This window comes from Macrobrachium rosenbergii, chromosome 26 (assembly GCF_040412425.1).
Source record: "Macrobrachium rosenbergii isolate ZJJX-2024 chromosome 26, ASM4041242v1, whole genome shotgun sequence".
Lineage (NCBI taxonomy): Eukaryota > Metazoa > Arthropoda > Malacostraca > Decapoda > Palaemonidae > Macrobrachium > Macrobrachium rosenbergii.
This window is the reverse complement of record NC_089766.1, coordinates 50,088,348-50,160,436: the sequence shown is the minus strand read 5'-3', so window position 1 is coordinate 50,160,436 and position 72,089 is coordinate 50,088,348. Positions and strand designations below refer to the sequence as shown.

General features: G+C 40.4%; 3 protein-coding genes across 3 annotated transcripts; all 3 read right to left on the bottom strand.

Moving 5' to 3' along the window:
* Nucleotides 1–22,748: 22,748 nt before the first annotated feature.
* LOC136853192 (major facilitator superfamily domain-containing protein 6-like) lies at nucleotides 22,749–42,972 on the bottom strand. The gene is made up of 9 exons (XM_067128550.1): nucleotides 42,851–42,972; nucleotides 36,993–37,147; nucleotides 33,213–33,442; nucleotides 32,748–32,909; nucleotides 32,458–32,621; nucleotides 30,296–30,499; nucleotides 29,481–29,648; nucleotides 26,744–27,005; nucleotides 22,749–22,981 (listed from the first exon to the last, which is right to left on the bottom strand). The coding sequence occupies exons 1-8, from the start codon at nucleotides 42,942–42,944 to the stop codon at nucleotides 26,761–26,763; spliced, it is 1,422 nt and encodes a 473-aa protein (XP_066984651.1). The 5' UTR covers nucleotides 42,945–42,972; the 3' UTR covers nucleotides 22,749–22,981; nucleotides 26,744–26,760.
* Nucleotides 42,973–50,853: 7,881 nt separating this feature from the next.
* On the bottom strand, nucleotides 50,854–51,246 carry LOC136852848 (zinc finger MYM-type protein 6-like). The gene has a single exon (XM_067127753.1). It carries the CDS (start codon nucleotides 51,244–51,246, stop codon nucleotides 50,854–50,856), a length of 393 nt encoding a protein of 130 aa, XP_066983854.1.
* Nucleotides 51,247–53,850: 2,604 nt separating this feature from the next.
* LOC136852847 (uncharacterized) lies at nucleotides 53,851–54,977 on the bottom strand. The gene is made up of 3 exons (XM_067127751.1): nucleotides 54,854–54,977; nucleotides 54,349–54,452; nucleotides 53,851–54,219 (listed from the first exon to the last, which is right to left on the bottom strand). Exons 1-3 carry the CDS (start codon nucleotides 54,975–54,977, stop codon nucleotides 53,851–53,853), a joined length of 597 nt encoding a protein of 198 aa, XP_066983852.1.
* Between the last annotated feature and the right edge of the window lie 17,112 nt (nucleotides 54,978–72,089).

Genomic DNA, 72,089 nt, shown 5'->3' with positions numbered 1-72,089 from the left:
TGTATTTTGGACTATTACAATGCCATGTTGCAGTTAAGAATTAAGTGCCTGCAGGAACAAAGAAAACCTAGGAGAAGCTGGGTCTGGCTCTACTTACAAAGAAGACAGGAGAAAGGATGCTATGACAACTTGATGAAAGAATTGGCAACAGAAACTTCAGGACTGTACCAGAATTTTACCAGGATTACAGAGGAGCTTCTCAATGAAATTGTGGAACGGGTCATGCCCTACATAAAGAAGACCCTCACATTCTGGAGAAGACCCATTGAGCCAGGCCTGCATGTTGCAATTACCCTATGTTTCCTTGCAACTGGAGAATCCTACAAGAGCCTTTCCTGCCAATTTCAAGTAGCTCCCAACACGATCAGCGGTATTGTGCCTGAGACTTGCATGACATGGGCTTTGTGGCTGTCGACTATGGAGATGAGGTCATCAGGTACACATGACCCCAGAGCAATGGAAGGAGGTAGAGCATTGGTTTGAGCAACAATGGAATTTCTAACACCCACTTGGAGCAAGAGTTGGGAAACACATCCACATCCGGAACCCAGCCCATGCGGGAACTCATTATTTCAATTATAAGAAGTTCTACTCTGTGACACAGTCAGACTACTGCGCACACTGTGGAGTTGTCAAGTACATGGCGTATGGCATACTAGATGGCACATGTTGACATTGCTAGTTACGTCTGCCGTAATCAAATGTCGACACTGTGGCGTCAGTCGAGATGCCATTATGACACTGTCACACCATGCGGCATGACATGACATCTCTTTGCAGTTGTCGTGACTCGACTGTGCATGTGCTGTACAGCTTTGCACATATAGGCTACCATCACTTGGTGGATGTTGTCAAACTTGGCGACGTGGTTAGGAATCATGCCTGATCGATGGCAACTTAGTAGTATTCAGGACGTAGTATTGTTGTTATTCAGCTGTCATGACGGTCGCGATCTTGAATCGCCAATGTGTGACTCAGGCATCATGGTATAAGTGGGGTGGCGAGTGAAGCGAGCTCTATCAGCTCGGGGTAGGCGGCTGGTGTAAGCCGGCCTGAGAAATTTTAGGAAATTTGTGCACATTTTGGAGCCATATAACAGCTGTATTGAGATAATAAAGCTGCAAATAGGTGTGCACACCCACCCACATATTATTATTATTATTTTGTTATAGAGATTGGCAGCATCAGTGGAATTGATTTTGTAAATGGTCTGCTCAAGGTAATCATGCTTATTTATATAGAATCTAAGCCAAGCACTGGGATCTCTGAGGTCACTGAGGGCTAATTAAGGAGGTTTGAAATGTGTAACAATGGAAAAACCTCTCAATTGCCCTGCGAAACAGTTGTTAGAGATGGCGGAAAGTCAGATGAAAGAAAGAATATATAAACAGAGGTACAGTAATAGGAATGAAAGAAGTTGTAGCCAGGGGCCGAAGGAACGCTGCAAATACAGTTAAGTAATGCCTGCAGTGCACCACGTGAGGTGCACTAACAACACTACCCCACTATGGGGGCTTCATGCAATAAAGAATTCTTTCTTGGCTTCCAAAGTACAGTACAAGTCTGGAGTTGGTCACTAGGGCTACATTCCAAGATTCATTATAATTTGACATTTAACTGGCCGTGGCCTTCACTAATGTGTCCTCTGAAGACACAATGAAGTTGGAAAGGTCTTTTGTTACATGTGGGCTTCTACTGAGAATGACTTTAAGACTTACTTTACATTAATATTAAATGGAGGGGTGTTTTTTCATATGCACTTCAATAGTACTAACTAGGATTATGAGAAATTTCTGTAAACAAATTTTAAAATTATCTATTTATTTATTTGACCGAAGTATTTAGTTTTTAAGAATGTTTAGGATAAAATTTTTAATTATAATAATCTACATATTCTTCTCCATTGTATTCGTTATGTGCCTCTGCATATTAACTTTGCAACTAGTGGATACTGAAAATTGCCAATTATATCAAACCATTCTAAAACAAACTCAATACGATAAAAGAAAAAAAATTATACAACTCACTAAATAGGAGGACAGGTAAACAGACCGTCGAGACGAGTTGACCAAACATGCAAAGATCGGTACGAGAGTTAACTTAAATTTCCCTAAAGGCAAAACCAAACATTTCAGGTGATTAGGTTTCTTATGCCAGTGCGAGATTTCCATTTCAGCTATCAAATATTTTTATTATAAGCTGTAAGAACATCTGGTCATATGTAGGTATAAATCTATTCCAGGACTAGGCTACATAGAATGAATCGAAAGGGGTATGATTCGTTTGCCCTCGCTCTGATCTAGATGCAGCCGTTCTTTCCCTTTCCAACTTCCAAAATTAAAGCAAGGACGTGTTTTTTTTTTTTTACTGTTAAATGTGACGAATTCGACGAAAGAATTAAACGTTCATTTGCTCCGGAGCCCTTAAACACTGCCTCCCGAACGCATGTCATCAGTCCGATCGAATACAATACGATCAACCCCTGAAAGGAAAAAAAAAAAAATCGAAGGACGCAGTTCATTTGGTCTTTTAAATAAATTTGTATGATGAAACATAAGGATTTGGATTCTGCAAACTATTTTACAACAAAAGCGACAGATGGCAAAAGAGTGAGACAACTTGCAAAATGTGAGGATAGGTAAACAATGTTGGAACGAGTTAACTTCAACGTCTCTAAACGCGAACCCAAGATTTAAGCTGCACATACTCAGAGTAGCACGAGTCTTAAAATGGAGAAGCAAATCCACGGTTGTGTATATGTACATATATTTAAAGATGTACTAATTTATCTTTAAATATATGCACATATACATAACTGTGGGTTTGCTTCTCCATTGTTGTTATTATTATTATTATTACTATTTCAAAGACTAGGGGCAAACCAAGTTGTGGGGGGCATCAGTGTCTTGCAGGTGAGATGAAACGGCGTGTGTGGGTCCAGTGGAACCCTACAGTACAATGGTAGTTCCTGTGAGCCCATTGTTTCCCTTCAGTTCTTGTTCCTCCTGCTTGTACAGTACCAGCTTGAAGGTGATCACTTGTTAGCTTCAATGCCTTTGGATTGTGACTGGGGCTTGCTCTAGAGACCTGTCATAATCTTCATAGCAGGCACATGGTCTTCCTGCCACATTTTCGTCTGCTTCAGCAAAGGTTCCTCATTTGGTACTGGATGCTGGTGGACCAGAAGGTCCCTTGCCCACTGTACCTAAGCACACTTCACTAGAGTGGCCCTTTCTGGGGTAATCATGCTTATTTATATAGAATTTAGGCCAAGTGCTCGGATCTCTGAGGTTATTGAGGGCTAATTAAGGAGGTTTGAAATGTGTAACAAGGGAAAAACCTCTCAATTGCCCTATGAAACAGTTGTTAGAGATGGCGGAAAATCAGATGAAAGAAAGAATATATGAACGGAGGTACAGTAATAGGAATGAAAGAGGTTGTAGCTAGGGGCCGAAGGGACACTGCAAAGACAGTTAAGTAATGCCTACAGTGCACCCTGTGAGGTTCACTGACGGCACTACCTCCTTACTTGGGATAATGGGTTAAGAAAGCCTTTCTGATGGAAATTAATATGCAATCTGGCAGAAAGGCATCAAACAGTATAAGAAAAACCATATTTCACCAGTTTTAGAATGGATGCATAGATTGTTAATACTTAATAGGAATTCTTAATAAATGTTTGTTTGGAAAAAAATGGGACAGGTACAAAAGCTACCAAATGTTTCTGTTAAAGCAGTTAGCATACTGGAAGATTGCATTATCAATTCATCATACATCCTCCTATCAAATTGATCATTAAGCTGTAGCTCCACTGCCTATTGGTTTGTGTGGAAGAGTAATTGTGAGTGTTCTGGATAGCCTACTCTTAGTAACTTGGCAGAATATTCTTTTCGTAGTGGCTGAATGATGGCGTCATTCCAGTTCTATTGCTAGATCTTATTACCAAATGCACTCTGGTAGATGATGATAACTAATAGACTGGTTGATCGGTTTATTACAGATTAAGCTGCTCTTATGCCAGCTCTGGCCTATGGGTTAAGGGACCCTTGTATAGTTTTACACGCTGGATCACCAGCAAGAACTCATGCTGGCATAATAGATCAGCTTGACCATCAACAACAAACAACATGGTAGAAGGCCTGGCACTACCTGGGAGTTGTATACTACTACGCACATGCTCAGCCAGGGTAAATTAAGTTAAGTATACCTTAGTTTAACCAGAACACTGAGCTGATTAGCAGCTCTCCTAGGGCTGGCCCGAAGGATTAGATTTATTTTACATGGCTAAGAACCAGTTGGTTACCTAGCAATGGAACCTACAGCTTATTGTGGAATCCGAACCACATTATAACCAGAAATTAATTTCCATCACCAGAAATAAATTCCTCTAATTCTTCATTGGTCAGTCAGAGAATCGAACGCGGGACCAGCAGAGTGCTAGCTGAGAATGATACCCACCCGTCCAATGAGGAACTGAAGATCCTTCATTAATATTCTAAACATGTTTTAAGAAAAACCCCGATAGTTTAGTGACACTCCCAGTCGTTGGCCGGTAGTAAAGTCAGAGGGGAAAATAAATACAATTTTTGCTAGAAAAAAATAATTTATGGTGGACGGTAGTGAAGTCACAGGGAAACATTTACAATATTTCTTTGGGTCATTATCTTGATGATATTTAGTCTTTTGTTTATGTTTTTACGGTCATCCCCAACGGGTCTGTACCAAACACGGCGCCAAGGCGGATACATACAAAATAGGCAAAATATAGAGATTTTGTCATTTTGCCTTTCATTTATTCGAAATAAAAAATTACTTGTGATATAGCCAAAAATTTATAAAAAGATTATGGGAAAATTAATTTTCATTCTTTGCAATATATTAACCCTTTCATTTTTTTTTCAGACGTAAAAATGTAGCAGGATTTTTTTGTATTTTTTAGGTGTTCTGTAGAAGATGTGTAGTGCATAATTTTTGGTGCAAAATTGAAAATATAAAATTTAGAAAGATAAACTGAAATGTTTACATTCCCGAGTTAACCCGGATTCATAGATTATGCTATTTTCAAATCATGCTGGTATAAAGAATTGATTTGAATGCTAGAGAGGTAAAAAGAAGAAAATAAAATTTAGAATTTTGTAACATTAAAAAATCAGTATTATTTCCATGCTTAAGAAATAAAAGTTATGAACTTGAGAGAATTTCGCGTGAGCAACGTCTGTCATAGGTAGTTCAAGTTAAGAGTTGGAAGATTAAATAACCCCTTTATCATAGATCATCCAGTTATTGAGAGACCCACAGGTCTCTATCCCAAACATAAGAAAAGAGCATCCACTCGTTTAAGGATTTACTTTCCGAGATAGCGAGGCTGAAACGAGTGATGCGTTTGAAACGTTCAAAATACAGGTTTGTAGTTCTTTATATAAAAGTTTTTATATAACTTAAAAATTTATCGTTAATTTCACACGGAGAATTAAAACTTTAAAATTATTGCATTGTGATGAAATAAAAGAAAGAAACTGATTATGATACACATATTGGGGGACTTTCGATTAAAGGTCCAGTTTTATCGTCTTAAAAATTCCATTAAGAATCTATTACAAAATTGCAAGTAGAACACTGAATTAGGTGAATGTCCAGAAGAACTCCGCATGCATAAAGTCCAAAATTAAAAGTAAAATTTATTTTTCATATTTAAAGAGTTTTAACCACTTCTTATGATAATTTTGCCATATTAGCTATGGAGGGGGTTGGGGACAGGTATTGTCTAACCTTATGTAAAAATCGAAAATCATTCGATGGGGAACAGTTTTTCTGAGAACCAACTCTTTGAGAAACATTACAGTAAAAAACCTCATTTTCGAACCAACTCCTACTGGATGTAAACAAACGACTTTGAAAATTTTCGAGGATGCCGATTAGATAATCATTATACGGATATGGTGAACTCCTCAAAAGTGTTCAGAGACAAAGTTTTATTATTTTATATTAGAAAATTATAGTGTGACCTATTTTCTTATATCTCATCGGAGTTGTTCTTGACCTGAATTATATTAGTATATCTTCTTTAGCAGTCTTGCTAACTGAACTTCATACACAATCGTGTTAGTTAAGCTTCAATCGATCTTGATAACAGATCTTTCTATAAAATTGTGCGTTAACGTGAGATGCACAGCACTTGACAAAATTATTTACATTCAGATCTTTTTAAAAATCTGAACGCCTGCGGAAATGTTAAAAAACAAATTAAACAAAAACGCGTTTACTGATTTTATTAACGAGTTTTTGGGTATTCGCCGACTGGAATTTTTATCGCATTTTCTTTTTATGTTTCTGCCTTTCGTTTGCGTTTATATTTACTGTCTTGTTGTATGTTTTTACGTTAATCTCGAAGGGGCTAGTATTAATTTGACCTCCATTTTGCACGTAAACTAGTACTTACCGAACCTTGTGGGGGTGGGGTTTAGTATTCTTCTGTAGTACCTCAAAGAAGATTCAAGTATTTATTTGACCGCTATAAACGTATCCAATATATAAAATCTTCCTTAATGAAACGTTTATATGCATTTTTGTCTACAGATGGCAGTGTACCTTAACTTCATGAACCTCCTATGCCAGACGCTGCTCCTGCGAAATTCTCTCCAAATTCATAACTTCTAAAGCATGGAAATAATACCGTTTTTTGAATGTTACAAGAATCTAAATTTTATTTTCTTCTTTTTACCTCTTTACTATCCACAGTAAGTCTTTATAACCCGCAAGGTTTGAAAATAAAACGGAAATAGCATAATCTGTGATTCCGGGTTAACTCGGGAATGTAAACATATTTCAGTTTATCTTCCTAAATTTTATATTTTCACCAAAAATTATGTAATCATATTATCTTCTACAGAACACGTAAAAAATAGAAAATAAAAACCCTGCTAAACTTTCTACGTCTGCAAAAAAAAATTAAAGGTTACTGCAAAAACTGTCCGATATATTGCAAAGAATGAAAATTAATTTTCCCATAATCTTAATTTTTTATAAATTTTTGCCTAATTCACAAGAAATTGTTTTTTATTTTGAATAAATGAAAGGTAAAATGACAAAAATCTTTATATTTTGCCTATTTTGGGGGAAAAAATGTATAGTTCTGAATCATGTTTAACAACGCTACTTCAGAAATTTGGATAAATTGTGGATATGGCACCATTCACTGTGAGGATCTAGGTAAAAAAGTCACAGGGGAAAAAAAGAATTACATTATCTTTCCTAGATGGTGACCCCCAAGGGTTTTAACCCGGTATGTACTATGTATCCGCCTTTGAGCTGTGTTTAGTACAAACCCATTGGGGATGACGGTAAAAACATAAACAAAAGACTAAATATCATAAAGATAACTGCCGCAAGAAATATTGTGAATGTTTCCCTGTGACTTCACTATCGTCCGCCATGAACTAATTATTTTTTTTCTAGCAAAAATTGTATTTACTTTCCCCTCTGACTTTACTACCGGCCAACGACTGGGAGTGTCACTAAACTATCAGGGTTTTACCTAGAATATGTTAAGGAAATTAATGAAGGGTCTTCAGTTCGTCATTGGATGGGTGGCTATCATTCCCAGCTAGCACTCTGCTGGTCCCACGTTTGATTCCCTGACCGGCCAATGAAGAATTAGAGGAATTTATTTCTTGTGATGGAAATTCATTTCTTGCTATAGTGTGGTTCGCATTCCACAATAAGCTGTAGGTTCCATTGCTAGGGAACCAACTGGTTCTTAGCCATGTAAAATAAATCTAATCCTTCGGGCCAGCCCTAGGAGAGCTGTTAATCAGCTCAGTGGTCTGGTTAAACTAAGGTATACTTAACTTAACTTACCCTGAACATGTGCGTAATAGTATAGCCTATAATAGTATACAACTCTCAGGTAGTGCCAGGCCTTCTACAATGTTGTTTATTGTTGATGGTCAAGCTGATCTATTATGCCAGCATGAGTTCTTGCTGGTGATCCAGCATGTAAAACTACACAAAGGGCCCTTAACCCATTGGCCAGTGCTGGCATAAGAGCAGCTTAATCTATAATAAACCGGTGAACCTGTCTGTTAGTTATCATCATCTACCAGAGTGCATTTGGTAATAAGATCTAGCAATACAACTGGAATGACGCCATCATTCAGCCACTACGAAAAGAATATTCTGCCAAGTTACTAAGAGTAGGCTATCCAGAACACTCACAATTACTCTTCCACACAAACCAATAGGCAATGGAGCTACAGCTTAATGATCAACTTGATAGGAGGATGTATCATGAATTGATAATGCAATCTTCCAGTCTGCTAACTGCTTTAACAGAAACATTTGGTAGCTTTTGTACCTGTCCTGCTTTTTCAAAACAAACACTTATTAAGAATTCTTATTATGTATTAACAATCTATGCATCCATTCTAAACCTGGTGAAATATGGTTTTTCTTATGCTGTTTGATGCCCTTCTGCCAGATTGCATATTAATTTCCATCAGAAAGGCTTTCTTAACCCACCACCCCAAGTAAGGAGGTAGTGCCGTCAGTGAACCTCACAGGATGCACTGTAGGCATTACTTAACTGTCTTTGCCGCATCCCTTCGGCCCCTAGCTACAACCTCTTTCATTCCTAGTACTGTACCTCCGTTCATATATTCTTTCTTTCATCTGATTTTCCGCCATCTCTAACAACTGTTTCAAAGGCCAATTGAGAGGTTTTTCCCGTTACACATTTCAAACCTCCTTAATTAGCCCTCAATGACCTCAGAGATCCAAGAGCTTGGACTAAATTCTATATAAATAAGCATGATTATCCCAGAAAGGGCCACTCTAGCGAAGTGTGCTTAGGTATGGTGGGCAAGGGACCTTCTGGTCCACCAGAATCCAATACCAAATGAGGAACCTTTGCTGAAGCAGACGAAAATGTGGCAAAAAGACCATGTACCTGCTATGAAGATTATGACAAGTCTCTAGAGCAAGCCCCAGTCACAGTCCAAAGGCATTGAAGCTAACAAGTGATCACCTTCAAGCTGGTACTGTACAAGCAGGAGGAACAAGAACTGAAGGGAAACAATGGGCTAACAGAAACTACCATTGTACTGTAGGGTTCCACATGGACCCACACTCGGGCGCGATCTTCCAGAGGCTGATGGACAGCATCCTGGGGGACCTGGACTGCTGGGTCTGCTACGTTGATGATATCCTAATATTTCCCAGATCCCAGAAGGATCACCTGCGGCACATCCGGAAGGTCCTGCAGCGCCTGCAGGAGAGTGGCCTCGTCGTCAGGTTCGACAAGTGCACCTTCGGCATCAAGAAGGTGGAATTCCTGGGCCATAAGATATCCCCAGAGGGCATCCGCCCAATGTCGTCAAAGGTTGAGGCTGTCGAGAAGTTCCCCACCCCTACCTCCATCAGGGCGTACAAGAATTCCTTGGAATGATCAACTACTACAGGAGATTCATTCCGGGGATCGCGCACACCATGGCCCCCCTGACAGAGGTCCTCAAGGGTCGTCCAAAGACCTTAGTGTGGGGTCCCAGCCAGCAGAAGGCCTTCCTCCTGATGAAGGCCGCCCTCACCAAGGAAACATCTTTGGCCCACCAGCACCCCACCGCTCCCCTCCAGCTGACAACGGACGCCAGCAACATCACCTGCAGAGCTGTCCCGCAACAAGTCATCAGCAAGACCCCATCGCCTTCTTCGGCAGGAAGCTCAGCGCCACCGAGTCCCGCTACAGCACCTTCGACCGAGAACTCTTCGCAGTATACCAGGCGGTATGTCACTTCGAGTTCCTCCTGGAGGGTATGCCCTTCACAATTTTGACTGACCACCAGCCGCTGGTCCATTCCTTCACGAAGCTGGGGGAGGCATGGTCCTCTAGGCAGCAGCGGCACTTCGCAGCCGTCGCGGAGTTCACCTGCACCATCAAATACCTCCCCGGCAGGAAGAACCCAGTAGCCGATAACCTCTCGAGGATCGAGATCAACGCAGTGCAGCTCGGGATCAACTACGAGGACCTTGCCCGCGAACAGGCCGCCGATCCAGAGACCCTAGCCTACCGCACAGCCGTCATGTTGCTGAATTGGGAGGACGTGCCCCTTGGCCCTGGAGGGTCAACACTGCTGAGCGATGTGAGCACTGACCGCCCCCGCACCCTGGTGCCTGCCTCCCGACGTTGGCTGGTCTTCGACATCATCCACGGCCAATCCCACCCCTTCGGAAGGACGATGGCCAGGCTCCTGATGGAGAAGTTCGTCTGGCACGGTATACAGAAGGACACGACGGCCTGGGCAAGGCAATGCATGCAGTGTCAGGCCAGCAAAGTAGGGCGGCACACCGAGTCGGGGGTGGGCGAGTTTCCCCAGCCGAAGAGACGCTTCGGGCACATCCACGTCGATGAGGTGGGTCTTCTTCCCCCATCAGGAGGAGCAAGATATCTTCTAACAGTCGTCAACCGCTCCACCAGGTGGCCCGAAGCTACGCCCATGGAAGATGCCACCTCCAGTGCCTGCGCAGAAGCCCTCCTCTCCAGTTGGATCAGCCGGTTCGGTGTCCCGGACCACATAATGACAGACAGAGGTCCCACTTTCCTGTCTGAGCTGTGGACCGCCCTGGCACACCTGCTGGGGACCACTCATCACAGCGCCACCACCTACAACCCCACAGCCAACAGAATGGTGGAAAGGTTCCACAGGTCCCTGAAGGCATCCCTCATGGCTCATTGCACCTCCGAGAATTGGAAGTACCCGCTGCCATGGGTCCTCCTCGGATTGAGAACCACCCCCAGAGCCAACGGCGACCCCTCTTTGGCAGAAAAAGTCTACGGGGAGACCCTGGTAGTCCTGGGGGAACTCATCGCAGAAGACAGGGACGACATAGCAATGCAGAGGCTCCGTGACAGGGTTGGGAAGTTCGCCCCCTGCAAGAGGACATACACCGACAGGAGGTCCCCCTTCATGCCTCTCATTCTATCCTCCACCACCCACATCTTCGTCAGGGACGACGCCGTGCAGCCACCCTTAACCAGGCCCTACAGGGGACCTTTCCTTGTGCTTGAAAGGGACAAAAAGTCATTCTGGGTAGCCGTCCACGGAAGGGAAGACTGGATATTGGTAGACCGCCTGAAGCCCGCACTCCTGGAGGAGGACGTCAGGGGCGGTTCCCAAAGCATCCCACAATATAGAAACCCCCTGGCAGCCTCATGCGTAGGAAAACATTGTGGGCGTCCCCGGAAAACCCCGAAACCAGACAGGGAGGCACCATAACACACCGCTCCAGAGGGCACCGGGGAAGGCGACCACCCCCTCCAGTTGACATCAAGAAAGTGGGGGCCCCTCCGTCGCCCCAGCAGATACCTGCTCTGATCAGACGTTACCTACGTCTTGGGGTGGAGTATTGTAAAGTCCCCGCTCAATGCCTTCTCTGTAATGAACATCGCGTTTTCCGCAGTGCCTTCACATGCGACCTGGGGTCGGCTGAACACATATTATTATCATTATTGTGAATTGTATATTTTATTGTCTGTTCAAGTGACCATGCATTATGTATATGTAACAGAGTATTTTTGTAACAGACCAAACATTGTTAATCATTATGTTTTCTGTATGTACCTGTCCTGTTTTTTGTAGAGAAATAGTTTGACCTCAGGTCACCTGTAAATCTTTGTACCCACGGTCTCTGTGTTATAAGCAGACGTCCGCACGCCGCTTTATAAGCGGATCGCTTCATCAATAAACCAGCAGTACTTGTCTTCCTGCTCATTAATTCGCACCTCTCTCACAGCATCACAATCCTATCAGCCCTGTGAGCTAGGGATGTAGGTTTGGTGAGGACCATAGCTCTAACTGAATGAGTCATCAGCAGCCACTGTCTGTTTCTCCTTGGTCATAGCTTGTATGGGGGAGGGGCAACTGTGTATTCCTTCGGCCTCCAGAACAGTGTGTGCCAATGCCACTCAGATTGATTTTTTCAAGTTGTATTACAGTATACTTGCCATTATCTGACTGCCTGAAATGTACGAAATTATACGAGTACCTCATACAAATCTGAGAGTACCATAACCATATAGTACAACATTGATTTCCTTCATTAAGAAATGTAAAATTAAATAAACCCTTTACCAAAGTTCATCCATTTATTGAGAGACCCATAGGTCTCTCCCGCAAATATAACAAGCAGGAACAACTTATATAGGGATATACTTCAAAGGTACAATCAGGCTGAAATGAGTGATGCGTTTGAAAGGTTCAAAATACAGTTTCGTAGTTCTTTATATAAAAGTTTTTAAATAACTGAAAAATTTATAGTTAATTTCACACCGAGTATTAACATTTTAAATTTATTGCATTATGATGAAATAAAAGGAAGTGGTTGATACTGATACACATATTGGAGGACTTTCAATTAAAACAGTCTAGTATTATCGTCTTGAAAATTCCATTAAGAATCTTATTACAAAATTGCACGTCGAACACTGAATTATATTAGTATATTATCTTATTTAGCAGTCTTGCTTAATGAACTTCATAAACGGTTGTTTTAGCAGATCTGAACGCCTGTGGATATATTGAAAAACAAATTAAACAAAAATGCGAGTTTACTGATTTTATTAATGAATTTTTGGCTATGCGCCGACTGGAATTTTTATCGCATTTTCTTTTTAGGTTTCTGCCTTTCGTTTGCGTTTATATTTACTGTCTTGTTGTATGTTTTTACGTTATAATCTCGAAGGGGCTAGTATTAATTTGACCTCCATTTTGCACGTAAACTAGGTTACCGAACCCTTGGGGTGGGGTTTAAGTAGTCTTCTGCAGTACCTCAAAGAAAACTCAAGTATTTATTTGACCGCTATAAACGTATCCAATATATAAAATCTTCCTTAATGAAACGTTTATATGCATTTTTGTCTACAGATGGCAGTGTACCTTAACTTCATGAACTCCCTATGCCAGACGCTGCTCACACGAAATTCTCTCCAAGTTCACAACTTCTAAAGCATGGAAATAATACTGATTTTTGAATGTTACAAGATTCTAAATTTTCTTTTCTTCTTTTTATCTCTCTGACATCCACAGTAATCCTTTATAACCCGCAAGATTTGAAAATAAACCGGAAATAGCATAATCTGTGATTCCGGGTTAAATCGGGAATGTAAACATATTTCAGTTTATCTTTCTAAATTTTCTATTTTCGCCAAAAATTATGCAATCATATTATCTTCTACAGAACACCTAAAAAAATAGAAAATAAAAACCCTGCTAAACTTTTTACGTCTGCAAAAAAAGGAAAGGTTACTGCAAAAACTGTCCAATATATTGCAAAGAATGAAAATTTATTTTCCCATAATCTTAATTTTTTATAAATTTTTGCCTAATTCACAAGGAATTGTTTTTTATTTTGAATAAATGAAAGGTAAAATGACAAAAATCTTTATATTTTGCCTATTTTGGGGGGAAAAAATGTGTAGTTTTGAATCATGTTTAACAATGTTACTTCAGAAATTTGGATAAATCTGTGGATATGGCACCATTCACTGTGAGGATCTAGGTAAAAAAGTCACAGGGGAAAAAAAGAATTGCATTATCTTTTCTAGATAGTGACCCCCAAGGGTTTTAACCCGGTATGTACTATGTATCCGCCTTTGAGCTGTGTTTAGTACAAACCCATTGGGGATGACGGTAAAAACATAAACAAAAGACTAAATATCATAAAGATAACGGCCGCAAGAAATATTGTGAATGTTTCCCTGTGACTTCACTATTGTCCGTCATAAACTAATTATTTTTTTTCTAGCAAAAATTGTATTTACTTTCCCCTCTGACTTTACTACCGGCCAACGACTGGGAGTGTCACTAAACTATCGGGGTTTTTCCTAGAACATGTTAAAGAAATTCATGAAGCATCTTCAGTTTCTCATTGGACGGCTGGTTATCATTCTCAGCTAGCACTCTGCTGGTCCCGCGTTCGATTCTCCGACCAGCCAGTGAAGAACTAGAGGAATTTATTTCTGGTGATAGAAATTCATTTCTCATTATAATGTGGATCGGATTCCACAATAAGCTGTAGATCCCACTCCTGGGAAACCAACTGGTTCTTAGCCACGTAAAATAACTCTAATCCTACGGGCCAGCCCTAGGAGAGCTGTTAATCAGCTCAGTGGTCCAGTTAAACTAAGGTATACTTAACTTAACTTACCCTGACTGACTATGTGCGTAATAGTATATAATAGTATACAACTCCCAGGTAGTTCCAGGCCTTCTACCATGTTGTTCTTTGTTGATGGTCAAACTGATCTATCATGCCAGCACGAGTTCTTACTGGTGAGCCAGCATGTAAAACTACACAAAGGGCCCTTAACCCATTGGCCAGTGCTGGCACAAGAGCAGCTTAATCTATAATAAACCGATGAACCAGTCTGTTAGTTATCATCATCTACCAGAGTGCATTTGGTAATAAGATCTAGCAATACAACTGGAATGACACCATCATTCAGCCAACTACAAAAAGAATATTCTGCCAAGTTACTAAGAGTAGGCTATCCAGAACACTCACAATTACTCTTCCACACAAACCAATAGGCAGTGGAGCTACAGCTTAATGATCAATTTGATAGGAGGATGTATCATGAATTGATAATGCAATCTTCCAGTCTGCTAACTGCTTTAACAGAAACATTTGGTAGCTTTTGTACATGTCCCGTTTTTTCCAAACAAACATTTATTAAGAATTCCTATTATTAACAATCTATGCATCCATTCTAAAACTGGTGAAATATGGTTTTTCTTATACTGTTTGATGCCTTTCTGCCAGATTGCATATTAATTTCCATCAGAAAGGCTTTGTTAACCCACCACCCCAAGTAAGGAGGTAGTGCCGTCAGTGAACCTCACAGGGTGCACTGTAGGCATTACTTAACTGTCTTTGCAGCATCCCTTCGGCCCCTAGCTACAACCTCTTTCATTCCTATTACTGTACCTCCGTTCATATATTCTTTCTTTCATCTGATTTTCCACCATCTCTAACAACTGTTTCAAAGGCCAATTGAGAGGTTTTTCCCTTGTTACACATTTCAAACCTCATTAATTAGCCCTTAATGACCTCAGAGATCCAAGCGCTTGGCCTAAATTCTATATAAATAAGCATGATTACCTCAGAAAGGGCCACTCTAGCAAAGTGTGCTTAGGTACGGTGGGCAAGGGACCTTCTGGTCCACCAGCATCCAGTACCAAATGAGGAACCTTTGCTGAAGCAGACGAAAATGTGGCAGGAAGACCATCTGCCTGCTATGAAGATTATGACAAGTCTCTAGAGCAAGCCCCAGTCACAGTCCAAAGGCATTGAAGCTAACAAGTAATCACCTTCAAGCTAGTCCTGTACAAGCAGGAAGAACAAGAACTGAAGGGAAACAATGGGCTCACAGGACTACCATTGTACTGTAGGGTTCCACACGGACCCACACACGCCGTTTCATCTCACCTGCAAGAGCGTCATTTGGAGGGGCCCTTGCCCACCTCAAGACACTGATGGTCCCCCCAAAACTTGGTTTGCCCCCTAGTCTTTGGAATAATAATAATAATAATAATAATAATAATAATAACAATGGAAAAGCAAATCCATATTTATGTATATGCACATATATTTAAAGATAAATCAGTACATCTTTAAATATATGTACATATACACGACTGTGGATTTGCTTCTCCATTTTAAGACTCATGCTACTCTGAGTATTTATTAATAATAATAATATTATGAAGGTAAGAGACCCTCTCTGAAGCATGTTCTGTTAGTTAAAGAGGATGGCAGTATCAGTGGAACTGATTTTGTATATGGTCTTCTCAATTCTTATTATTTTTTTTCATCATGGCTGATATTTGCTAATAACTGGCCGATCTTCATAGTCTGGATAAGGAACTGGTTTCTTGAAATACAATCAGTATTTCAAGAAACCAATTCCTTATCCAGATTATGAACATCAACCAGTTATTAGCAAATATCAGCCCTGATGAGAAGAAAATAATAAGAATTGAGAAGATCATTTACAAAATCAATTCCACTGATGCTGCCAATCTCTATAACAAAATAATAATAATAATAATAATAATAATAATAATAATAATAATAATAATAATAATAATAATAATAATAATAATAACAGCATTATGTGGGTGGGTATGGCACACCTATTTGCATGTTTCTTAACTCAATACAGCTCTTACATAGTTTCAAAATACTCCAAAATGTGCACAAATTTCCTAAAATTTCTCAGACCAGAGTACACCAGCCCCCTAGCCCCAGCTGATAGAGCTCGCTTCACTCGCCACCCCACCTATACCATAATGCCTGAGTCACACACTGGCTATTCAAGATCGCGACCGTCATAACGGCTGAATAACAACACTACTACGTCCTGAATACTACTAAGTTGTCGTCGATCAGTCATGATTCCTAACCAAGTCGCCGAGTTTGACAACATCCACCAAGTGATGGTATATGTGCAAAGCTGCACAGCACATACACAGTCAAGTCACAACAACTGTAAAAAGATGCCATGTCATGCTGCATGATGCGACGGTGTCTTAATGGCATCTCGACTGACGCCACAGTGTCGGCATTTGATTATGGCAGACGTAGCTAGCAATGTCAACATGTGCCATCTAGTATGACATATGCCATGTACTTGGCAACCCCACAGTGTACGCAGTGGAGATGCGCAGTAGTCTGACTGTGTCACAGAGTAGAACTTCTTATAATTAAAATAATGAGTTCCCGCATGGGCTGGGTTCCAGATGTGGATGCGTTTCCCATCTCTTGCTCCAAGTGTGTGTTAGAAATTCCATTGTTGCTCAAACCAATGCTCTACCTCCTTCCATTGCTCTGGGGTCATGGGTACCTCGTCTCCATAGGCAGCCACAAAGGCCTTACAAGTCTCAGGCACAATACCGCTGACCGTGTTGGGAGCTACTCGGAATTGGCAGGAAAGTCTCTTGTAGGATTCTCCTGTTGCAAGGAAACATAGGGTAATTGCAACATGTAAGCCTGGCTCAATGGGTCTTTTCCAGAATGTGAGGGTATCCTTTATATAGGGCATGACCCGTTCCACAATTTCATTGAGAAGCTCCTCCATAATCCTAGTAAAATTCTGGTAAAGTCCTGGAGTTTCAGTTGCCAATTCTTTCCTCAAGTTGTCATAGTATCCTTTCTCTTGTCTTCTTTGTAAGTAGAGCCAGACCCAGCTTCTTCTAGGTTTTCTTTGCTCCTTGTATTTTTGTTCCTGCAGGCACTTAATTCTTAACTGCAACATGGAATCGTAATAGTCGTCATGAACCGTCATGCCTTCACGGAAGTTGCTGTCCTGTAAAAACCATTAAATATGGGTATGGCCTAAATCACTGGCGACTTGCGCGTACAGCCATATGTCGTAATCTCATCTCAACGTGTGCAATGCTGTTGTAAATGGGTGTAATAATCAGCTGATCCATCTTTTTTTTCAGGCCCAAGGCCCGCGACTGACCAAGACCGGTCGCCAAACCCAGCCATTACGACGGTCGCGGTCTTGAATCACCAATGTGTGACTCAGGCATAAGCTCTAAACCTTTGCCCCACCCACAAGAAAAATCTGAAATGACGCCACTGTTCACCTACCCTGCTAATCCCCTCACAACGACACCTCCGCCCGACAAGCGCACGCATTCAAGAAACACAGCAGATGTCACACATCCTTTGTACATAAATTCGTGTTTATATTATTGTTTTGTTAAATGTATCATTCTTAGCATAAGCATTACAACGTCAGCATTCCAGCTACATGTATCATATCTTCATTCATGTTTTGTATACCAATTTATGTATCTTTTTCCATTCTCCAACAAACATGGTTGTACTCTGACCTCTGTTTTGTTCGCCTCGTGTGAGGCACTACATTTCTGCTCACAAGAGCTATTGACCTTTTTGTTTGTTGTTTGAATAAATTAGTAAGATTGTAGATGCAGCCTTTTACAGATGCTTTCGCTACAGTACAATCAAAGTTCCAGTTAAGAGTCCATGTAGAATTGCTGTTGATACATGTCGACATCCTCTACCGAAGCCTATTTTTATTGTGGTTAGTTTTTCCTAAACTTATGTACAGTTACTTATCTTAGAGAGAGGGAGCCTCGATGGCTCAGTCAGTTACAGCAGCAGCTTCGGACTTCGTAGAGGTCTGTGGCGCGGGTTCAAATCCGCAGCCGACTGATCAGAGAGGCAGACACTTTGCTATCCGTGTAGACATCCCAGGATTATATATGTAATCAACGGATAGGTTTGCTTAAAAAGCAAATGGGTGTTACAGACTAAATACACACACAAAACAAAGCCACTACAACACCTTCTAAAAACATAACAAACATCTCACACGTCTCGAACTCTCGCCCTACCCGCGCAACAACTTCTCGCTGCTGGGAAGAAAGGGCGTTGGGTCGGGTATGATACATGAAACATACGCTACCGGGGTCTAAGTGATGTCAGGCAGGGCAGCCGGTCGAGACTACAGGTCTACCCCAAAGCCAAATCAAAAGTCCTTCAAAAGAAGGCATTGTGCTTACCCCATACAAAAATGGGAAAAAAGCACGTTAAAAGACGAAGAAAAAAGACTTATCTTAGAGAGAGGAAATGAGTATTGCTACAACAGTAGCAAAAGTTTTCACATGGTATTTAACAAGGTCTAGGTTACTTATAACTTCAGTTTTAATTTACAGATTTAGTTTGCCTGTATGAATGGTATAAAAAAATGGGGGTGTAGTAAATTAAGATCACATTGCTAAAATTCACTCAGAATAAAGTCCACGACATCTTCGTTGGTTTTGTCTGAAGTTCAGTCCCTTCTCATGCTTGATAAATTTGACTGGCATCACAATCCTATCAGCCCTGTGAGCTAGGGATGTAGGTTTGGTGAGGACCATAGCTCTAACTGATGAGTCATCAGCAGCCACTGTCTGTTTCTCCTTGGTCATAGCTTGTAGGGGGGAGGGGCAACTGTGTATTCCTTCGGCCTCCAGAACAGTGTGTGCCAATGCCTGTCTTTTGCCTCTGCCACTCAGATTGATTTTTTCAAGTTGTATTACAGTATAGGCCTACGTGCCATTACCTGACTGCCTAAAATGTAGGAAATTATACACGTACCTCATACAAATCTGAGAGTACCATAACCATAAGGTATAACACTGGTTTTCTTCATTAATATCACCTTATCCTGGAACTCTGTGCAGCTTAAATCTTGGGGTTCGCGTTTACAGACGTTGAAGTTAACACGTTCCAACATTGTTTACCTATCCTCACATTTTGCAAGTTGTCTCACTCTTTTGCCATCTGTCGATTTTGTTGTAAAATAGTTTGCAGAATCCAAATCCTTATGTTTCATCATACAAATTTATTTAAAATAGCAAATGAAGTGCCTCCTTCGATTTTTTTTTCTTTTCAGGGGTTGATCGTATTGTATTCAGTCGGACTGATGACATGCGTTCGGGAGGCAGTGTTTAAGGGCTCCGGAGCAAATGAACGTTTAATTCTTTCGTCGAATTCGTCACATTTAACAGTAAAAAAAAAAAAAAAACACGTCCTTGCTTTCATGTTGAAGCTGGAACGGGAAAGAACGGCTGCATCTGGATGAGAGCGAGGGCAAACGAATCATACCCTTTCGATTTATCCTAGTCCTGGATTAGATTTATACCTACGTATGACAGATGTCCTAACAGCTTGTAATGAAAAAATATTTGCTAGATGAAATCTGAGAGTACCATGACCATATAGTACAACACTTGATTCCCTTCATTATGAAATGTAAGATTAAATAAACCATTTACCATAGTTCACCCATTGATTGAGAGACCCATAGGTCTCTCCTGCAAATATAAAAAGCAGGAACAACTAATCTTATTTAGCAGCCTTGCTAAATGAACTTCATAAACGGTCGTTTTAGCTAAGTTTCATTCAATCTTGATAGCAGATCTGAACGCCTGCGGATATATTGAAAAACAAATTAAACAAAAACGCGAGTTTACTGATTTTATTAATGAATTTTTGGCTATGCGCCGACTGGAATTTTTATCACATTTTCTTTTTATGTTTCTGCCTTTCGTTTGCGTTTATATTTACTGTCTTGTTGTATGTTTTTACGTTATAATCTCGAAGGGGCTAGTATTAATTTGACCTCCATTTTGCACGTAAGCTAGGTTACCGAGCCCTTGGGGTGGAGTTTAGTATTCTTCTGTAGTACCTCAAAGAAAATTCAAGTATTTATTTGACTGCTGTAAACGTATCCAATATATAAAATCTTCCTTAATGAAACGTTTATATGCATTTTTGTCTACAGATGGCAGTGTACCTTAACTTCATGAACTTCCTATGCCAACGCTGCTCCTGCGAAATTCTCTCCAAATTCATAACTTCTAAAGCATGGAAATAATCCTGATTTTTTAATGTTACAAGATTCTAAATTTTATTTTCTTCTTTTTACCTCTCTAACATCCAAAGTAATTCTTTATAACCTGCATAATTTGAAAATACAGTTAAAATAGCATAGTCTATGATTCAGGTTAACTCGGGAATGTAAACATATTTCAGTTTATCTTCCTAAATTTTATATTTTCACCAAAAATTATGCACTACATATTATCTTCTACAAAACACCTAAAAAATACAAAAAATCCTGCTACATTTTTTACGTCTGCAAACAAAAAAATGAAAGGGAAGGGGATAATATATTACAAAGAATGAAAATTAATTTTCCCATAATCTTCTTATAAATTTTTGGCTATTTCATGAGAATTTTTTTTATTTCGAATAAATGAAAGGTAAAATGACAAAATCTCTATATTTTGCCTATTTTGGAAAAAAAAATGTATCTATTCGAATCATGTTAAACAACGTTACTTCACAAATTCAGAGAATTCTGTGGATATGGCACCACTGACTGTGAGAATACAGGTAAAAATATCATTAATCTTTCCCATAGATAGTGAAAACCCGTTGGGGATGACCATAAATACATGAACAAATGACTACATATCATAAAGATAACGAGCTCAAGAAATGTTGTGAATGTTTCCCTGTGACTTCACTACCGTCCACCATAAATTGTGACTTTTTTTCTAGCAAAAATTGTATTTATTTTCCCTGTGACTTTATTACTGGCCAACAACTGGGAGTGTCACTAAACTATCAGGGTATTTCCTAGAACATGTTAATGAAATTAATGAAGGATCTACCCTGGCCGAGCATGTGCGTAGTTGTATACAACTCCCAGGTAGTTCCATGCCTTTTGCCATATTGTTCTTTGTTAATGGTCAAGCTGATCTATTATGCCAGCACGAGCTCTTGCTGGTGATCCAGCGTATAAAACTACACATAGGGCCCTTAACCCATAGGCCAGTGCTGGCACAACAGCAGTTTAATCTACAATGAACAGATGAATCAGTCTGTTAGTTATCATCATCTACCAGAGTGCATTTGGTAATAAGATCTAGCAATACAACTGGAATGACGTCATCATTCAGCCACTACAAAAAGAATATTCTACCAAGTTACTAGGAGTAGGCTATCCAGAACACTCACAATTACTCTTCCAACAAACCAATAGGCAGTGGAGCTACAGCTTTATGATCAATTTGATAAGAGGATGTATCATGCATTGATACTACAATCATTCCAGTATGCTAACTGCTTTAACACAAACGTTTGGGAGCGTTTGCGTGTCCTGCTTTTTCCAAACAAACATTTATTAGGAATTCTCATTAAGTATTAACAATCTGTCCATCCATTCTAAACCTGGTGAAACATGGTTTTTCTTATAATGTTTGATGCCTTCCTGACAGATTGCATATTAATTTCCATTAGAAAGGCTTTTTAACCCACTACCTCCATACGGGTTCTTTGCAGCGTCCATTTGGCCCCTAGCTGCAACCCCTTTCAATGATTTTTGTACTGTACCTCCATTCATATTAGATTTCTTCCACCTTGCCATCCACCCTCTCCTAACGATTATTTTATAGTGCAACTGTGATGTCTTACTCCTGTTACACCTTTCAGACCTACCTATTCTCAATTTTCTTTCCAGTGCTGAATGACATCAAAGGTCCCAGTGCTTGGCCTTTGACCTAAACTCTATATTCCCATTCCATTCCATTTAACCCACTACAGCCTCCTTTATATCTCATGGTAATGTGGGCCAGCAGTGGGAAACGAGGGTTCTTGATGGGAGCAATTTACAAAAATGAGTGACAAACAAAGATATATAGCAGCCTAACTGTCCAAATACAGCCTGATTGAGGATACCAGGTCCTACACTGGAACGTTGCCTCATACAGCTGACGTAATTCCCTCCTTATGAATATCCGTTTGAATGACGCAGCAGAGTCCCTTCCTTCACAATATGTTGCTCTACTAGGCCTAACACTCTCCTGTTAAGTGAATACTGACCATGTCAAGCATCCAGAGATGGGCAGCATCTTTCGCCTTCCTGTGACTTGGCAGCAGACTCATGAGTTGGCCACAGTCCTCTCTCTGTAAGTGTGGAGGGGTCCAAATGCTATAACTCTTACCCCTCTGTACAAGGGTGTAATTACTTCCATTCTCTGCTGTGCTTGAATCAGGATATGACAGGTGCTCAGTGCAGGGCACTAGCCTTGTTAATATGTTGGGTGCAGCCCCGCTTACGGACAGTTACAGTCACAAGTACACAAACGCTTAATAGTATAGTTAAAGGAAATACAACAGGCTGCAGATTTATTGTTACTTGGGTGGCCATAAGGTTGCCAACATCCTGTGTTGCCCATGGTTCCTTATTATCAATACTCGTTTCCAATATGGACGTCAGGGTCAGGATCAGGGTCATGACAGTGTTGATGCTTGAGGATGTTCAGAAGCTGAAGCAACAAAGCCAGGTGTGATGCTAACCTTCGCAGTTCTGTCAGCTCATCTCTGGCAGGCTGACACTAGATGGCCACTGGGGAGACATTGGAAACAACTTCTTAACTTCCAGATCATGAGAATTGTACACATTATCAAATGTTTTGGCAATGCAATCATCTTGGCATGTTACTTCTCATTGACTTCAATCCCTTACAACTGTTATTTTACTGCTATTAACAAAAACATGGCTCAGTTACAAGAAACACGTGCATTTATATATTTCTGGCTTCAAACCCATAAATATAAATGCAAAATCGTTCATAATCATTTTCTACTTCCAACCAAGACATGAGCTACACTTTTTATCGCGACTTTCCAAGCAATCAAAGAAACTAATGGTTGGATTGGTTGATTTTTTTTGAAGGTGGAGTCTGTCAACCAATAACGCAGTATTTTAGTGATAGCCAGGATACCAGTGTTTCTCAAAAAATGAACAAGGCCACTTAACCATAACCTTAAATAAAAGGCTGATGCTCATGAACCTGAGCACATAAACTTGGGGAATATATAAGTGGTCCATTAATTTTTCAACACGAATTATAATACTTTGTCACAATAAGGAATTTCTATTCTTATTGAAAATCAGCAGAAGATTGCATGGATAACTCAGAAATTATCATTAATCATCCCAGTCATTAGGTACTTGCAAGTCCTATCTGTTTAAGAGCCATACCCTGATACTCATTCTGGTGTTATTTTAAAACATTATTCTTGTATATTCTTGGGTTACATTAAAACAAAACAAAAACAAACCAAACAGAATGTTAAAATGAAGAGTTGAAAATTGCAAAAAAAAAAAAAAATATCATGTCAGTGTGTCATAAGTGATGAAAAGGGTTAAACTGTAAGCTTTCACTGGGTACACTACCCAAATGTAAGAGAAGAGAAAACAGATGGAATATACTACACCTCAAAATACAGCAGTAGTATACCTTGAAATTTATGAGCAGTAGAGGCAAAGGGCCTGTCGTTTCACCGTTCTACAATGTCCTAGGAATCACATATACAAACATGTGATCCACATCAAGGCCCCTTTCCGTCCACAACGCAACCTATGGGGACCAGGCAAATAGTGGCCAGTGAAAATCTATAAAGCCCTGAGACTGGCTTGAATTCAGACCCAAAACCATGGTAAGTCACTAGTGATACAACTCTTCTACCATGACTGTTCAAGATTCTAAATGCAAAGGAAATAAAAGACCTCAGGTATGGAGAACTGTAAACAAGGCACCTCAGCAGCTGATGATGATATTCTGCAAATCACATATGCAAAACTTCTTTTGTCACAGGCAATACAGGTGTTTATGAAAACTTCCTTGTTGAAATAAGGCTTGTGGCTGATGGACAAATAGGGTATCCTCTGGTGGTGCTCTAACTCACAATTACCACTGACTGGAAAAGAAAATTGTAACACTAAGCAAGACTGCTTGAGAGAAACAGATCTTGGAAGACTGGCGAAACTGAGACAGGAAAACAATGCTCTGTCTATGGCAGAACAAACTACATGACACTAATACAATAACCTATGTGGACCTATGAAACCTAACGGACAATACATAGTTTTTAAAAAGTACTACTGTATAAGTATTTAAGCCCTCCGAAACAGAAAAATTGAGTCCTCTATTAACCCCTAATGTTATCATCATCATTAAGTACAGTGTAACCAATATGGAGAAAATCATGGAGCAGGGGAACACTTTGAGATTGGGTAATTGCCTCAGTCTAATTGGAGTTTAGTCTCATACTAAACTGACATCATCACATACCAATCTGTTTTCAGTCCTGTGGTAGCACTCACAGGAACTATAGTATCTTACTTTCTAGACCAACAATCGTGTTACAAGTAAAGACATTACTACTGGAAAAAATGCAAAAATCCTGCAGCACTACTATAAGAAACACAAGAAAAGATAGGTATAGCTTACTAAAATCTCCATCAACAACCTTTGTTACCAGTCTTATCAAAATCTAATCCTCATAAAGTATGTAACTTGCAATATCTGTTAAGAATTATATGAGTAACATGCCTAACTAAATTAAAGACAGAAAGTCTAGAGTCACACTGGTAATGCTGTCTTGGATGCCTGTCTGAAAGGGCAACACAAGAGCCAAGTTGTTTCTGCAGGCATAATGAGGGCCAGAATGCAGGTGTGTAGATTCAATGTCCTTCTAAATTGGCTAAAAAATTAATTTTCAATCATCTTTGTATAGCCCTATATGAAAAATAAAGTTCACCAGTACTTGATTGTAATCAACACTATTACAATCATCCTTTAAAATGGCATATGCTACTTGGAACACAAAAAATTACATTTATCTAAGGGTTTCAAATTAAAGGTTCAATTTAGCAACAATCCAAAGATGGAGGACCATAACTGGGCCATCAAAGATTATATAAATTGTAATTTTAAAGCAGATTCACAACGCAGACAATCACAAGAGGTGAAAAGACAAGACAATGGGAGACTGTAAGCTTAGTCGAAAGATGGTGCGCTCCGATTGGCTACGAGCACAGAAGTACTGGTTCCCAACTGGCTAGCCCCAGTACCCTCCTTTACTTTGTTTTGATTCTTAGCAGCTATTAAATACACTTGTTCCAAACACCCTCTTCTTTACTTAACCCTACAATGCTTCTATTATTTGCTGTACTTTATAAATCAAATGGTCATACACCTCCCCAGTGCAGTAAGATGTTATGCCCTTCTAATGCTCACTGCTGTCACATTTTCGCTTATACAGGGGAACATATTTCTTCCTCTCACCATTCCTCTAAAGCCTTTCATCATAAAAAGATACCCTGTGCACCATGACCACCCACTCAACTACACTATCACCACTGTACCACAAGAGTGTCTCATTGGACAGGTGGGTACCGTTCTCTGCTAGCATTCTGCTGGCCCCGCGTTCGATTCTCCGGCCGGCCAGTGAAGAATTAGAGGAATTTATTTCTGGTGATAGAAATTCATTTCTCGCCATAATGTGGTTCGGATTCCGCAATCAGCTGTAGGTCCCGTTGCTAGGTAACCAATTGGTTCCTAGCCACGTAAAATATGTCTAATCCTTTGGGCCAGCCCTAGGAAAGCTGTTGGTCAGCTCAGTGGTCTGGTTAAACTAAGGTATACTTAACCACTGTACCATGGCATCTCAATCATAATCCCATCAACTACTGGAAGTTTTCAGTTCTTCAGTCCATTAATGTTACTGACCTCCCTAGCTTTTCAGCAGCCACTTCCACTAGCATCATCACATTTTAGTTTTCTGTAAAAGAAAGCTATTACAGAGATGGCTATTTGTCTGTCCGTCCAAACTTTTTCTGTCCACCCTCAGATCTTAAAAACTACTGAGGCTAGAGGGCTGCAAACTGGTATGTTGGTCATCCACCCTCTAATCATCAATCATACCAAATTGCATCCCTCTAGACTCTGTAGTTTTTATCTTATTTAAGGTTAAGGCTAGCCATGATCGTGCGTCTGGCACCGCTATAGGTACCAACAACACGCCACCACCGGGCCGTGACTGAAAGTTTCATGGGCAGTGGCTGGGCCCTCTTGATCATCTCTCCACTTGCAGTTATTTTAAGGCCCATGTCTTTTATTTTCTTTGAATACCAAGCAATACAGAATCAGTCTAAAATAAAAAGGCAACAAACTGCTCAGGAGGACCACTGGTGGCAGCAAATTGGCTATCACATGCTTTACTAGGCATCAGGTCCTTATCTGCCACCTTTGGTTCGTTGATCCAATACCCTTAAAATTAAATTCTGTCAAGACGTGAATAACAAATGAATGTATTTTACCTTCCCTAAACATGTCCTTAGCTATATACATCCCACGCCTGATTATCAATTCCTGATTGTCCTTTATTATTTTTAGTTTCCTCGCGTCCTTGTACCATGTCGTTTACAGAGAAGTGTCTCGACCTGGATTTCTTTAATGCACTGGAGGCCAGGAAGTAAAAAGTTGCACATGCAACAGCTGTACACGCCCATATCCGGAATGTAATTCTGTGCCCCAGTCGTTCCCGTATTTCACTTCCTACAATAACGCCCACCAGACGTCCTGAAAAGAAATGTATATCAGGGGATGAACATAACATCAAACTACTGTTTGTCATATAACCCTACCCATGTTCAAGTTAGTGTAAAAATCTTATCTAGTCGTCTGTGTGGTCTGAGGTTTAGAAACATATCACCTCAGTCTTCAGCCATAACTCAATATCCACAGCATATTTTGTTTTTCAGTTGCCCCAAAGTTCTTCATTTGTGATAAAGGAAGAAGCAAGAGGTTTATACTACCGAGAATTTCATTGGGATGGCTACAGGACTTAAAATTATCTGATTAAGAATGTTCATATTAGGTGATTACTTTCAAATACACAAGTGTAAAATCTTTTTCTGAAAGAAACACCTTCATTATAAGTAAATATACAATAAAAATATATCGAATACATCACTTTCATCACGGGTACCAACAAACATTTTGGCACTCCCATAACAATATGTTTATGGAGACAAGATGTGCTGTAGTTTCTCTGGTAAAGTCTTTTGGATAGCATAATGACAGTATTATTGCAAATGACTTTTTATACGGAAACTAGAAAGTCAAGAATTCTTTCTAAAAATTGGCGGGATACCTAAAAACAATATTTTTGATGCAACTGAATGCAACGATAAGAAAGAGTGATCATGAACAAAGTAAAATATATATGTATATGTATATATATTAGTCTGTGATATAGATTGCTTTCAAAAACTGCAATCAATATCCAACTGCAGAACTGATGATTTTCTTTCTCATCTGCAGCACTGAGGAGTTAAAGAAAACAATATAAAAAGATAAAAATGTAAAATATGACTTTCTAACATCACGATATCTTTCAAATCTGATGTGTAAATCTGTTCGAATACCTGTCAGCATTTAGTGATTTTACATGGTCAGTGTAAACATTAAAAAGGATAAAGTTCATTGAAATAAAAAAAAAAAACAATATTGCTCACAAAGAGAGAGAGTTGTCTAAGAGATGTGATAAGTAAGTGGAGAGACTTGGCCTAGATGCAAGACAGCAAGACTTGTCCTAGATGTGAACCATTAGGTAGACTTAGAAGTTCTTGATGTGAATTCAGGCAAAAGTGGAAAAAAGTAACAGATGAGACTGGCCTAGATATGCACAAGACAAGGAAGTGGAGAGACTTGAGAGACTTGGCCTCAGGCAAAAGTGCACAAGACAGAAGGAAGTGGAGAGACCTGGAACTCAGGCTAGATGTGAACTCAGGCAAAAGTGCACAAGACATGCACAAGACAGAGGAAGTGGAGAGACTTGGCCTAGATGTGAACTCAGGCAAAAGTGCACAAGACAGAAGTGGAGAGACTTGGGATGTGAAGTGTGAACTCAGGCAAAAGTGCACAAGACAGAAGGAAGTGGAGAGACTTGGCAGGCAAAAGTAGATGTGAATTCAGGCAAAAGTGCACGAGACAGAAGGAAGTGGAGAGACTTGGCCTTGATGTGAATTCAGGCAAAAGTGCACAAAAGTGCACAAGACAGAAGGAAGTGGAGAGACTTGGCCTAGATGTTGATGACTTGAATGAACTCAGGCAAAAGTGCAAGATGTGAACTGCAAAAGTGCACAAGACAGAAGGAAGTGGAGAGACTTGGCCTAGATGTGAATTCAGGCAAAAGTGCACAAGACAGAAGGAAGTGGAGAGACTTGGCCAGAAGGGAAGTGATGGCCTAGATGTGAATTCAGGCAAAAGTGCACAAGACAGAAGGAAGTGAGACTTGGCCTAGATGGGAATTCAGGCAAAAGTGCACAAGACAGAAGGAAGTGGAGAGACTTGGCTAGAGAATTCAGGCAGTGCACAAGACAGAAGGAAGTGGAGAGACTTGGCCTAGATGTGAATTCAGGGCAAGAAGTGGAGAGACTTGGCCTAGATGTGGATTCAGGCAAAAAGTGCACAAGACAGAAGGAAGTGGAGAGACTTGGCCTTGATGTCAGGCAAAAGTGCACAAGACAGAAGGAAGTGGAATTCAGGCAAAAGTGCACAAGACAGAAGGAAGTGGAGAGACTTGGCCTAGATGTGAATTCAGGCAAAAGTGCACAAGACAGAAGGAAGTGGAGAGACTTGGCCTAGATGTGAACTCAGGCAAAAGTGCACAAGACAGAAGGAAGTGGAGAGACTTGGCCTTGATGTGAATTCAGGCAAAAGTGCACGAGACAGAAGGAAGTGGAGAGACTTGGCCTAGATGTGAATTCAGGCAAAAGTGCACAAGACAGAAGGAAGTGGAGAGACTTGTGAGATGTGAACTCAGGCAAAAGTGCATAAGACAGAAGGACTTGGCCTAGATGTGAATTCAGGCAAAAGTGGAGAGACTTGGCCTAGATGTGGAATTCAGACAAAAGTGCAAAACACAAGACAGAAGGAAGTGGAGAGACTTGGCCTAGATGTGAATTCAGCATCTGGCAGAACTTGGCCTAGAATTCAGCAAAGGATCAAGACATAAAATATTAATGGTGACAGTGACGAGGACTGACTAACCTATGCCGAAGTATAGTATTCCTAACACTCCTCTGAATGAAGCAATGGTCTCCGTAGGGAAGAGGACAGTGCAGTACATGATGGCTGAAGTGAAGAGGAGGCCATTTGCCACGGATTCGAGGATCTCGAGCGGTAGAACCCACCATGGGTCTTGAAGGTAACTAAATCCTGAAGGAAAATTATGGTGTAAAAAGTTCACTGGAAGAATCTGGAAAAATGTATTTTTCGAAAAGCCTCATCACTGTGTTGATCTTATTTCCACATCATCTGCCCACTGCTCTTTTGGCATTTAAACATTCACTATTATATCTAGACTGGCTAAGCAAACAAGCTGATGGCGACCCAAGCCCAGCTAATGATGTTTATTAAATTAAAATATTGCTAAGAGGACTTAATTTAGTTTAGCCATCGCTTTACCAGCGAATGTAGTTGCCACTAAATCGGTCAGACCATTAATAAAGGAATATATTTGTTGTTAGTATTATATGCTTTTGTATAAGGCCCTTCACAGGACAGCTTAATTTAGAAATGTTACTAAGTGAAAGTCCCACACGACATTCCTTGCAATTGATTTTTGTATACAAATGCTTTTAAGAAAATTATATGAAAATATGGGCTCAAATTACGCATTTTCTAACTATTTCATATCCAGAGAGTGACGTCATTTCAAATTGTACTTTGCTATATATTTCTTACGTATTTAGAGGTAATGATTAAAGATGTTATCAACGATTAATGGACGATGCAGTGGACAAGTTAAGGAAGTCCCCGGGGAAAAACAAAAGTAAAGTACACACAGTGAATGGATAGCTTACCCAGGTATCGTACTGCATATGCCAGTAGGCCAAACACGATAATAGGCGGATGTCCAACCAAATTGGTAAAGTAGGAGGTAATGAGGGTCAAAACGAACTCAAAGGGAGCCCCTATAGTCACTGTGAGGCCAATGAGGACAGGCGTGGCCCCTAAAGCAAACAGGTACCGGTACATGAATGTCTCGATGTAACCGATGAACATACCTGCGAACGGAGAGCGTTAAACGTTAGAGGAACAACTTCATTTTCCTTGTAAGGTGGTGGAGGTGGGGACGGGGGGGGGGCTGCCTATGGGGGTAGGAGAGGGAGATTTAAAAGCTGCTGAGGTGGATGGTCTGTGTCAGAAGCGATTTGAGGAAGGAGCAGGATCGTGAGAGAGATGGAATCGAATGTGGGCGAACGACGAAGAAATTAGATATATTTCTAAGTGGTGACTTCTACATATAGATTCATAACAGAAGAGTAGGACACTTCATAAAAGCAGCACACTTATCACTTTCGGATAGGCTATATATATTGAAAAACATATCGAAGTGGTACTATGCCGGAACACTTTCTAAAGAGCTGATAACATACCCTGTTATCAGATAAAAATAAATATAAATATTAACACGCGTAAGGTTTGTATTGATAAAATACAATACCTAGATAAAAAATTATTTTAATATTTTCAATTAGTACCAGATTATAATAGATTTTCAACGTATTCGTGACAGTATAATTCATTGCAATAGTGGAAACAGAATACATGGCCTTACTGCAGGTAAAAGCACAGTAGGATTCATATATGCATACGTGTCTTCATGATATAAGAAATATCGAGTGGAAATGAAACTGAATTCGCCACGATTCAATCAAAAGTGAATGAACCCCGCAATAAAAAATAAAAGTAAATACAAAAACTCCCAGAACAGATACACTGCAAGTGGAGATACATTTAACACTGCGAATCAATCGGCATATTTCAGGATGAAAAATAAACTTTCTAAGCCAGTGTAATTAATATCAAAAAGGCAATTTTTATAAAGAATGAATGAAAAGCCGTATGTCAATTTGTCGTCGAACTTACACGGAGGCTCATTATTTTACCGAAGTACTTTGCTTAGAAATGCGCTGACAAGACAGATTTACAATATCACCACTACTAGACCTAAGTGCATTATTTGAGGTAGCAAGGCTAAGAGTTAATTTCTTAAGGCTTCCATGATATATTATAAAAGCTTTGTAGTTCAGTGAAAATTGAGACTAGTCTGTTTAAACCCCCCGCCCCAATATTAAAATCTAAAAATGATGAGGCAGTGTTCTGACACCTGTGTCATCTTGCATCCTGAACAGTTCTTGACAATCCACCTAAGAGGAGATATGGAATTTTTGTAAATCTGAAGGAAAAGACCCAAAACAAGATATCACAGTTGTGTAACTAGTGACCGAGATTTAATTCAAGTCTACAGAGCATTGCTTTAGGAGATGTGTATGTATTACAAAAGTGAATGTATCGCTGTACTGAAAAACCTTTCTGATTCATGTTTTTTTTTTTTTTTTTTTTACAATTCTTGAAGAAACATTTTGCTCCACTGTAGCAGGCACTGTAACCAGTGCTCTCAATCTTAGATTAATGTTAAAACATCTTGCCTATTTGTTTTGATAAACATTTTAAACTTCCTCTCTTAAATAAGTTCTAAGTATACGTGTCCCTCTGGTCCTTGGTTCCTTAAGCCGTCGGACTGTGGAACAGCCTTCCTACTGAGGATGTCGTGCAGTTGGAACTTCTTCAGAAGTTCAAGCGAAAATGCAATGCATTACTACCCGAATACTATTCTCCTTGCATTTTAATACATTTTTAGCTATTTATTAATCTGTTAATTTTCTTTTTAATAAGTGAGATCTCTTCTTTCTGTATTTCCCTTTACTTCCTCCTACTTCTTCCTAATGAACACCATATTCTTTGGAAGCTTGAATTTCAAGTCAATGGCCCCTTTGGTGGGCTTGTTCCATATGAATGGGTTTCACCTGCTGAATAATAATAATAATAATAATAATAATAATAATAATAATAATAATAATAATAATAATAATAATAATAATAATAATAATAATGTATTCTTGGTTCTAAGTTCTGTTGTTCTTACAGCAGTCACAACCAATGAGATTCTCTGACATACCTGCTGCTGCAATAGCCCCAAAGAAAAGCAGGACCTCTGCTTTGAAGCAGTGCAGCAAAAGGTCCTTGGTCAGCGAAGCAGCAGGCACCTTGTAGTCAATCCTGACTCTCAGCATTAAGATTCCTGCAGCCATCTGCAGGGCAGCTGATGCGTAGAAAATTTCACTGTCAAATAAGAGATCTTGCAAACTCAGTCACCAGCTGAATGGACATCTCAACAAGATATGAGAAATTAGGTCATTTTCTTCATTCTCAAGAGGAACTTGCTGTAAAAGCAATGAGTCCACTTACTTGAAACCACCAGTCTTCTCTACAATGACGCCACTGAGGTAAGAGCTGACGACGGCACCTACAGTTCCCCAGGCTCTTTGATAACCAAAGCTGATGCCTGACTCCTGCACATTGGCCATGACGGCTGCGTCAAATAAAATAAATGTGGCTCCGTTGCATACTCTGAAGGGATGTTATATTATAAGCGATGACTTTTTTCTGTTCAAAAGAGTTGAAGTGACTGATTTTTTAAAGAAATATTCTGACTTTCTCAGAAAGGTAAATTATCTCAATACTGATCCATCTTTCTCGGCCACTTTCAGATTAATAAACGTGAAACTATATCTTAAAAGACATAAAAAAACTCAACCTCCATCTTACACATCAAGGACCTGCAACAGACCCTAGCAAGTTAAGCAATTTAATGCTGGAGCACTTGACGGAAGTAACCAATTGATACTGTATGTTTTTAAAGAAACAACGTACCCATAGGAAGTCCGGATGACAATATATACCCAAAAGGTCAGCGCCTGACGACTGCCATCGACCTCTCCCACTGTTGCGTTTGGAGATGGAATGCTGGATTCAGAGGAGAGATTTGCTGGCGCTGCATCGCTGACGTTAGAAGCAGCAGCCATTTGAACTGCTGACGATGGAATCCACGTGAAAAGCAAGGCAATTACTCCCGTTGCCATGGAAATAATTGCCATCAGGATCTGTACACAAAAGCAAACACAGTAAATTCAGCAGATTTTTATAAGCAAACAGGATTTTTCAGCATGAAATGTAAGAACAGACTGCACTTGAATATATTCTCAAGTAAATGTCTAGAGCTGTTAGAACTTGTTTCTGACAAATAATAAGCTGCATATGTAAACAGCATGGTGTGATCCCTGCCTTATCCCTAAGAGACAGCACTTAATATTAATCCACATTATTAACCGATACTTCAAATGGTCTTGCAATTTTTGTTTTTCCAGGAAATTACTTTGCAAACATTCCAACATTACTGGTAATTCTAAATAATACAGAATATAAATGTTCAGTACATAGTGTTAAAAGAATAGAATAGAATAGAGAATTTAGGCCAAAGGCCAAGCGCTGGGACCTATGAGGTCATTCAGAGCTGAATGGGAAATGGAGAGTAGAAAGGTCTGAAAGGCGTAACAGGAGGAAAACCTCGCAGTTGCTCTATCAATAAATTGTTAGAAGAGGTTGGAAAGTAAGATTGAAGAAAGAGAATATGAATGGAGGTACAGTAAAAGGAAAGAAAGGGGTTGCAGCTAGGGGCCGAGGGGACACTGCAAAGAACCTTAAGTAATGCCTACAGTGCACCACATGAGGTACACTGACGGCACTAACCCCCTACGGGAAACATAGTGTTAAAATATCTGATAAGAAATCCTCACAATTAATATAATATCTTTATGGATATCACTGATACTCCAATTTAAAAGCAAACATCTGACCTTCACATGAAACCGCAAGAAACAAAATCTTGTAGAGCCGTGAAATACTGTACAAGCAACATGCAACTGAGTCCTGACATCAAGATTAAATTTCAATATACATTTTACAGTTGTCCGCTGATGTTCTGAAGGAGATAACAGAACAAATAAACACTTTCAAATTTTTTCCTTTTTTTTACTCTTATATACCAATAATCATTTTTGCTCTGTTTGATATATGAACTGTCAGTAACTAAGAGCAATTTCCTCTGACATAGTGAGCAAATATTTGCTATATATTTTACTGAAATCTTTACCTTCTTACATTTATTGAATTTTTCATATATAAATCTTGTCTTGCTTCAGTTTGACCTTTCATATGTCCTATGATCTTTCACAGAATCTGGGTATGCAGATCATAAATTCCTTCTTTGAAATATCTATTCTGTACCAGTTTTCCTATTCAGAGGCTGCTAAGTATAAATCTGGAATCATGAACTCCTCCCTGTTCATGAAGTTTATTCCCTAATTATAAGTTCTTATCCTGAAGTATCGACGAATGCTGTCGTAATTTCCGTGGTATATTAGTATCAGTTTCTAGATATCACCAGATTTATTAGTCTTTTGATCTCAGCTTTGGTTCCTGCTTGGAACTAAACCTAAATGTATCCCAGGTAACAGCCACATATTACCTTGGGTAATGAAATATTATATGATTTGGCATACTCCCAGACAACAGACTTCTGCACAAGACTTCAAAATTGGAACACTACTGATTTCCCAGGATTGTTCCCTCGACAGCTTTATGAAACTGGGTCCAGATATAATTCCTAAATTAACAATCCTTTTACAAAATCCTCAAGAGATTCTGAGTTCATGCACATTCCCATCTGACCAGTTCTTCTGAATCAGACCGTAGTTCAAGATGTCTCAGCTCTTCACTGGAAACTAAAATGCCTTTGTGTGCCTGACTGCTCACCTCTGTCATTACCTGCAACATTCCTGGTTTCCTACAAAACAAGTGCTATAAGCTGTAGGTCCCGTTGCTAAGTAACCAATTGGTTCTTAGCCACGTTAAATAAATAAGTCTAATCCTTCGGGCCAGCCCTAGGAGAGCTGTTATCAGCTCAGTGGTCTGGTAAAACTAAGGTATACTTAACTGTATCTGTATATCATCCTATTTATTTACTGGAGATGGTTCTAACATATAGCTGCATGTCATTCATTTGATTAAAACGTTACTCTTCCTTTTTATTATACGACGAGCTTGTTGGCACGCACTACGCGCGCTGGAACCCGGGGCTGCTGTCTCCCCTAGTCCCCCATTCCCCTACCTACTCCGCCCCCATCCTGGGCAGACAAACAGGTTTGGAGGAGGAGGGTGGTTGTCTCCCCTACCCTCCCATTCCCCTACCTACAATGGCCCCACCTGGGGCGGACAAACAGGTTTGCAAGGGTAGGGTGGTTGTATCATGTCTCCCCTACTGTCAACCAGGGAAGGATAAACAAGATCGGATCCTCTCGGATTTTAATATTATAGATGGTCCTCATATAATTTCATATGGAGTACTATACATATTTTTGTTTACTGTAACTAGATACCAATGCAGTATACTGTATTTCCCGTCCTTTCTGGAGAAAAAGTGCTTCTCTCGTCTTATGAAATGGCAAAAATATTCCAGCTCCTTTTCCTCAGATATAAATTGCCTTTACTCTTTTTTAATCTGTTTTTGATATCGCTTAGAAAAGGGTATCTTCAGTAATATAAATCACTTCAGGCAACATCAGTGTCCTTTAATGGGATTATGCAAAGGTTGTCTGACCACATCTCTTTCCACACAGCCTTTTATTTGAATTCTATCTTTCTTTATTCAGAGGTTTCAAAATATGACTTCCAAGCAATCATTTAAATTTATTTCAGTACCAGTAAACCTAACACTGTAAATCAATTATGCAGGTGTCATGGTGTCATTCTTACATTGTTAAGTGAAGATGCATTTTTTGGAACAATGAGTTTTATTTGGAACTAAATAAACTATTAAATAAACCTCAGAGAACAGTACCACTTCATCCCAGTACAGACACACCTTAGGTCATCTGAAGGCATTTGACCTCCTCACACTTGCGTTTTCTGGCGGAATTTTCTTTTAATCAAGAAAACTGGTTCGGCAAGACAGGCAAACATCATCCTGTTCAAACTATTCAACCTTTAGTGGAGATCTCTCAAAGTGTCAGATGAAAAAATTTCTGTTCCTTGTGGATCTACAACATGAATTTACATAATCATTCTGCACAAGTATCCTGCAGTTTTGTGGCTAATCCTGCTGGAGTTGCAGGTGGCACTGTGAGTGTTTCATCTTTCTCCAAAAACGAGCTCTGTACTCATTTCAGGACTATGCCTTGAGCCACAGTGTTTTCAGGTCCATACATGGGCCCTTACATTTCATACTTGAGAGATTCTGAATGTTTCATTTTCATGTCTATAATTTTCTTTAGCTGTCAGTGCTGGTAAAATTGTCATCAGGCCAGTTGGAGGGACAACGCTTATTCTCTTACTGTTATGAATAATGACATTAAACTTTGTAGTGAACTGTAATTTTTCCAACTTCAGGCATTTATCTCCTGTAGCTATAGTATATACTGTTCACCTTATGGAAACAGTTACCAAAGTCTAGTGTTGTAACATTACTCAGTATAATTATAGAATAATCTATCTTCATGGAGTCAGAAACTAACTGAAAATCTATCATTCCTGGGCTTCAAAAATCTGCATGGATGATGATGATGATGGCTAATTATGCTCATGATTATGTCTTACCCTGAAGTTTCCAACTTTATCCCCAGCAATACCACTGAAGAAAGGATAACATATGCTGAGGACAGACACAGCTAGGCTGGTGATACCCGTCTGGTATTCCGTCAGTCCAAGAGTTTTTTGATGAATGGTGAACTGTGGCCACAAAATCACAATAGCTGCAAATAAAAGACAGAGAATCACATTGTTTTCTTAAATTACAATCAATATACAGAATGCGTGCCTTTTTACTCTCTGTGAGGAAGGGTATGTTAATGCCCCTTATTGAGTTATCTGCTTATTTAGTTATCTGCTGTTCAAAACAAAGCTCTGAATCGAACATTACCAAAAGAAGGGGGAAAACTTTCAGAGAAATCACTATGATGACACAAAAAAAAAAAAGGTTACCAGATTTCAGATATGAGGGTTTGACAACCAAAGTCCTGTGGAAAGCAATTACATCCAGGTAGTATATAGTAGTTGAAAGACCATTATTGTGGGAGACAATACAAAAAAAAAAAAAGTAAAAATGTGCCGAAGTTTCTTCGGCGCAATCGAGTTTTCTGTACAGCCGCTACAGCGCTTAATCAAGGCCACCGAAAATAGATCTATCTTCCGGTGGTCTCGGTATAATGCTGCATGAGCCGCGGCCCATGAAACTTTAACCACGGCCCGGTGGTGGCCTGTCCTATATCTTTGCCAGAAGCATTATTATGGTAACTTTAACCTTAAATAAAATAAAAACTACTGAGGCTAGAGGGCTGCAATTTGGTATGTTTGATGATTGGAGGGTGGATGATTAACATGTTAATTTGCAGCCCTCTAGCCTCAGTGGTTTTTAAGATCTGAGGGCGGACAGAAAAAGTGCGGACAGAAAAAAGTGCGCACGGACAGACAAAGCCGGCACAATAGTTTCCTTTACAGAAAACTAAAAAAGATGGATGTCTCAGAAATTCTTCTGAGCACTCTGCCTTAACTGAAGTCTTAGAATTCCAGCAAGAGTGGTAGCTTATATTTCTTACTATGTAATTCACTGTGCTGTCAATCTCATCCGTTATTTTGTCGACAGAAGAAAATGTAAGACTAACCTAACTTTTATCCATACAGGTGCACTGATGCGTTCATCAAGTCTTCCTTGAGAATCCACATGTCTCCTAGTTCCTCATTGGACGGGTTGGTATCGATTCTCCGACCGCCCCATGAAGAATTAAAGAAATTTATTTCTGGTGATAGAAATTCATTTCTCGTTATAATGTGGTTCGGATTCCACAATAAGCTGTAGGTCCCGTTGCTAGGTAACCAATTGGTTCTTAGCCAAGTAAAATAAGTCTAATCCTTCGGGCCAGCCCTAGGAGAGCTGTTATTCAGCTCGGTGGTCTGGTTAAACTAAGGTATACTTAACTTTTTTCCACATTTCTCCTAATTCAGATCACCTTTCCTTCTTTAATGGAATCAGTTACTTCATTCAGGTCATTCTGTCGGGACGTCAAAGCTTTTCATTTACTATGCACTTTAGCTCCAATGTTTTTTTTTTTTTTACATTGTCCATGTCATCGTGGTTTCTGCCTTAATGTTGAAATACAATAATTCTTTTGGTGGTATCAACATAGACTGTTGGGTTGCTAGGAACTTGGTGTTTCGCATCAAGATTTGGCTTACAGACTTGGTGTTTATCCAGAAATTGCCAGTGGCATTAGCTGTTACTATTGCATGTTTAAACCTATGTTATATAATCTTTAAGGTGAGTTTTTGCCATTTACAGACCTTTCCCATAGGGCATCTTAATTGCAATAATGCGTCGCAGTTGATATAAAGGCTCAGTCTTCCTACCCTGCTTACCATTCCCTCCATTAAAGTGAGAGTGAAGAAGTTACCCACATTTTCAAGTTTATATCTGCAAATATCAATCTTCTGGAAGCCTTGTTTTGGCTTATATCTTCTAAGACAATGGAAGGTTTCTTTCCTTATTTCTACAGTACGTTGATTCCCAACAAAATCCAACTGACTGAATTGACCATCACACTGTCATGGTTGTGGTTGACTGATCTTGTACAGGATGCTCCCACTAAGGGAGAAATTATTACTTGTTGAAGAATTTTTCCTTCTTTGCAGCCTACCACTGAGGTGGCCATGATTGTTGGAAATAGGCTTTGGACTTAGGAGATAATCTAAAAAATTGTGATGCTCATACAAAACGATATTTTGACCACAAGACAGATACCTCAAGGGACTGGGTCTCATGAGTCCTCTTCAGAGTCTCAGGATTTACTGCCATCACTGACTCTGCAATAATAGCTGCTATTCTCTGAACCCTTTTCAACATGGTGCTGTTGAACCACAGTTTACAGCTTTGTTAATATTTTAATTTATTTTTTATCAGTATCTTTTCTATGCCATCGCCACCAAACTGTCTGGAAGGATTTGCCAGTGCTGGAAGAGCACTGAAAGCATAAAACAATGCCATAGCCATAGCTATAACCAGCACAAGCATGCTTTAAAGTGAATAACTTAACTGAATGAGCTTTTCCTTTTGTCTGCTGCGGACAGATACCAATTATCCCTGATAATTTTCTAATATGGCTTCGTTTTTGCTGCCCATAATTTTTTTTTTTTTTTTTGTTATCCAATGGTCAATGGCTGAAAGTTTATTGATGAGGTTAATGAGAGCACCGGTGGTCCGACATCTAGAAGTGGAAACCATAGAGAGCTGAAAGCCCTTTGAACCCATCAAGCCCAATATCAGCAGAATGCAGTATTGCAATGCAAGAGTTTACAAACCTACCATACAAATCTTGAGAGAAGCAAGGATGAACAGAGACCAAGCTGATCTGGAGAAGTTCAGTTCAAAACTCACCTTTCTCTCCAGACTCTTCACTGAGGTACATTGTTATGGCATCATGGCTCCAAATGGTGCATAGTTATGAGTAAGTTGGACAAAGAATCGTCCATAAAATGACTGAAGGCCTTTATTCTCCATATCATACAGCAGAGAGGTTAAGGCAGAGCACTTGGAGAAACAGCTCCTATCAAGATCACCCCTGATTGAACCACTAATTCAACTCTTCTCCCTTATTTTTTCCAAGTCCCTACAACTGGAGAGCTATCTTTGTCTTTTATCAGCCCTCTTTGAAGCCAGACGTCTCCCAAAATGCTGAAAAGCCACAGCTAACTCCTAACATGCCTGAACATGTTAGAGATGCCATCCTCGACGGAGGTTCAGTACTTAACAGAATATCATGGAAGCTTTGATAAACATGGTGTAATAGCACATATCTACGCTGACTTTACCATTCAGTATTATAGCTCATTCATAAACACAACACAAACCAAATCTGAGGACATAATAGCCATCATCAGCTTTGTTTTATAATAAGGAGGAGGAATTCTTCTCCAGAAGTATTATCATTATGATGACCAACGAAATGAAGAAATGAGATTGCACACTGGTTAAGTTACAAAGGCTACATTGGAGGTTATGCCTTCGAAACAGTACACTGACTGGAGAAGATGATGATCTTGTCTTGCTCCTTTACTAAGCATGGCTGAGGAGCAAAAGGTTTTACTCCAGACCAGACCAAACAAAGTCCAAAGCTGAAGGCTGTTAATACGGGTAAGGCATCAGTCAGCTCAAGACATTCCTGGAAGTGATATCTGTACTCAATTGTTACTAATCTAAACCACGACAGCTGTGATTCAATATAGTGAATCTCTGGTATTGTTGGCAGCTTATAACTATTTCAACTATGCGCCAAGGCATTCAGTGTCCCAAGCCAGACAACAGGTGTGACTGATAAACAAGATGTCAAGTCATGACTGCTCTGTGTCAACAAATGCACAGGTTACAATGACTTCACGAAAAAAAAGTGTCCCTGCTTTGTTGTTTGTCATGCTTGAGGGTTCAGCCAACTCAAGTTACAAAAGCTTCACGGTTGCAGTGTGCAACCAGATCATGGTCTGGATGGAAAAGGAGGACATTATGGGTACCATGAAGTGGGGGTGGGTAGAACCTCCAAAAATTACCAGTTCATCTAGGTTGTGCCAAGAATGAATATTGCTCCGAAAGCCTCTTGAAGGTCGTTCATTCCAACTTTTCTGATGCCTCTACGACACTAAGCAGCTCTTGCAAGAAATTTGGACTGCTATGTACAATTGCCTGCAGACCATGCCGGCTTCAGACATGTGACAATCAACATAGGTTTGCTGCAGGGGAGTTGAGGAATCGTGATGAGTACTAAGTATGTTCCTTAAAATCCATATTGCATTTGTAAATAAACGACTGAATAATTATCTGACTGTAATTTTCAATAGGTTTTCTGAGTATGAAAACACAGTCTTTGCCACCAAAACTACATTTTTAAGTTCAACAGTAACTGAGATATGGCACTTTAACGCCTCCTTGAAACTGGCATCCTGCGAGAGTCAGAATTAACTATGTTTTTAATGTTATTCACAGTGGTACCTTTGGATAGAATTGAGCTGAATGTAGAATTTAGGCCAAAGGCCAAGCACTGGGACTATGAGGTCATTCAGTGCTGAAACGGAAACTGACAGTAAAAGTTTGAAAGGTGTAACGGGAGGAAAACCTTGCAGTTCCACTGAATCAGTTGCACTGTGAATCAATTGTTAGAAGAGGGTGGAAAGTAAGATGGAAGAAAGAGAATATGAAAGGGGGTACAGTAAAAGGAACGAAAGTGGGTGCAGCTAGGGGACGAAGGCACGCTGCAAAGAACCTTAAGTGATGCCTACAGTGCACCGCGTGTGAGGTGCACTGACGGCACTAACCCCCTACGGGATATAAATTTGTAGCTCTTTTTCTTCTAGTTCATTTTTCAAACGTTTCTTAATGCCCTCTTCTGACCATACTTCTCTTGTGGCTAATATATTTCAGTTAAAAGTATTTGCAAGTATGATATATATTCCATTAACACTCTTCTTGCAGGGTCGGGTTTCTCTCAGAATAATTCAGAGTTCACAAAACATCAGTGTGTATTCTCCCATCAACTGTTGAGACAGGGGAGCCACCATTCACATTTCTACCTTTGCTCTGTTAGCTCATGGGCCTCATTGTGTCCCACCATAACATGCACACAAGTTCTTCACTGGAGGGTGGGTAGAGCTCTCGGCTAGCACGCTGTTGGCCCAGCGTTCGACTCTCCGACCGGCCAATGAAGAATTAGAGGAATAAGCTGTAGGTCCCGTTGCTAGGTAACCAGTTGGTTCTTAGCCAAGTAAAATAAATCTAATCCTTCGGGCCAGCCCTAGGAGGGCTGTTAATCAGCTCAGTGGTCTGGTTAAACTAAGATATACTTAATAACATGCACTACACTGCTAAATTTGTCGTAAATTTAAAAAATGGTTTATATTTTTTTTGCAAGGTAGGATTGTTGGCATTGCACTGTGTTCAATATTTTGCCGGTTAGGGCCGACACGAGCGTATAAACTCATGACAGAATTTCTTTTGCTATGTCAAAGCAGGACTTGGGAAGTGTTTGGTATTCCAACCTGTAAACCCAAAATAAAATATATACACAATAAAGGCTATTCTACCCATAACTAAAAGTCATTTGTGTCTGAAAATCAGTTCCAAATCATGAACAGATTGTAGCCTACAGTTACTGTGTCCTAGTTTTGGAAAAACTCTCGTCTACACAAACGTAATAAACATCTGGAAGTAAAAACTGTCTCCAAATAATATTGACGTTGCAGAATTAATCAATACTTGGATGAGAACATTGTCACCTAATTATAAACAAGCTCTTTAGAAAACTGAATCATAATAGAAGAAGAAGAAGAAGAAGAAGAAGAAGAAGAAGAAGAAGAAGTAGTAGGAATTCGCTTTCAAAGCGGCTCTTTATCTCAGCGCAGTCAGTGGTGACGCTCACCTGCCATCAAGAGGAAGTAGACACACTTCAAGACGAGCACTTGGCGGTTGAACAGATCGCTCAGAAAATCTCTGGTTCCTTCGAGGGGCGACATTGCACTCTGCTGGTCCCTTCTCCGATAATTTCTGGAAAAATAAACCGTATTTTGTAAGAACTGCTGTTATTAGACCAATCTCAAAAGCAGAGTGACGACGAGGCACAGGACATCAACTATAAACATTTCGCCTTTTGTCTCTGGTCTAGATTTTGACTAATGGTGGATGGGTCTTAAAAGGGTGCAAATCTTTTTGCAAGAATGGAAGAGGGTACTGGTTATTAAAGAGAGAGAGAGAGAGAGAGAGAGAGAGAGAGTATTTATAAAGGAATGTGTAACATTATTATTACTTTGTTGAAAAGGACAGTATTGTAACATTTCAAATTTCATGACCGGTTATTTATTATTTCTATTAATTTTATACAGATCTGTTAATATTTGTTACAAATATTCAGTTTAAAGAAATCCCCACCTTTTCGACTCGTTCCACATAAATGTAATCACATTAAGAACAAGAACAACCGCATTGTGTATCCGTAACATGTTTACCTGTATAACTAAAGTCTAAGGGTAATAAACACCACTTTTTGGACTTGAGGGCTCGCTGGGGGTGGGGAGGGGGGGTGGTGGCCTCCACCCCGCCTGCCTCTCACCACTTCCTTGTGTGACTGCTCATGTTTTTAAATGGTAAAGGATAATGTCAAGGTTACTGAGGCATCACATTGTTGCATAAGGATTTCATAGACGAAACTCAAGATACACTGAGGAATATCCTCACTAATTCGAATACCGACTCACGTATTAAACCAAACTGAATAATATCTGTACCATGACTTTAACGCTATAAATGAAAATTTCGGAGATCAGAAATTAATCTCGAACAAGCCTAGCATTCATGAATTCTCTTTTATTTGTATAAAAAAATTCCTCTGGTGTAAAATACAACTTTCCGCATTCCCATGATGACGTGGCACTGAAAAAACGATGAAAAATGCTGGGATGATTAAAAGATACACTACATCCAAGAAAAACAACATTACAAAGACACAAAGCTCTTTAATGACTCCCACGTTTGGGATGGAATAAAATAAACAATGCCAAAATGACAACGCACCCACAACAATGTTAGGCCTACCTGATTTCAGCAGCGAGAAGTTTACTGGACTACAGAAATGACCAATAGAATCTGGCTCCAGGCTGTATGAAAGTGAGACACTGGGGTTCTTTCTGCTACTGAAAATCTTTGGGCCAGGGCACAAACCAACTGACTGTCGTCTGTGGCTGACTTAAATCCAGGCCAGACCTCTTCCGCGCCTTACTGTTTGTTTATGCGTCAGCACATTTAGGTTATATTGTCCATTTAGAGTCGGTTCAATGAGGTGGTCCCAGGCATTCTACTGAGTCGTTATAGCCTCACTTTTAGTTATTCAGCGCATGTGCATTGATTCGGTCTGTTAGTGATTGTGATAACAAAATGCGGAAATTGTAATCTATAAGAATAAAATCCGAGTGGATCTTGTTTATCCTCCCCAGGTGACAGTAGGGGAGACATGACACAGCCACCCACCCCCTGCAAACCGGTTTGTCTGCCCCTGGTCAAGATCAATCTGTGTGTCACCTCACTCTCTAACACAGTGGTTCTTAACCTTTTTATTACCAAGCCCCCTTTAAGAGTTGGTCCTTCCCTCCACGCCCACTCTGAGAGTTGGTCCTTCCCTCCACGCCCACTCTGAGAGTTGGTCCTTCCCTCCATAGCCCCCTTGTGTCTGTGAGTAAAATTCCATCCCAGATTTAAAGGAAAATGAAAAAAAAAGAGAAAGAAAGGGGTGTTTTTATTCTTTTTGAGAATGAATGTGAGATACCTGACATTGCTTCTTAGTGACTCTTGTCAAGAGAATAACGAATATACTTAGAGAATTTTTAATTTTCCCTAAGGCTCGCGCCCCCCTAGGGGGCTGAGAACCACTGCTCAAACATAGAGCCATTTTCATCAACATTTTTTTTTTTGGTATGAGCTGCAATTCCCATCAATATAAGAAAGCACATGATCTGGTCAAATTCAAGTGAAACATGATGAAACAAACTTTCTTTACCTTGCAAAAGTCACTTGAATCCTTGGTCAACAAGTGGCCATCCTCTGCCTCAAAAAATGCATTAAACCTCAATAAATCAGTGCTAGATAGCTTTCTAATGTACTCTCTTCCAAAGGAAGTCAGTCATTACTAACCTCCACAAGTACAGTTCTTATCCAAGTTTCCTTGGTCTCTCATGCCCACTGTCTTACAATGAAAGATTATCCCCTTCAAGACTGGTCTTCCTTAATAATTGCTCATGAAGACATCAACATTTGTCAGCACTGTGGCTCATCTTAGAGGAATGGAACAAAGCATTCAAGATTCTTCTCAAATCCTTTGCTCTATAGTCTATAGTAAAAACAAGACTCACCTATGTTATCACATAACACTCTTTTAACCGGAGTAAAATAGAGGATTTTCCATTTAATAAGTGACGCAGATCACATTTTTAATTTAAATTCATTTAAGTTAGTTTTAAGACCACTGGTCTCTGCTTGTTTTACAGATATTATCTTGGGCATGCTCTAGAGAGCTTGCTTCACATAATAAGATCATCAGGTCCACAGATACTGTGAAGATACAGTCAACCAATTTCATTAGATTTTTATTCATTGCGCTCATTATGTGGACTTTGCTTTATTCTTTTAATCATTAAGCTTGTCTCTTAATCAGAGAATTGAAACTTCTGTTCCAAATTAGGACTAAACACAAACTCCGTGTTGGCCTTCCCATGAGAAGATTTGTGCTAATTTTAGTAAAAATGGAACTTCACTTCCACACTGACTTCAGCATACCTGCAAGCCGTCCTATTTTCTTGAAAGGGTGAGCCCATCACTTTTACAAAAGAATAAATTCAAAGATATTTCGTAGAAATGTTTGAAGTAAAACAGGATTCAGTGGAAAATGCAGTTGCAATAGATATATTATCTTTAAACTGGAGCTTAACATATAAAAAATGGGTCTAAAATCTGGGGAATGACAGAGCGTCAAAGTTAGAACTTATGGAGAGATGAGGTGCCTAAACACTACTGTGTCACTGACATGTGTGGTAATTTGAGATTAATGTCTTTCCACAGTGTCTGAGAATTCATCTTACTAAAGCCTTTTTCATACACACTACAGTACCACCTTTACAGATAACTGAAAATACAACTGCATGACTTGGAAAATCAAGAAAAACTGTGTTGCTTGGGCCATTTTAGATATTCCACATGAATTCTGGCTGTAATCACAGTCAGGAGCTCAACAGAGAGAGAGAGAGAGAGAGAGATGCTACACTGGGGAAAACAGACTTTATGGGTTCACACAGTCAGGGCAGTCCAGTTACTCCGGACTGCTACAGCGTTCGCAATAAGCAGAAAACCTGAGCACTGCTGTCCTAGGAAGTGTCAGAGGTCTGGGTTAAATATACAGTGAACCTCAGGGGAAAGGAGGCCTACCAAGTAATGGGCTGTCTACCCCTCGGTGGTAAGAAATGCTCCCTAAATGGCAGACGGGCGTTCCATTGGGTTCAGTGGTAATCATTATGTTCATTCCTGTGGAATGTCAGGAAAAGAAAATGATAGAATCCGCACTGCTCTGCATGATGTGAAACTAACCAAATGGCATGTGGTATTGGGTTGGCAGTCTCATACCCTCAAATGATATATACATACATATATACAGACACAAAAGCCCAATTAGTCTGTTAAGACCATTGGTTAGACACAAAATTATGGGGCTGGCCAGGAGCAAGAGTCAGTGCATTGGCATAAGGCCAGCTTAGTCTAAGACAGATTGACTGAACCTATATTTGAAAGACTTGGTTGATTTATGAGTGCAGCTTTCAATGGATATTAGTGGTCAGATGACAGGAGCGTTAGAAATGGTACAATGAAGGATATTACAAACGTTCCATAAGCAGAGGGGGTAATGATTGATTGACTGAATTGATTGACAGGTTGAATATAGAATTTAGGCCAAAGGCCAAGCACTGGCACCTATGAGGTCATTCAACGCTGAAACGGAAATTGACACTAAAAGGTTCGAAAGGTGTAACAGGAGGAAAACCTCACAGTGGCACTATGAATCAATTCTTAGGAGAGGGTGGAAAGTAAGATGGAAGGAAGAGATTATGAAAAGAGTACAGCAAAATGAACGAAAGGGGGTTGCAGCTAGGGGCCAAAGGGACGCTGCAAAGAAACTTAAGTAATGCTTACAGTGCACAGCAGGAGGTGCACTGACGGCACTAACCCCCTACGGAGGCTGGGCTCTTACGGGCACCAGAAGAGTTGGAAGACCCAGGCCTCCTTGCACGAGAACTGCGAGAAGGGAGGTCAGAGATGCGCGTGCGCGAAGGTCCCTGGTGGATGAACCACAGGAAGGACTCGAATGGCTGAATTTCACAGAGGCCTTTTTGCGCCACATGGCCCGAGAGGAGATGTTGATGATGGTAATGATGATAATGACCATCTCTGAAGCTCAAATGCAATAAGAAAAGAAGGAACGAATACGGAAGGCCTGCAGATAAAGCAATGTCAGTCATTATCTTCCCCAAGTAGTTTTTTTGCACTCACCCTTCCCTAGTCTTTCCTGTCCTGAAAGGGACTTCAAAACACACACACACACACACAAGGAAAAAATGATGATGCTACATTTCTTCTGTGAGAAGTGGTCAGGAAGAGCAGTATAGAAAACAAACATCTCACAAAGATTCCAATATATCTGAACTATGCTCAGTTTACGTGAGTTGACTTATGGTCAGACCCCAACAACAACCACCATCCATTCCCCACCCCTCCCCCCATCACCACAATGAATTCTGGCTGTGCAGCATAAAGAAATAAAAGAAAAATTAATGCACAGCACGAAGACCTTCAAAGTTAACCTTGAAATGTTGGTTGTTGTCCTATAACAATATTGTTTTTGATTTCTTCAAAGACAAGAAGAATAACAGAAATGAAAGTTGCAGATGGAGCAACATAAAACGCGCACTTTTAACCAAGTTGTCTAAACCGAATTTTTAATGGAAAAATGTATACATTTTTCCTTTTATTTATGATTAATAAAGAACAGTTGCAAATTTAAATGGGATTACAGTATCCTTCACGGGAAAAAAAAAAAAAAAAAAAAAAAAAAAAAATTCTGTGATGTCCTGTCTGAGACTCATCCTGACAAGGAAGTCTGCGTAAAACAATGGGTCACAGCATTCTTTTAAATTACAATAAAAAGTTTGCTTTGTTCAAAAAGTGAATACTTGTTAGTGCTGATATTGCGATGAAGTCGCCATGACGGTGGGATGAGGAGGACGTTTCAGTAAAAGGCCGATAATTATTTCACTGGCCCCAAAACACCCATGTTTTATTCCCTTCTAATTCAAATTACAATCGTTACAATCTCCGGCAGCTGAGGCGTTAGTGATTGAACATAGAAAATGGATAAACATATAGATACATGGTAACAGTGGCGATTCTAGGACTCTGAAAGTGGGGCCACTTCAGGGCCAATATAAATTTTGGGGCATTTATCGTTGGTGGCTGGGTGGCGAGCGAAGCGAGTAAACAACTGGGGTCCAGGAAATTTTTTTGAAAAAGTAGATGTTCTATGTGCATTTTCATGGCACTCTGAAGACAATATTGTCATTAATGAAATAACAAATGACAATAATAACACCTCATTACTTTCATAACTTGCATTTGTAAAACATATACATGTATGCCTACACAAACATTATGATAATGGAGGTTATTCGTATTATTTAAAAAAAAATATATATGTATTTCTTGCAATATATTTTTAACAAAATCATAAAAAATATGGCAATGTTTCTCCAATGTACAGTTGGACACCTGAATATAGCATGTATTCCTTGAATTTTCGATATGAGGGAAACTATATAGGTGGGATAGATGTCTGTTTTGATACCGGTATGCAGTAGTTAAATAATATGGCCAATTGACAATTGTCTTGTAAAATTTAATAATGTTTGTAAGTCCGGGATAAGAGTTTCGACTGCCCTTCATACACAATAATGAAATAGCAGAAAATCTCCATTGGCAAACTGTAGGCGTGTCACTTAACAAACAGTGATTTGCTTGACATTTCAGTACTTTTTATTACTATAAATCATCTGTGAATCCTTATAATTAACCATTTTTTCATTATAAACTACAAATAAAGGAAATTATTTTGGTGTTTGATTTTACTAAGTTCTTCGGATTGACAACCTGACCCTTGGTCAGACTTTTAACGTGACTGCACCTATAATTGCATAGCACTTATGTACAGCATAATAGGTCCACAAAATGTTATGAGTGACTATATCGCTATTGGCCTATATGATTATATCAACAATAAAACTATGACCTCGTGCAGTCAAACGTATGTAATCTAGATAAAAAATACTGAGACACAAGGCATGAGCAATCATGCAATGGCATGCTGTGGGAATGACATGATTTTCATATAGGCTAGTATAGTCAGTAGAGTTCACCTCAGGAAAGTGAAAATCACCCTGCTGGTAACACCCGTTGCTAGGCAACCACTTTTACTTTCTACATAATTATGTTGAAAGGACAAACCTAAGTAGTCTACTTCAAAAATTCATAAAAACTATCTTCAAAACAAAAATGAATCATGAGTTATGAATGTAATGTAAATATTATGTTGATATTAAAACCCCATGCAAGCATGCATGAAGTAATGCAGTGTTGCCAACAGGGCGAGTTTCCCTTTCCTGAGGTGAAGTAGAGTATAGTACGTATATTTAGTGCAGCTTAATTCTACGATTATCATGCCGGCTATCAAATTCATCAACAAAACAGTCTAAATCAATTCCCTCGGCACGTGCACTTTCAATGGACAGTAATGCGATATTACTCAATCTAGCACTGGTCATGGAATTTCTGAGAAATGTTTTCACTAATTTCATTTTTGAAAAACTTCTCTCACAAGAAGCACTGCTAACAGGAAGAGTGACAGATATTAACAATAGTTTGTACAAACAGTCAAATGCAGCCTTATAAGGACTAAGGAATGACAGGAATTGTGTAATGGATGTAGGCTGTATTGGCTCTTTCGTGAGTAATTTCTTCACCAGAGGGATCTCATATTGTAAATCATTTTGACTGACCGAGTATGCCATTGCATATGCCTTCAAGTCTTCTTCTAACAAGAATGTCTGTCCTCCAGGACAGAGAGCTGAAAATACAGAAAATTGCATTTGACTCTTTGGAGAAACGACGGTCTAATTCACTAATTAAGCAGTCTAGGACTTCATAGAAAATCCTGATGTGTTGCACATGACATGGAACAGAAGATCCTTGACCACTTGTTTCAAACACGATAAATCCATCAAGCTTACGAGGTTTCTTTACCCGTTTTCTTGTTGTTGTTGGTGTAATGCAGCATTTCCTGCAGAGTTCATTAACCTTCTCAGAGTAATGGTCATTCAAGTCAGAGTTGCGTACATTAACTAAATGTTCATGGGTGACGAAATTAGATTTGCTGCTTTTCCTAGGTCTGCTTGTTTATCCTGTAGCTGTGTAGACACTTTATTAACTTTTCCAAGAATATCTGTGAAAAATTGCAATAAGTAAACAAACTCTGCATCAATCTGGGCAAGCAAACCGCGAGCGGATACAGCTCAGGCACCAATGTCATCTTCAGAAATTTCCTTCAAAAGTCTCATTATGCATTCCAGACGGAGTAGAGCATTTTCACACGAAGTGGCCGACACCACCACCTTGTGTCACTGAGATGCTGCAGTTCTCGTACTTGTTCTTCAGGCAACATTTCACGCTGTATCAAAATGAATTTCTCATGAACTACCGAGTTACTAGCAAAGATATAGAGTTCTTCAAGCAAACTAAAGAATTCAGCAGCTTGGGGTACATACTTTGCAACATTTATCAACACTAAATTGAGCCTGTGTCCATAGCAGTGTATATAATATGCAAAGGAGCTTTATCACGAATTCGTTTCTGAACACCACTAATCCCTCCACTCATCACTGATGCCCCATCAAATCCTAATCCTACAAGAGAAGATTTGTAATCCAACCCCAGTTTATCCAAACTCTTCAAAATAATATCTGTGATAGAGGCAGCATCCAACAAGTCCATCTGAGTGAAAGAAATGAAGCACTCCTGAATACAATTTGCTATTTCATCATAAAATCTAATAACTAATGCCAACTGCTCTGCCTTACTAACATCCTTGGCTTCATCAGCTTGAACAGAAAAGTAATGACATGACCTAACTTTTTCTGCAATTTCTTCCTTCACCATACATGCAAGTGTGTCAATCATCTCATTCTGTATTGCAGAACAAGTGTATTTTTCATTTTTGGACCACTTTCTACTCTATCAGCTATAATAGGATCACGTTTGCAGTGAATCTGAGAATCTTACGAACATTTCCTGGATTCAGTTCATCATCACCTTCTCTATGTCCTCTCTGCGAAATGTCTTGTGTTACAGTCAACAGGATTATTTCACTAATGTCTTTATGTAATGACGATTTTCACGAACTTTCTTCTGGTATGCCTCACTTATACACTGAGCAATTGATGTTTTATCAGCTTTATTTCGTTGATAGTCCGCCCATGCAATACAAGAAGTTTTGTGGCACTGTGAGGAAATGTGCTTTTCGATATCACCATCTTTTCCATGTGCTTTCTTCCATCGTCTAAAGCCACTCTTTATGAATGCTTCATCTGCATTGCCATATGTTGGTGGAGCAAAGTGCCTGCATGCAAAACAGAACATTGCATCTCGTTCTTTAGAATATTCAGCCCATTCATATTTGTCGAACCAAGCCCCACAAAAGACCGAGCATGAGACTTTCCTTCACTATGCCTTGGATACTCTTTTAAGCGTACCTGAATAGGATTCTCAGAAGCAGATTGAGAAATGTCAGCTGGTGCAGAATCTTCCTTTTTCTGTTTCTTTGTTGGATGATCATGTGAACTTGATCTTGCAGGATTGCCAATACTTTCACGATCACAGTCTCCCTCTGACTTCTTAGCAGGTTTATCAGATTCAAGGTTTACTGTCAATGGTGCATCACATTCACTGCGTTTTTTAATTACAAATTTATCCATGATTGTCTATAGTACAATAAAATTATCTGTGATAGTAAGTTCTGAAAAAAAAAAATTAAATTAAATAATCACACGTAATTCACAATTAACACAACACACCTGTCACCACAGAAAAATGTGATAAAATTTGCGGTTTTGCCGACTACCGACTGGAAGATGATGACAGCACACACACACACACACTGTCACACACACACATACACACACACACACACACACACACATATATATATATATATATATATATATATATATATATATATATATATATATATGTATATGTGTGTGTGTGTGTGTGTATGTGTACTCTTTATGTATACAGTATAATAAATATATGCACATATAGGCCTACACTATCACTGCCAACATTCACGAATCACAAAAATTATGATACAATTAGACGATTTTTATTATTATAGGAAGTGTTTTCTATGTAAAAATAAAATGGGGTTAATTGTCACCGACTCACCAGCTACTTGTATTTTGGCCTATTTAGTTATTTTCTTTCAAATATGGCTAACGACAATATTTATATTTGGCTTTTGTCAGATCTGTTTGTGAAAAGGTTAACACTGGGTTGAAGGGTTAAAACTTGAGTTGGGATATAGACCTACATCATATAACAAAAAATTAGTGTACATTGTTTGCTACTTTACACCCGCCTGTCAGATTCTTCTCATTCTTTTCTAAGATTTCGTATAATTATTTTTTTACTCTATTTTCGTATCCGCTTCTTATGTGAAACACCCACATACTGTACATAAAGATCAGATATCTCATAGCCACTAGTCTACTCCCACTTTGTATGAGACGAAATAATGAATACCACTTATGCTCAAATGCACTTATGCACAAATAATTATGCTTTAGACACTCAATAAGACACTAATCGGGTAAAAACTGACTTGACCGGCTCACAGTCTCACAGAAACAGACTACATGTACTGATCACATCATCACATCATACATGGACGTGAAACATACGCGTCTGATTCGCGTCACACACACACAAGCGGGCGAGGAGGACGGAGGTGTAAAAAAATTCCAATAATTTTAATCTAGCAACGTTACCATTTTTTTTTTTGTGATTACGTCTAGTTATTGTGATAGGATGGGATATTTGAGTGTATATATAGTATACTGTATAATTTATAAGGTATATATTTATATTATATATTATATTATATTATTATATATGCCTAAACTAAGCTTATTTAGAATTAGGATATGGAAACAAAAACTGGGGGGCCAAGCTGGGGCCAGCCAAAAAACTGGGGCCATGGCCCCTGGCCCCCTAGAATCGCCACTGCATGGTAAACTTAAATAAACTTTCATATCCCTAGCAATATGACATATTGCAAGTCTTGAGTTTATAGTTAACACTCCCACTTAAACTCAAGACTGGCCTCTTAAAAGTAAAACTTACCTAGTTTTTGTTTGTACACAGGCTTTGTAAAAATATCAGAAATGTTATTTTCTGAAGGCACACACAGCAATTCAGTAGGCTATAACCACTTTGAATTTCAGATCTAATATAATTATCAAATATAATGATCACGTATACCAATCTGTTTTGATCTTTGGTGATGTACTGGATTCTTGGACAATGCTATTGCCTCTTGATTATCGGCATGTGAAACAATTGGTTGCTTACCACATCCTAGCATAACCTATCAACAAACAACTGATTTAATAATTTAGCCTCCTGGATGTTGCAAGTTAGAGCTGCATATTCAGCTTCACAAGATGACAATGCTACAATCCTTTGCTTCTTAAATTTCCAAGAAATAAGAGATCCTTTGGAATGTAATTAATAACAATAAACTGTGACACTTCGCCTATCACTTGAAGTACCCCAGTCTGAATCACAAGAGCCAGTCACTTTCAATTCATCAACAGATTTTGAAAATTTTAATTCATAATGCAAAGTGCCCTTTAAATATCTCACAACATATTTCGCTAAAATAAGATCTGCTTTGGAGGGGTTAGACATATACTGCGATAACCTTGTCACAACATAACAAATATCAGGTCTAGCACCCGTTATGATGTATATCAGGCTTCCAACAATTTCTCTATATAACCTGGCATCTGCTAGTTCTTTAGAATCACAAAAAATTTCATTGTTTACACTTGGGTCACATGGCACAGATTCTGGTTTACAATCAGATATTTGAAACTATCCAGAATTCTGTCCAAATACTTACATTTTGATGCAATCCACCTCAAATTTAAATTCCATACCCAAGAATCAACTTAATTTCCCAGAGTCTTTCATTTTAAATCTGTTACATAAGGACATTCTTACACCATCTAGAACTTTTCTACAACTAGCAGCAATCATTATGTCATCAACCCAAATCACAATTATTACCATCATATTACTTTCCAATTTAGTATAAACACAAGGGTCTGCAAAAGATTGCACAAAATTATTAGACAAAAGAAAATTATGCAAAAGGTTGTTCTAGTTGTGGCCGCTTTGCATAAGGCCATATAATGACTTTTTCAGTCTACAAAAGTTTTTTCACCATTTTTGCCATTTTTAACAAAACCTTCTGGCTGGGTTAAATAAATCTCACAATCAATGTATTCAAATATGCAGTCTTTCCATCCATTTGGTGTATCAAAAGGTTGTACTGGATAGCAATATGCATTAACATTCGTACTGAGGTCATGCGGGCTGTCGGAGGGAAGGTCTCTTGGCAATCTATATCCTGAATTTGTGAATAGTCTTTGGTCACATATCTTGCCTTATACTTTTCATCATTATTAGGCCCTAGTTTGACAGTATAGACTATAGACCCATCTACCTCCCACAGGAGAGCGACCTTCAGTTAGAGGTGTAAGCTCATGTGTGTCATTCTCTTCCAGTGCTCTCACTTCTTCCCTCATCAGGGGATGAAGTTGCAACGTGTCTGTAGACAATCTTGCCATACTAGATAAATCTGAATCAGTGTCATAGTCCTTAAGATATTCTGGGTTGTGCCTGTCCCTTTCCGGATATCTTCCGTTAGAATCTTTTCAGCGTCCATCTTGATCTAGGTTAGGATTCCTTTTGTCTTCCTTTGAGACAGCACGTTCAATTTCTTGAGAATCTGGAACTTTAGGACTTGATGGGGTATACAATGGACACTCGTCATTATAAATATACTCAGATTCTTTTCTTTCCTCTGGGAATTTCTCCGTAAATTTCACACATCTTTCTGACATCATTTTCTTCCGAGTGTACGCAATGTGAGCTGGACTTTCTGTTTCATAAGCTAAGAATATCCCCTGCACAGTGCGGGCATCCAGCTTTTTCTTATTTTGGTCTTAGATTAGTCATCATCTCATATGGTGTTTTACCAGTTCTTGAGTTATAACACCTATTTTGAATGTATGCGGATGACTTTACCGCATAGGCCCACAAACTTTTCGGCAATTTTGCCTCCAACAACAAACATCTAGCCACGTCGAAAATTGAACGCCATGACCTCTCCACTGTGCCGTTTTGATGTGGCAGTCTGCTCTTACCTTAAGTAAAATTTCTTCTTTTTCATAAGGCAATGAATATTACACAGAGATCCTTTGAAATATATGAAACTACTGTAGGCTACATATGCCAAAAGACTTAACTGTACAATATTTTAATAGTGACTGTTATAAGCATTTTTTTAACAACCTATATAATGGGAAGCAGTACTATGGGATATATATACAAAAATCTATCGTGTTAATACTACCAGTGTCCAACATACAGGTTTCGGTTACAAAATTTTTCTTCATAATTTTTTCTTCAATTGATAAAAGTCATCATGTCGTCAACAAATTTTAAAAAAAGACGAGTGACCTGGTTAGAACTCACAGAATTCCTTTCTTTATACTGCTTGTTTTAAGAAAGTGAGTAAAAATCACATCCCAACAACAAAGTGAGTTAGACCTACGGTGCACTGTTATGCTGGACCGGGAGCAGAGACCGGGAGTGTCAATGTGACCGCCCCAGATCACAAGCTCGGCAAGATCGCCACTCCATGCCATTGAAACTGGATTGGTATAACGACGGTTTCAAGAAGTTAAACAATTGGAAGAAGGCGTATTGTAATTAAACATGCAAAGTGAAATAATGGTATACTTCTTAACTGTAGTAAATGATATCCTTGAATACCTTAACACTGTACCAGAAATGTTTTCACTTCAGGGTGTGACATCCCTTCCTACACGCGTTAGGGTAGAAGAGACTTCTTAGCCTTGGCAGACAGCTCTTCTAAGAAAAGGTTACTCTGAATACAAACCTTGTTCTCCAACCTCGGACTATGCCATAGCCACTGTACCATGGCCTTCCATGGTCTTGTGTTTGAGTTTCCTTGCCAGAGGGTACAATCAGGCGTTTATCCTTTTTTGTTCACTTTCCTGTTTTTTCGAAAAGTGTGTAGGGCAGGCTGAGAAAGAAAAGTTCCCTGATGGATTATCAGGAAAGTGCCTTCGTCTATGCCTGATCTTGTCCTTCTGATCATTTTACTCCTAAACCACCCTGACTGTCCACCCCACATTGTTGTGGCAAACCTGGAGGATTTCTTATTTGTCTTACACGGTGTGCCGGCCCCCCCCTTGTCAACCATTGCTTCCGGCACTTTTTGCATGACATATGGTCATATTTATTTATATTTTCAACAGAATTTTTGTAAATAATGTAAATACTGTTGTTCTTGATGGTATTCTTTATTGTTCTGTTGATTTTTACAAGTTTACAGTTATAAGTATTTATTAGTTCTGATAGCCTACTGATTTTATGTTGTTTATTTTAATTCTTTCAGGAGACACTTAGCTGAACCCTGGGCCTGTTACTCATTACAGTGAGAAAAATGGCGGAGTCCTTTACTCAAATATTCGGGGGTTAAAGTCAAATTTTCTTGATCTCCAGAGTTTTGCCCATAACTACAATATGATGTTTTCTTTTATCTGAGACTCTTGTAACAAGTCAAAGGTTGAGTTTTTAATCTCGGGATTCGATGGACTTTACTTTACTTATCGTCGTAACATCCCACATGCGAAGGTCTGCCTGTATTCACTAAGTCCGGACGACCTATTTATCGTCAGAAAAATTTGGAGTGTAACTGCCATGAAGTTCTTTGTTTAAAAATTTTCAATAAGTTCTACGATGTTTATGGATTTGCTGCTTACAGCAATCCAAATATCGGCGATTCCATATATGACTGTCTTTTGGAAAGGATCAGCATGGCTCAGTCACAGGATTCAAAAGCTTCATTCATTATTTGTGGAGACTGTATTGCAAAGCACAGCGAGTTGCTAAATTCAAATTTATGACAGGTCTGCTCCAGTTCTGTGTGTCTTCTGATTCTGTCCAGCTTACTGAGGAATCCGCGCATATTTCTGGTAATAGATTAGAACTCATATTCTCAGGTGTTCCAGCTATTGTGAAGTACAAGGTCTGTGAATATATAGGCACTTTTGATCACTGCACCATTGAGATGGACATATCTGTCAATCAGTATATTAATAATGCTATCATCGGAAAAAAAGGTCTGGCTGAAATCTAGAGCCAATTGGGATGGCATTATCGAAATTTGTCAGGCACTTAATATTTCAGATCCTATATTAGATCCTGGTCCAAAGAAGAAATGAAATAAAATGCTCATGGCTATTTTAATAAGATATGTCACTAGAAAAGTCATCAAATTCAGGACAAATGACCAGCCATGGTCTGATGATACACGCAGATGAGCTTGTAAGGTGTCAAAGAAACGAGCAGGTAAAAGTTACTGCTACTTTATTACAGATCCAGGCAGCTTATATTGCGGCCGACTGACGCCGGGCCGTGAGAGACAATGGAATTGACTGTGACCTGAGGTCGAAACAATAAACAATAATATGCAGTGAACGAGTACAAATTACAATACAAAACATACAGAGCTACAATATAGATACAGTCTTGATGCCTGTGAATGAAGAAACATGTGATACACAATGTGTGACATTCGTATAAATACCATAAAGTAAAAATGATTAAAATCGTGACCTGGCACGTTTTAGGCGTGACTAATTGAGCTTGAAGAAAAGGGAAGTCACCAAAGAAAACAAGCTCAGCGGAGACTTAATTAATGGCGCCGCCGAAACACTATCCTGGCGCCGATTTGGTGACTTTACAAATACTCCCCCAAGACGAGGGACGCGTCTGATTAATCCCTGTATCTGCCGGGATGCTGAAGGGTGCCGCGGCTCCTTGAAGATAACTGAGGGCCTCCGCCTGTGAGGCTGCTGTTTGGGCGGTTCCTTCCTGGGGCGGCGCTTCGCGGGGTGAGGGCGTGCTGGAGTGCGTTTGGGGCGGAAGGGGTGCTGCGTCGCTGCCGGGACTCTCCGACAGGAAGGCGGGCTTTAGCGGTCTATGGAAACCCAGTCGTTCTTGCCTGGGAGTGCCAGCTGGAACGCCTTGCTGTTCCGCTCCAGCACGCGGAAGGGTCCCCTGTAGGGCTTAGTTAGTGGTGGACGGACGGCGTCGACTCTGGCGAAGACGTGGGTGGCGGATGACAGCTGTGGCGGCATGAAGGTGGTTGCTTTGTCGATGTATGGCGCCTGCAAGGCGAACTTGCCGGCCACGTCGCGGAGCCTCTGCAGAGATGGGGAGTGGCGTTCATCCGTCACGAGCTCTCCCGGCACCACAAGGGGTTCCCCATAGGTTTGTTCAGCTGCGGATGGGGTGCCGTTGGCTCTGGGGCGGTCCTCAACCGAGGAGGACCCACGGCAGCTGATGTTTCAGTCCTCGGCGGTGCAGCGGGCCATGAGGATGACTTTGGGACCTGTGGAACCGTTCAACCAGGCCGTTGGCCGCTGGGTTGTACGCTGTGGTGGTGTGGTGCGTGGTTCCCAGCAGTTGAGCCAGGGCAGACCACAACTCGGAGGAAAGCGGGCCTGTCGGTTGTGATGTGGTCCGGGCGCGCGGCGGCTAACCCAACTGGAGAGCAGGGCCTCAGCGCACAGCGCTGGCGGTGGCTTCTTGCATGGGTGTGGCCGGGCCACCTCGTCGAACGGTCTACCACCGTGAGGAGGTATCTGGATCCGCCTGATGGGGAAGGGGCCGACGGCGTCGATGTGGATGTGGCGAAGCGGCGCCCTGGCTGTGGGAACTCGCCTACCCCGACTGCGTGCGCAGACGACCCACTTTACTGGTCTGGCACTGCAGGCACTGTTTTGCCCAGGCTGTGGCGTCCTTTTGCACCCGTGCCAGACGAACTTTTTGAAAGCAGTTTGGCGTGGTCCTGCCGGAGGGTGTGAGAGGCCGTGAATGATGCGAATACCTGGCGGCGGCGTGAGGCTGGAACCAAAGGGCGGGCTGGCCTGTGCTGATGTCACAGAGCAGGCTGGGGGCCTCCCGGGCGAGGGTCACGTCCCGCCACTTGAGGGATGTGATGGCGGTGCGGTATGCTGGGGTTTCTGGGTCAGCGGCCTGTTCTCTGGCAAGGTCCTGGTAATCTACACCAAGCTGCACTGCGTTCAACTCGACTCTGGAGAGGGCGTCTGCTACGGGATTTTTCTTGCCGGGGAGGTACCTGACGGAACAGGTAAATTCGGCTATGGCTGAGAGGTGGCGCTGCTGTCTGGAAGACCATGCGTCCCCCCGCTTCGTGAAGGCGTGAACCAGTGGCTGGTGGTCTGTGAAGATTGTGAAGGGCGTCCCCTCCAGGAGGAACTTGAAGTGCCGAACTGCGCGGTACATCGCGCAGAGTTCCCTGTCGAAGGTGCTGTAGCGGGACTCTGCGGGACTGAACTTCTTGCTGAAGAAGGCGATGGGCTGGGGGGCGCCGTTGATGATTTGCTCCAGAACAGCACCGCAGGCAGCGTTACTGGCGTCTGTCGTCAGCTGGAGGGAGCCTTGGGATCCTGGTGTGCCAAGGCGGTTGCCTTGGTGAGGGCGGCCCGTCAGGAAAAGGCCTGCTGCTGGCTGGGTCCCCAAGACAGGGACTTCGGTTGACCTTTCAGGACTTCCGTCAGGGGGCCGTGGTGTCGCGCGATCCGGGATGAACCGCCAGTAGAAGTTTACCATCCCAAGGAACTCCTGGACGGCCTTGATGGAGGTGGGTGTCGGGAACTTAGCTCGGCTGCCACTTTCGATGTAAGAGGGCGGACGCCTGTCGGAGACACCTCGTGACCCAGGAATTCTGCTTTCTGGGCGCCGAAGGTACACTTGTCGAAACGGACGACGAGGCCGTTTTCTTGGAGGCGCTGGAGGACTGCTTTGATGTGCCTCTGGTGTTCGCTGTGAGACCTGGAAAATATGAGAATGTCGTCGTAGCAGCAGACGCAGAATTTTAGGTCCCCAGGATGCTGTCCATGAGCCGCTGGAAGGTGGCCCGGCGTTCCTCAGCCTGAAGGTGGAGAAGGCGAACACATAGGACCCGAAGGGCGTGATGATGGCTGTCTTTGGTATGTCCTCTGGCGCAACAGGTACCTGGAAATAAGATTTAAGAAGGTCCAATTTAGTGAATATTTTGGCCCGTGAAAGGAGGCCGTGAGGTCTTGCATATTGGGTAGAGGGTAGTGGTCGGGCTCTGTTGCAATGTTGAGCCGCCTGTAGTCGCCGCAGGGTCTCCAGGAGCCGTCCGGTTTCTGCACCATGTGGAGGGGAGGCCCATGGACTGGAGGCTTTCCTGCAGATGCCCATCTGTTCCATCTCCATGAATGCTTTTTCGCCTCCTGAAGGCGCTGAGGGGAAGCCTGCGGAACCGCATGTGTCGGGGCCCTTTAGTCACTATATGGTGGTATATGCCGTGCTTGGCTGGGGCCCGGGGACTTAGCGGAAGCTCGGGCTTAAATACCTCAGGAACTCCGACAGAAGGTGTGCATACTGGTGGGGCGACGGCGCTGATGGTGGGTCTGGGTCCCGCCGTTAACGGGAGAGACCGGCAGGAGTCGGTATCGGGAGGCGCTTTGCGCCCCACGTCGACTAGCAGGCCGAAGTGCGCCAGAAAATCGGCCCCAGGAGTGGGGTTCCTCGTCCGCGACGATGAAGTCCCAGGAGTAACTCTGGCCAAGGATGGAGATCGACAGGAGCCTGGTGACGTAGGGGAGGATGGGGTTCCGTTGGCGGCCGTCAGGAAGCGGCGGGTCTGGTGTCTGGTTGCGGTCCTCTCTGGATGCTGGGAAGACCGACTTAAAGGCTCCTGTGTCGACCAGCATCATCCTGCGGAGACGGTGTCATGGACGTAAAACCTACTGTTTTTGAGGCCCTGGGTTCTTCGGCTGCCATGGCGGCCTGTCCTGCTGGCCGCCGCCACCCCCCGTTTTGAACGGTTGAACGAGCAGGGCGGCAGGCAGTTTCGGGCGTCCTTCCGAACCACTTGTGGTAGCGACAGAAGCCCGGGACCTCCGTCTGCTGTGGTTCGGTGGGCGTCTGTTGGCGATGGCGTTGACGGGCTGCTACGTCCTCTTCAGGCTGGACGGAGCTGACCGGCTGTGTGGCCGGTTTTAGCCGCTGTGAAGCCTTTGACGGAGTCTGTGAGGTGTTGTGCCGCCTCTATGAGGTCCTCGACAGGCATGGTGTAGGGGTGAGCGATCTGGTTGCGTACTTCCGGGAGAGTTGGCGAAGGTAGATTTCCCGTATGAAGCTTATCTCCTGCCGCTTGTTTGTGCCACCCAAGTCTGGTATTGACAGGAGATCTACGACCATGCCCCAAGCGTCTCTTGGATTGAGGTCGTGGCGTGGATTATTGGCAAGGTCGATAGCACGGGCGGCCCGCTCGGCGATGGGCAGGAGCAAGCTTCGAGGAGGAACTTTTTTGTGGTGCTGTATGTGAGGGTGTGTGTTTTGGTACTCGCGAGATGAGTTTTCTGTACCGTCCTCGGAAGGGCGTTGAGCACTGTGTCGGCCTGTAGGATTTCGTCCGTGAGGTCCGCGATTCTGAAGTGGCTCTCCACCCTGCGCAGCCACATCGATGGGTTCCCCTGCAAACGGGCGGCAGCTTTACGGTGAGGGCGGCCCGCGATTGTGTTGCCCGGCCGTCGTGTGTTCGGGCGCTGGTGTGGAGTTGCGGGAGGGCCTCGATGCGGGGGCGGGCGCGGCTGTGATGGGAGGTAGGTAAACCTCGAGTCCGCGGGGTCGCGTTTAACTGCATGAAGGAGGGATATCCGCGTCCATGCTCGCTCCTTTGACCCCTTACTGGAGTGGGGTACTCGCGTCAGCACGCACTTTCGTGTGCCGTGTGGTTCCGCTAGTGGCGCTGGTGGGGTGCGCCCGGCGAGAGTCAGCACGCTCAAACGCTGGTTACAGCGCCGTGTTTAGGCCGCTAAGAGCGTTTTGGAGAAATCCTGGAGCCAAGACTGAGTCGCCGTGTGAGTCCGCTAATGGCTCCGGGATACTCGGGGTCACCACTGTAAGGTGTCAAAGAAACGAGCAGGTAAAAGTTACTGCTACTTTATTACAGATCCAGGCAGCTTATATTGCGGCCGACTGACGCGGGCCGTGAGAGACAATGGAATTGACTGTGACCTGAGGTCGAAACAATAAACAATAATATGCAGTGAACGAGTACAAATTACAATACAAAACATACAGAGCTACAATATAGATACAGTCTTGATGCCTGTGAATGAAGAAACATGTGATACACAATGTGTGACATTCGTATAAATACCATAAAGTAAAAATGATTAAAATGCGTGACCTGGCACGTTTTAGGCGTGACTAATTGAGCTTGAAGAAAACGGGAAGTCACCAAAGAAAACAAGCTCAGCGGAGACTTAATTAATGGCGCCGCCGAAACACTATCCTGGCGCCGATTTGGTGACTTTACAAGCTTACCGTGACAGACCGAATTGAACACATGGGGATGAAATCATTCAAGTGAAAAATATACCATTTTTTGTTGAGTCTCACCGTTCTGCGAATAGAACTTACCATAAAGCTGAGAGAAATTAAAGTAATTCCTTGAAGAAGAGACTTGAAGGAATTACTCTGCGTCATCTGTGGTGGACAAAATTGACATCATCCATCTTTGGGTCAGGCTCGTTTTCCATTCCACTGCTACTAGCAGATGATGGTAGATTGGTTACTGGCCCAAAGAAGAAGACTGAGCGGCTTCATCGAGCTTTTGAAGCTAAGCAATCAGCTGACGATGTCCCTCCCCCTAATATTTGTCATCCTGAACCTATTCTTACAAAATTTGCATTTTGCTGCAGGGATGTTAAGGAAATTCTGGATAGTCTTGACAGCTGGGGTGGAGATCTTGATGGTTTCTTCCCTTTATTTGTTAAAAAGAGTTCTAGTGTGTTGTCTCCCAAGATCAGTAGATTCTGTAAATATTTACGTCGACATATTTCTTTGCAGATAAGCGCAGGCTTAGTAACACACTGCCTGTTCCAAAGAGTGGCATATCTGCAGACTGCAGTAACTACAGGTCAATCTCTATTCTCCCTGTGCTCTCCACAGTTGCTAAAAAAACTTACTTTTAAGCAACTATATAAGCATGTGTAATCTAAAGGATTGTTAGCCGATAGTCATTATGCATATAGAAAGCAGTCAGGAACCTGCAATGCTCTTTTAGCCTTGACTTGCCATTTGCAAGAGAACCTTGATAACGGTTTCGAGTGCAGAGTAATTCAGATAGATTTTTGTGCTGCTTTCGATTTAGTAAATCACAAGGCACTTATTTATAAACTTCAGAATCTCAGAGTGGGTGGATATGTTTTATGATTATTTCAAGATTTCCTTACGGATAGGCAGCAGCGAGTTGCTGTTGGTGGGATGTTTAGTGAACCAAGACCTATTGCGTCTGGAGTTCCATAGGGTAGTGTTCTTGGTCCACTTTTATTTTTAGTCTATACAAGTGATATGGTTGTTGGTCTGGAAAACAAGATTGTTCAATATGCCGATGATGCAACACTTGTGGGTGTAGTAAAGTCTCCACTTATGAGAAGTAAAGCTGCCCTCAGCCTCAATCGGGGCATGGACTGGATCAGGGAATGGTGTAGCTGGTGGGGTATGATGCTGAACTCCAGTAAAACGAAAACACTATTGATTAGCAGATCTCGTACTGATTTTCCAGCCCATCCTCCCCTTTAGGTGGCTGAAACTTTGCTGAATGAGCCTGAAAACTCTGTAATTTCCCTTACGATGTCACTTCTAACTCTAGCCTGTTATCTGACTCCTAATATTCAGGAAGCAATGTCCTAAAATCGCCAAATCTCTTGCATATATACTTTCTTTGACATGCCATGATTTATGTCCGAATAACAATTTCGTATGTATTTTAAGTCTGTTTGATTTCCACATCTTAATCAGCCTTCCCTGTGTTCGATTTGCCTTTTTTACTCGCCAAATTCCAACTCAAGATGACCACTATTAGATATTCTTAAATACTTGAAAGATTACCTTCTCTTATAATTCCTCCCCTGTGTTATTTCGCCCCCTTGTGCATTTATGTCCTCGTTACTTCTGCTTTTCGTTTATTTATTTAGATTCCTATCATCTCTAGATATAATATGCATTCTACTAAGAAAGCACTGTCAATCTTGATGCGCTTGTTGATTAAAATAGCATAGTCATTCCTAAAAATTGCTATCTCAAATGTTACGTTTTCTTCCATAGGAATTTTACTTTCGTTTTCTGTAAATATCTTCAAGCATACTGATACGAACTCCCAATTCTCTAATTCATTTGTCCTTTCATCCTCTATATGGTGGCCTCTAACAACCTACGGCATACAATCATGAAAATAAACGAAGGAAAACATACAAGAGAAAACGAGGAAAATTCAAATACGATAAAAATAAACGTCAATAACCGGGGAGAATGAGCCTTATAAGACAAATTGTTTGCACAGAAATGTAAAAATACAAATGGGATGTCTTTTCACATTCATTCAAAAGAAAATTTCAACCTAATTTGTACATTTACTGATTCAGAAACTTGAAGACAAATATACGCCACGTTCTTTTTTCTTATTTGTTCACTTTCAACTTCCACTTTAATACTAACTGTTCCTCATCCGTTCTCATTATTTGTTCCAAACCATTTTAATCTTTGAGTTAAGTGAATTACTGCTTATTTCCAGCCACTGTAGACCCCACCTCTCCAAAAGTTGCTCTTTCGTAAAATGATCTTGCCAACACTTTAGAATTCTGTTGTTACCCTTTACAAATTCTCTCCATTTTTTTTTAATCCATGCCTGCTGCATACGGTAACATAAGTCTTCTGTATTTACAGTGTTACCAATTTTTTATGCTAGTGGTCTTGCAACCTCTCTCTCCACTTCATACAGGCTGTTACTATTCTTCCTTATTGCTTTCATCAGTATGTCCCACATCCCCAAGGAAAACACAAATATCTCTAGGCCCTGCTCTTCTATCACAACATGGTGCTCCACCCCTCTTTTCCCATACTTTTCTCTTGGGCATTGCAAACATCAAACATGTATTTCCCATTGTATTTTTTGCAATCTTGGGCACTTCTTGTGACACTAACTGTTGAGTTTGTTTACTTGGTGCCGAGATCATTTTCACACTTCTCTTACAGCATCCACATATTTTATTCCCTTTCTTTTGCTTTCTTTCCAGTCTCAATATGGGATTTTTGCTTTGTGATTTTCAGTCCTCATGTCCATTCCACTCTTATGAACATTTCTATGGCAGCTTCCTCTGATTCTGCATATAGTAGCTTCCATTTATCTAAAATTTTGATGCACCTGCCAGTTTTCACTCTAAATCTATTTATGGGACAGCCATCCAATGACACTTGCTTGCAAAACACTTATCTGATTGCCTCTCTTTGTATTCTGACAAATGTCCTCTCAAGATCCCCAAATATATGATAAAATCTCTTCCTCTTCGTGTGGTTTAAATTAAGCCAACTTTATGCCCCGAAAGGGCCCTTGTTCACGGGCAGTCCATAATGTTTTAAAGGGAATAACAGACCTGGTGTGGACATTACGACTTCGCCCATCCAACTAAGCATACTTTGTCTGGAGTTGCCTTTTTATATGGATGGTTTCTACTGCTGATATCTCTAGAATGCAGCCAAAGCGACTACTCTTGTTTTTAACCATTTTACTTTGTCTATAGCAAGCTCAAGCAATCCTATTACTCTATGATGTCCACACACTATTCCTTCCACTTCTCCTCTGTATATTACTTCTCTCATGTTCTTTGCCCATTTTTCATGTATAATCTTTTCCTTCAACAGGTTTCCACATTTTCAGGTCACCTCATCAATGACCGGCTCTACAACAAGTTTTAGCAAATCTACCCTTTTACAGAGTATATACTTTTTATTAGTCATCATATCACGCCCAACATCCAACATTTTGTTTTCAGTCTTTTAATTCAGATGATTTCCTAATATAAGGGTAATGCACCCATTATTCCTTCCTCTACAACTTTATATTTTTCATCTTCATCATTTATAGACTGTAACTCTTGCAGATCTTCTTCATCTATCCTTAGCTACTTTGCTACGTAATTTCTCCTTTCCCTCTTCTGTGTTGGTATTTTGATTCCATTCCTCCCAGATCTTCTTTAGGCTTATCAACTACCTTTTGGCTTTCTCTCTTATTCCTGTAAAACTACTACTTGTACCACTTCTGCAATTTTGTATGCCTTTCATTTTAGCTCCCATTGATTGCATCTGAACTCTGCATTTACTGTCACTTTTTCTTTATGCCTTTTTCACTTAATTTTTCAGTTTCCATGTTTTCCACCTTTTGACTGTATTTTTCAGCTTCTATCACTCATCTAACAGAATCAGTCCAAGTCTCAACTTCTCCACACTAGTATGCCCTTTCCCGGGAGAGGTGTTTCATTTATCACTAAAGTTATTCTGTTCATAGTGTGTGTGTGTGTGTGTGTGTGTGTGTGTGTGTGTGTGTGTGTGTGTGTGTGTGTGTGTGTGCACACAAGACACAATATTTTCATTGCCTTGGCTAACCCTCCACTGGTTCAAAATGATGATCAAAGTGAAGACAACACATGATTAGGTGGTGAGAAAAACCCACCTCATAGGGATAACAACCATGTATTTATGTATCTCTCACCTACTTCCATGAGTAAGAAGACTCATTCCATGTTTGTGTAACTTTTTGTATATACAAAACCTAAAACTTTACCTTAAAAATAAGGAAGAAGCACTTTAACTTGGAAGAAGTTATTAGATAGTGATCCTAATTCAGTCATGGTGTCAACTCACTTTGAGGATACAGGACCACTCGAGAGTTTCGGCTGTTTAACTGACCTGATAGCTTTGGGTATCTAACCTGATAGCAGGCAGATTAGCTAGGCATGGAAACATAATTTGCTTTAACACAAATTTTCACTTATATATGCAACCATATCAGAAAAACACAACAAAAATAAGTGGCAAGCATAAATACACAAATCCATTACTAAAACAATGGACAAACATTGAATGTGACAAATTTCACATCGCTTGCTGAAAAACCAAAAGACACTGTCAAGAATGTTCCAGAGCCATAGACATAAGTTAATTTCATACGTAAGTTTAGTTTAAAGGAACATTTGTTTATTAGGATATTTGAAATTTTATTGATTTTATTGGTTCTTAAAAGCGTGTTAACTATGATTTCCTTTGAGGTCGAATGTAAACTGTTTATTCAAGATTTTCCACACTCCCCTAGATAAAATATTACATCATAACTACTTGTAGTAATGCAAGTGTATGCCAGAAGCTTCAAGATTTGCGAACAACTGTACATAATGGCCAAGGAGGGAGAGAAAGAAGGCAGACATAAAACAGAAATAAATCCTGACATCCCTTTCCCAGTCACCTCAAGCAGAAAGGAGATTACAGTGTTTCGGTTCAAAGGAATTTATTTTGGTGTAAGTTGGAAGTGAGACGCCAACTTACGGAAAAGACCCCTACAACCACTTCTGCAAGTGTAATCATCCTGAATGAAATCTCCATGTCGAGTGTTGAGAATAAATTTTATATATTACCTTTTATAGGCCATAGGCCAATAACATCATAGAGCCTCCATTCATACATTGTGTGATGAGCACCATTCACCAAACAATTCTGCTGATAGATGGACAAGGGGAAAAAGGAGTGATGGGAGGAAAATGAGCAAAGTATGAAATCTTTTCCTAGTATATAAATACTAAAGGGAAAGATCACTTTTCATTTGGACCAAACAACAAAATGATAGCTGCAACAGGTGGAGCACAGGTCTCCTCCTAGCAAAGGAGGTCTTACCTAATGACTACAAATTGATTTGCTATTTGAAAGTGGGAATCTCCACTTGAGCCCTTTTCCTGACATATAACGATAACGCCAGAAGAGTAAAAGCTGTTTTTCACATGAACGTAATCCATATTACCAATGGAGCATGGATTTTAGTCCAAAGGCCAGACACTGGAACCAACAAGGTCATTCACTTTGAAGAAATATCAAATTTCCATAATTCTGTAACCTTTAACTGCTAAATGGCGAAGGGTTCTGGATTACCGGCAAAAAGAATTGCCAGAGACCTTATTTATCTGCTTAATTTTGCAGGTTTTCACAAAAGTTTCCCCGATTTTATATCTTTTCTAAGGTTTTTGCCAACAGAATTCACATGGAAAATATGTATAGAGTGTTAAAAGAAAATATCTTGGTTTTTTGTTCAAGCAAAAAAGTAAACATGTTATGAAAACCAAATTTAGTTTTGGGCTTGAGTCCCTAACTCAAAATATAGCCCAATTTCATGGTATGCAAAACACTTGACATATGTCTTTTGTTTGACAAACAAGAGAAAAGTAGTAGTCACAAGGAAGCTTTGACATGTTGACAGCACAGAGTTCCTGACATGTCAACAGTTACCAAAGTACTTGATAACTAATGGTCTCACTTTTTGTGGCCTGGAAAATTAACTGTAAGAACAGTGAACATTTGAAAACAGAAGCACCAATTCTGAGTATGTACTTTAATGGGTTGTATTAAAAGAAGTAAATAAAAGCACAGGTCTTTTCCAATATATTTACTTCACCATAATCACTATAATCATAATGGAGATACAAATCCACAGTTATGTATACAGTATGTACATATATTTAAATATAAATCTGTACAGAAAGCTTTCAGAAAACTGTTCGATTCCCCTTTTCAAAAGGGGAGTAGAGCAGTTTCCTGAAAGCTTCACGTACAGATTTATCTTTAAATATATGTACATATACATAACACTGGATTTGTTTCTCCATTTCAAGACTCATGCTACTATGAATATTTTTTAATCATAATATCGTCAACATCTCTACTTAACCAAAAACATAGTTGAATGAACTTGTAGGATCTAACCCACAGAGAACCTGAGAATGATTTATGTAGAGCTCCATGTTTTTAAAAAGAAACCTGGAGCCGTTTACAGAGAGTCAAAACCCTCATGTACTAAAATAAGAGGAATGTTATTGGGCTTCCAAAATAAATTGGTAAGCCAAAGCACCTACTCATTATGTAAGGCATAGCAGTTAATTTCCAATACGATTTATGCCTTGAGTATGCTATGATGAATGAGAGTGGAAGTTACGAGGAGTATGAAGATTAAACCAATTCTAAAATCTCAACTAAAGCAGGAACTACATTCACAACTGGCTTTAAAAGAATCAAAATGACTCTTATCTTGTGAGTACACACCCTAACATTTTCAGCATTCTTGTATGTCTAATTGTTGTGCTGTCTGATTCAAACAGCAATGTTGTTCCAAGTTACATATTTCCTACTGCAACTGTGGAAAGGAAAAATCCACATATACCCTGTCTAAGATTCCACGGTTCTCTATTGTTGCACTGTTCTCACTTAGAAAGAAAGTACTCTTTGCTCTTGGCATGGGCAGCAAGTGACAAAATGGTAAAAGGTGCACTGGCTTAATCTTAGTTACTGGACTTTTGCGTCTCAGCCATGAAATCAGCTGCAAACAAGAAGCCTATTGGATCCTAATTCCTCATGAAAGTTCCCTTAACGAAGAGAGAATGAATATCTTCACGGCAAGTTCTGGAGCCTCGGCAAGACTTTTGAAAACCAAATAAACACCCCTTCTTTGTTGAAGTTTTGACATAATCTCATAGGTACATCAGTTCAAAACCTGAAAAACAGCAGACCTGTGTCTTTTGACTACTGAAACTGGAAGGTCACTATTGTGCCATAAGTGAAGAAAAAAATTTGGTTATAATTGAAAGCGGCATTGACTGAATCAATACTCATTACATGGCACCAACTGCAGAGAGCAGTAACAGTTCCATATTGATGGCTGAGGTTCTACAGGGTTTGGAAATGGCCTTGGTTGCCCTTGCCTCATTGGATAAGCTACATGTGTGAGGATCAACCATGGACAGGTTCTTATGAATCAGTACAGAGACAGAAAAATTATCATGTACTAAATATTTGCAGGGAATTTGACAAACACCGAGACAAATAATTATGTGAGCCTTACAAACACAGAAGGTACAAGAAAGACTCATTTGCCTGGAGAAGTTACTTTACCATAATAAAAGAACTAGAGTGGAGACAGTGACAAGTGTATCAGAAAAATTTAAGATACATGATGGTGTTCAACAATGATCAACACGACCTGTTTGCTGCTGATCAATAATGGAAGATGCACAAGACTGCAGAAAAGGGCATTACTGGGAACTGCTCTATGCAGATGACCTGTTAACAGCAGAATCTGAGGAAGAGATGGTAGAAATGTTTAAAGTGGAAAAGTATAATGGGAAGGAGAGGACTGGAAGTCATCATAAGCTTTGTTTTGCTAAAAAAATAAGCAAAACAAAGCTTATGGTGACTGGACAGGAAGCATGGGAAAATGTACAATCAGGAAAATAGTCATGTGGTTGATTTTGGTAAAATGAGGGGGTGAAGTCCGTAGTGCGCTGAATGTGACATACGGTGTCACAAAAGGTGCTCAAGATCAAAATATTCATAGGTTATGATATTTTTGATGGACAAAATGTACTATTAGAGCACATGGGGATGAGGGGTGTGGTTGAGAACCCTGTTGTGACAGGCTGGCAAGTCTTGGAAGGGGCAGAATATTTGTTACCTTGGAGATAAACTGGACAGTGAAGCACATGTTGAGAAGCAGTAAGAGAGAGAGTATCTGCATCATGGATGAAATAAGAGACTTAGAATGGGTATACAGAGCCTGTACTATTCCATGCAATAGAAACAGGAAAAATGGCAGGGATTGTGAAAACATCTGACCACAGAATGTTAAGATCAATGGCCTAAGTATGGTGAAATCATGATACAAATGAGAAATTGGAAAAGAGAATATGAGAAGAGATGTGCTCAGATGCATGGAAAAAGGCTGGGATAGGTTGGACTGGAAATGAGAAAGGGTGAGGAACATGTGGTCAGAAAAGCTGTTGATATAGAAGTAGTAGGACATAGACCAGTAGGAAGGTACAAGAAATCTTTGCAAAAGGAATAGATGAAGACCTACAACTGACATGAGTCCAGCCTGAAAGTGCACAAGCCAGAAGATAGCGGATAAAACTTATTCCACAGCTAACCTCACAAATGAATAAGGTGATATAAAAATGTTTATGATGATGATGACACAAAATGAAATAGTGCTGAACACGTTAACCTAAAGATAACAAGCTGCATAATAAATGGGAGAAAAAACAAGAACTTATGGATGACTATTAAATCTAATACAGTACTGGCTGTTAACACCCAAGGAAAATCAGGCATGTGATAAAGTAAGGCAAGTACAATGTTTACTACAACAAAATACCCTTTAAATTACACTTAAATCATAATGAAACTATACTTCAGTGGTAAATCTTAGCCTGAATAGCTAGGAGGAACTCAAGAGGAATACTAAGTGGACATATTTATTGACCCAAACCAAAAACCAAAACACTAATTACCCAAAACACTCTGAAAACTAAATGACTATCACATAACAGACACTCAATTCACTTGAGAACAGAGGAACAAAAAGTGCTTAAACAAGATTCTTTTGCAAACTAACCAACCAAACAGGGCTGTGAAATTCGTCCAGCAAGTGAAGGTGAAAAGGCAGGAAACCCAAAAATTCTCAAACATTGTAGCTAAAAGTGAATTAA

Bases quoted from the DNA above. Each gene is read 5' to 3' on its own strand.
- LOC136853192 (XM_067128550.1), bottom strand. From the start codon at position 42,944: ATGTCGCCCCTCGAAGGAACCAGAGATTTTCTGAGCGATCTGTTCAAC. The intron at 37,148-42,850 runs GTGAGCGTCACC...TTTTATTTGCAG, and splicing joins CTACTTCCTCTTGATGGCAG to CTATTGTGATTTTGTGGCCA. The intron at 30,500-32,457 runs GTATGTCAGAGA...CTCCGTTCGCAG, and splicing joins TGGGGCTATTGCAGCAGCAG to GTATGTTCATCGGTTACATC.
- LOC136852847 (XM_067127751.1), bottom strand. From the start codon at position 54,977: ATGGCAAGATTGTCTACAGACACGTTGCAACTTCATCCCCTGATGAGG. The intron at 54,453-54,853 runs GTAGATGGGTCT...AATCTTTTGCAG, and splicing joins AGGTCGCTCTCCTGTGGGAG to ACCCTTGTGTTTATACTAAA. The intron at 54,220-54,348 runs GTAAGAATGTCC...AATTCTGGATAG, and splicing joins GTAGAAAAGTTCTAGATGGT to TTTCAAATATCTGATTGTAA.
- LOC136852848 (XM_067127753.1), bottom strand. From the start codon at position 51,246: ATGATTGACACACTTGCATGTATGGTGAAGGAAGAAATTGCAGAAAAA.